The sequence below is a fragment of the Cryptomeria japonica genome, chromosome 5 (genome assembly GCF_030272615.1).
Source record: "Cryptomeria japonica chromosome 5, Sugi_1.0, whole genome shotgun sequence".
Taxonomy (NCBI): domain Eukaryota; kingdom Viridiplantae; phylum Streptophyta; class Pinopsida; order Cupressales; family Cupressaceae; genus Cryptomeria; species Cryptomeria japonica.
In genome coordinates this window covers 672,676,217-672,748,305 of record NC_081409.1, presented here as the reverse complement: position 1 = coordinate 672,748,305, position 72,089 = coordinate 672,676,217, and the positions used below count along the sequence as shown (strand labels likewise).

The 72,089-nt window shown below is 36.6% G+C and overlaps 1 protein-coding gene and 1 pseudogene across 1 annotated transcript; both read right to left on the bottom strand.

The window, feature by feature from the left end:
- Nucleotides 1-19,560: 19,560 nt before the first annotated feature.
- Nucleotides 19,561-21,228, bottom strand: LOC131039535 (uncharacterized). The gene is made up of 2 exons (XM_059221594.1): nucleotides 20,852-21,228; nucleotides 19,561-20,635 (listed from the first exon to the last, which is right to left on the bottom strand). Exons 1-2 carry the CDS (start codon nucleotides 21,220-21,222, stop codon nucleotides 19,777-19,779), a joined length of 1,230 nt encoding a protein of 409 aa, XP_059077577.1. The 5' UTR covers nucleotides 21,223-21,228; the 3' UTR covers nucleotides 19,561-19,776.
- Nucleotides 21,229-29,861: 8,633 nt separating this feature from the next.
- Nucleotides 29,862-44,746, bottom strand: LOC131058674 (uncharacterized; annotated as a pseudogene).
- Nucleotides 44,747-72,089: the final 27,343 nt, after the last annotated feature.

Below are 72,089 nucleotides of genomic sequence, written 5' to 3'. Positions count from 1 at the left end.
GACTGAGATTCACATGTTGTGATTTGGTTGATCTTTAGAGTCCCAGTTGGGTTGTTTATAGCTTGAAGCTTTCATGTAACCAGTTAATTACCGAATGCTCTTTGATGATAATCTAATGATTACCGGATGATTGCTAGAAGTTCTAAGGCTGTAATATGAAATGTTTATGTGAATTTGTTATGTTTTCTTACTGCTTTCATTGTGTCTCTCTTGCTGCATAAGCCGATTGACTCTTTTGAGGGTTCCGGTTATAGCTTGTCACGAACCATTTTTACCAATAATTATTTTATTGGGAAAATAATATTTACTTTTCGTTTATGCAATGAAATTGAAATTGAAATGAAATTTTTAGTGAAATAAGATGATAATGAAATAGGAATTCAAATGCAATGAAATGATTTACATTACTTTACTTATGTAAATGCAATTGAATGATCAGTGTTATTTTTATTATAAATTGGGATCGTCATCGCTAATGATCTATTGAGTGCAAATGAGTACAAGAACAAGTGAACGCGAATGAAGGCGAGAACATGGTTCAGGTAGAGTTGTCTTAGCTCATGGACTTCGCTAGAATAGAGGAATCTCACACACCACTATTAGAACTTATAATTTATATATGATGGTTGTATGATTTGATCTTGTGATTGATTTAAAATTCGAATTGCATGAGTGCTTGCAAATGAGATACTTTATTTTAAAGAAAGATTTGTTTTTAAAAGAAGATTAACTATGGATATTGATCGTAGATTTATACGTTCTTTGTATGCAGATATGTGTAATTGATGAAATATCCTACTTATGTGTTCACTCTTGTGTTACGATTATAGTATATATATATATATATATATATATATCTGTGTGTGTGTGTATGAGTTGAATATCAATTAGATCACATATATATATATATATATATTTCATTACTTTTTGAAATTATGTATATGTATGCATATACATAATCATGCATATTATGTATATATATACACATACATAATCATGATGTATGTATTTCATTTACATAATTTTCATGTTCATATATTTAATCTATATATATATATATATGAATGGCAAGCGAATTAAACACCAAACATAGCACGACAAATCATGCTTTTATTGCAAACAATGAATGCATATTAAATACAATGCATCGTTGTCATGCAAAGCGTAGTTAGTAGAACCAAATTGCAGTCAAGTATTATGTGACAAGCTTATCGCATGTTAAATGGAGTCGACAAGAGAAGTCGATTTGGCATGAAGTTAATGCCACCATGAATTGGAAACCACTTGCTAAGGAAATAATATTGTGACTCATAGAAAGCTATGAGTCAACAAGGAGTTGATAATAACATCTAGCATGCAGCAAACAGACTTGTAGCATTTGAAATAATCACATACTCTCCAAGGAATAAAGCACAACGTGGAGTTTAGTTTAACTTAAACACTCTGCATATAATACACCTCTGTGAGTGAGGAGGTACATGGAAATTTCGGTTGAAATAAGCCCCTCGTGGCTAAGTTAATTGTTAGAGAAGTTGCGAGGTGGCGTAAGAAACCTTAACAATATTGTGAGATGCCCAAAAAGATAGGAGACAAGATAGCTCAATTTTAGCATAAATAAGACTGTGAATTTTGTAAAACATACACAACGACAGACTTGGAAACATAGAGAAAGAAGAATATTGGAAAAGTTAGGAAGAAAGGAAAGGAAAGTAACACAATCAAAAGAATTAGAAAGGAGAATTAGCATCGGTCATCTCAGATTTGGCTTCGAAATTCACAGGTAGGCACTTATTTGAGTAATCTTTTATGGTAGCAGTCTGAAAGAATAGAGTCAGATTTGTTTTAAGAAAAGCTTGATTTAGAATGATAATGTAGAAAAGAATTAAAGTTATAGATTAGATTTCTGCATGTAAAAATCATAATGATTTGAAACAAAATGCAATCTTGGAAAGTCATATAGACGTAGATGCATTACGAGGATAGTTTTATTGTACAATTTATGTAGAGAACTTAGAAACTAGATAATCCAAAACACGTGAACCATAGAAAACAAAGAGTTAGTTAATGAAGAATTATACTATTTGAATTTTAGAATGTGTACTCATATTCTTTTAGTTTATATGGAAAAATACATACATGCGTTACACCTTCTTATTTTAATACTTGTTTTTTATTTACTTTTCAAAATACAAGTGAAAGATTGTCTCTTTTCAGATATATATTTGTTTATCCATGAAAGATTGCTTTCCTGTCAGATATAATTGGTTGTAACAAAAGATTGATTCTTTCTATTTCTATTCAATGAAAGATTGTCTTCTTTAACATTGTATTTTTATCATGCAAGAAATAGGAAGCTAGAATTGACAAAAAAAATGAAAGATTGTCTTCTATATATATATATATATATATATATTCCTGTCAAATATAATTGGTTGTAACAAAAGATTGACTCTTTCTATTTCTATTCAATGAAAGATTGTCTTCTTCAACATTGTATTTTTATCATGCAAGAAATAGGAAGCTAGAATTAACAAAAAAAATGAAAGATTGTCTTCTATATATATATATATATATATATGAACAAAACTAGATAGGCTTGTGTTGTGGAAAGTTACCTTCTAGGACGGGTGCCGAATGCGGGTTATAGAGAGAGTTTGCTTTTTCCAAACTATATTTTATTGCTATGCGTGACATTATACTCGGCCGAGTAACCAATTGACCATTGAAATAGATGAATTTATTTATTTATCCACTCTACCATATCCTTGATTGAACTTGCTTGTTTCTTTATTGAATTAGAAAAATAAAAAGGCATGTATCATTCTAGACACGCACTAGATTCCATCTTGTCTATCGAATTCTTTTTGCTAAGCAATTCGTGCAGGGTCAGGTATTTTTGATTGACCAAGAATTCCGGGGAAGTGTAAACTTCAAGGTTGGGCGGAAAAAGCACCTGAATCTTGTTCTCGTCTTCATTGTAAAGATGTTATTGAAGATAGCTTGGATTGCAGATCAAAGGACACATTTCTTCCTTTTCTTTATGTTTTTTTATTTATACTTAAGGCCTTAGAAAAGCCTAAGTATTGTATGAAGATAAGATTAAGATACTTCTACAAATTTCCTATTTTATGAATTTTTTTTTATCTATTTATAAAAATCTCATGTTTATTATGACAACATTGGAATCATCTACAAGAGCTTAGGATGGAAAAGTGTAAAAAATAGACTTATTAGAAGAATTATGAGTTTCTTTAAGAATAAAGAGTATTTTGTTTCATATTTGAATATAGAATAAACTATGTCTTTACATGGCTGCATCAAAGTGTGACTATGAAAGTCATAGTTCTAAAATGTCCAAAAGGATGTAATTATTGGATTGACCATGAAAACTATCACTTTCTCTAATATTTGTATAGTACTATGGCTCAACCATTTCGCTCAGCGAATCATTTTCTAGACATTTTCAATGAGAGACTTATATCCATATCAACTTGAATAGTAGTGTTAAGATTTTTTTCCATATTTTCAATTACTTGTTCCAATTAGGAGTGTCGAATATTAATAAGCATGGATTAATCCATTGTAATTCTCTTAATAAATATATGGATAGGAAATTTTTTAATAAGTTATACTTGAATTCATGATGGCTCTTCTTTATTTTCTCTAGCTATCTATTAGTTTCTACCTCATGATTACACATTAATTATATACCATTTATGACCATTTCGTATTTTTATGGATACATTTTTTTTTGCATTGAATCTTGTCTTTTAATATAAAACATCTTATAAGAAATGAATTTGGTAGCTTATCTAACACTGGGATCTCCAATCTTGCTAACAATGGGAATCACTCATGAAATGGTGCCTATGAGTGTGGTGATAGATTTTTTGTCAACGTTCTTAGATTTCTCTCCTTTTTTTCATAATCCCATTGTTCAAAGGATTTCTTCTTTGGTGATAAGGAAGAGATTGTCCAAGTACTTGAACTCATTGTGTATGTGACTCAATACTAGCCAAATTTATAAAAAAAATAGGAAATATTCCCAATATCATTTTTTATCTTTTTAATACTGATATACTACACCGATAATTATCCACTTACTAGATTTATTAAGCTTTTGTTTCTTTTTTAATATTGTCATGGTCTACATGGTGAGCTTTCTATGAATGTACTTCCTTACACCCTCTATAAATTAAGTTGGTTGGGATGTTTGAAAATGCTCCATTTGAGTCATTCTCCACTACCTTCTATAGAAAGGGGTTGTAAATTATACCTGTAATATATTGGAAAGATATTTTCCTTCCTCCCTTGCTATCTTTCCTAAAGTAAGTTTGTGCAATTTCAGTTTATGTATGCTTCATTATTTATCTCCTAGTCTAGTTGATCAATATTTCATATCTTCCTTTCATTTACAACAAGAGGAATAGAAACCCTAAGAGGTAATCCTTGGCTCTCTCTTTCTCACAAGAAGTAGCCAAAGTGAGCTATCTCCCTAGGCTCTTTCGTATTCCCAATGTGTTGGCAAAAGTGGGATTAGGTCCTAGTCACTTGGTCTCGCTTTTTCCCCTCCACAATATCATTTACATAAGATATGAGTTTGGACAATTTCAGAGGATGCAAAACTAAATGGGTATCATAGATATTATCTGAAGCTTGAACCAGCAGGCGTGCCATTTTTGACAAGAGACTTTCATAGGAGGTCATCGGCGATTCCCTGGGAGATGTATGTACCAATTATTTAGCTATTGTTAGGAGCAACAAATATTTGGCTTTTATTACTGCTTTTTATTAGATAGGGAGGGATTTTGAAAAAGTTTCGATCTCTTGTACAAAGAGGAAGATGAAAAATCTCTTGTAGAAAGAGGAAGATGAAACAATAAGTCTAGCAGATCAACAAACAGTTATACAATAGCAAAACAGCTATAGAACAATAAGAGGCAAATCAACACTTAAACAAACAAGGACCAGCATAGAACCGGAGTGGTTTACAAAATTGATCCAAAGCTCTCTGATTGAACAATGGAAGGATCCTTCTCCTCAAATCGCATTTTCTTAAAACTAGAAGGAGACATATAATCACTAGAACATCCATCATTAAGATTCAATTGTTGTTATGATTTCTCAGAGGAAACAATTTCTTTATCCATATTATATGACTCGGAAGGTAGATAGAGAGTACTGTATGCCAACCGCATTGGTGTTCTTCACTCAATATCTAATACAAAGATATATCCATAGCATGAATATATTTGGGGTTTCAAATCTATACAAACACAAGTCATCGTATCATTTAAACAAAAGCAAAATTATTGTAGTTTTTCCAAGCAAGATGCAATAGAGACTGTATGGCTTTTGATTTCCAAAAAATATTACAACTTAATAGAACAAAATATGGATTTAATGGAAATATCTGTTGTTTGGTTCATGAGATATTAGGAGTTTTCTTTTGGGCGCTGGTGGATTGAACAATTCAATCTACAGTATTTATGGAAAGCTTGGGCGGTGGTTAAGGGACTGTATGGCTTTCAATTTCCAAAAATTACTGTAACTCAGTAGAACAAAAGATAGATTTAATGGAAATACTTGTTGTTTGGCTAGTGAGTTATTAGGAGCTTTTTTTGGGTGTCGGTGGATTGAACAATTTAGTCTACAGTATTTATGAAAAGTTTGGGTGGTGGTTAAGAGCAGCTATAAGAAATAGCGAGGCATACATTAACTTTTTTTTTTTTTATCAGTAAAGGCAGAGCTGAGTTTATATATTCATTTTGAAAAGATTACAGTATAGGTCCATAATTCCAAAAAGATCATAAAGCTAAAAATATACATTTGAAATCATTCCCTGGATTTGTTGTAAGGGAATCTAGTTTCAAAGCAATGCATTAAACCCTATACAGTTTCTTCATCCATAACAAAAAACCGTCATAGTTTATAGCAGCGAAGATCAAAAATTAACATTCAAAATATGAGTTTAGGTTTAGCAAAGATTATCTAGAATAAAAAAGCTTAGAAACCAACAACCAACTATAGGCTTAACAATGTCTTCAACATAAACCAACAGATTTAAACCTATCTTTTTAATGATCTTCATGTGGCTCGGTAGGGGGAATTGGGGCTCCGCCTCTTCCAAGGCCTCTACATAGAGGCCATCCTCGATTGTGACCAAAACCACGATTCAAACCTCTGCCACCACCTCTCCTGCCCCGTTCAGCATGGGGATCCTCTTCTTCTACTTTTGGTGGTAGAATTCCATTCATCCTTGCAAATTCGTGGAGTTCATCCTCCCTACCCAAATCTTCTGGATTCTCACCAAGGAAATGCCATTTGAGGTATCTGAGGCCCATTCCTGCAAAGGCTCTGTGATTGTCTAGGTCCTTGCCTTTAAGGTCCAACAGAAAGGGATAATATTTAATTAGTTCCCCAGGAACGATGAACAAAATTCTATCACTCGGTCGAGGAGCTCCTGAATCATGGCACACCTTGTTGAGGATCTCTTGCAATTATAGTTGGATTTCATTTGGGAATAGCTTCTTTGTGAGGATCCAAACAACTTGCTTAGCTAGCTTCAAATCCAAATGAGAGGCAATGAATCTAGATGAAATACTTGTGTTGTCATGGGGGTATTCCCCCCTGCTCAAATGCCCATTTCCCAGAATCATCTTTATCCCCAAGATGATCGTTGGTTCTTGATGAAGCAATAGCCGCTTCAATCTTAAGTCTATTATTTTTTTGAAAGAGACTTGATGAGTGGAAGCCGAAAGGGAAATGGGAGTGTCTGCATCAAAGCATGAGATTGGCCTTGGATAAACGCTCATAATAAACCCATATGGCTCCTCTCCAGACATGGATGACGAATTATTTGACACCGGTCTGAGAAGGGAATGAAGCAGCTTAATCTTTAATGAGATCACTTGCAGATTAGGAAAAGATAAAAGCTTGCGAAGAAAGTAAAGCAGAACCTAGGCGACACTTTCTTTAACGCACACTAATGAGGAGTTGCTTGCATTAAATTCGCCTACAAAGGTGGTGAAGGATATTTGTCCCTAATCGTGCCGAATCTCCTTGACTTTGAAATGATGTCTATCTTGTGGACAATGCATGCCTTGAGGTAGAAATGACGGCTACCGCCAACTGGTTTTTCGGGAGACAGATAAGGTAATACTGTTTTGAAAGGGCAAATTAAGTAATGTCACTACTATCGGGTCCTCTTTATTGCCGAAGAAGGTCAAGATTTGAATTCAAAAAAGTAGTCATTCCCCCAACTTAAGCACCATGGATTGAATTTGAAAATTAATTAAAGAAGGAAGAGGATCTGCTAGACCTTTTCGTTTGCTTTGATAGCCATTCCTTGTACTCATCAAACCAGAGGGAATCGTTGCTGCATAATTAACCTGTCATAGTTAGCCTTGCTAACTGGCTCCCTGTTCCCACCAATGAATAAAAGTACCCTCTGCTGCAATTTTTGAGAGGGCATCTGCTTCTGTGTTTGCTTCTTTGAAAATATGTTTTGCCTCATATTGCTCTAGCTTTGCCAAGTTTTCTGATATACTGTCTAGAATTGCTTGTAGCCGCTAGTTTGGGGTTTTTTGCCCTTTGATTGCATTGATTGCTATCTTTGAGTCCCCCTCCACTGTGATATTTCTTAATCCATGATTAATGCAATCCATTAATCCTAGCTATAAGGCTTTAAATTCTGCTATATTGTTAGTGTCTGGTGGCATTGGCTTTGCCATTTTCCCGATGATTGACCCTGAGTGGTCTCTAATCACATATCCTATGCCTAAAGGGCCTGGATTGCCTTTGGAAGCACCATCAAAATTAAATTCTAACCACCTACGCTTAGGAGGGGTCCAAATAGGCTCTTCCTTTCTAGACTTGGATTTTTGCCCAAAAGAGGGAGGAATCTTGATTCTCTGCCAATTTTTCTTTATACTTTCATCCGAAGAAGAGAAAACTTTGGGCGATTCTATTGAGAAAGCTAATTTGCAGTTTACTATCTCAACAATTGACATTTCTATTGAGTTTAGGACTGATTCAAACCTTTTGGCTTTATTATTAAAGAGCCTTCGATTCCTTTCTTTCCAAATTTCCCAGACCAGGCAAGACGGAGACACTTCCAAAATTTGGTTCAAAGTGCCTTCCCTTCAAAGGAAAAGGCCAACATTGAAGAAGAGAAATTATGTCATTAGGCAGAGTTGAAATCCACCCCAATTTTGCACAAAGTCATCACCAACATTTTGAGGCAAAGGAGCAATTCAAGAGAAGGTGATCAACTGTCTCTGCATGAGCTTTACACATAATGTATCTAGAAGGCCCTTCATATCCCATTTTAGTGAACTTTTCTGCAGTTAAATTTTTTTTTTGGAAAGCCAGCCTCGCAAAAATCCCTGCTTTTGGAATAATCTTACTACTCCAGACCAACCTAATTGGAATGTCCTGGTCATCTTGATTTGGAGCATTGACTAAAACTCTGTAACCATCTTTAGAATTATACTGCTCTATTTTTGAGGAGGCCCAAATTAAAGTATCTTTCCCTCTTCTAGGGTTGATGTTTCTTGCTTTTAACAGGTCTAAAAGTTGTTCTAATTCAACCCCTAGAATAGGCAATCCATCCATAGACTTCCACCTCCAGCTTTGCATATTTGAAGTTCTTTCCACTGCTATATAGTCACTGACTCGAGATCCCCAATGTTGCTTAAACCAGTGCCTTGTTATTGGATTTTTGAGAGAATTTACAATGCTAGGATATCCTCCCCATGAGTCATCCCAAAAAAGGCTAGAGGTTCCATCATGAATATCCCAAGAGATGGAATCATAAATCAGATTTCTATAGGAGACAATGAAGTTCCAAGTTCTAGATCCCTTCAAATGATTGTTTGGTCTAAGGAGATTATGAGGATCCCGATCTAGAAGATATTTAGTTGCCAATATCCTAACCCATGTTGCGTTAGGATTTTTTAGAAACTTCCAAGCTAGTTTTGCCCCAAGGGGCTTGTTTTGCAATTTTAGATATTTAATTCCTAAACCCCCCATTGTCTTAGGTTTGATTATTTTATCCCATGCAATTAAGGCAATTTTATGCTTTTCTTCAGAGTTTTGCCAAAAGAAATTTCTCATCTTCTTGATTATGTAGGAATTTGCACTAGCTATTAGAGACAAGATGGATAATAGGTAGATAGGTAGGGCTAAAATCATTGCTTGAAGCATAACTAGCCTACCAGCCCATGAAAGCCACTTCCCCTTCCAAGAGTTTGTGTTTTGCTCCATCTTTAGCTTTAGAGGATCCCAGAGTTTATTGTTCCTTAGTCCTCTATCAATTGGAATGCCCAGATGTATACATGGGAGGGTCCCTGCTTTGCATTTGAGGATTCTTAGGATCTTAGCATGTATGAGGATTGGAGTGGAAAAGAAATATACTTTGGATTTTTATTTGTTACTTATTTGTCCTGAGACCTTTCCAAAGGATTCTAATAGTAGATTTAATTGAGTTTCTTCCTTGACTTTTGCTTCTCCCGACAGAAGATTATCATCAACAAATCACTGATGTGTGACAACAAAATTTGTGGTTACTTTGAGTCCCTCTAGAAGGTTATTAGTTTGTCTTGATTTTATAGCCCTCCCTAAAGCTTCCCCCATTATGATGTAGAGGAATGGAGATATAGGATCTCCTTGTCGGATGCCCCTTGAAGAAGAGAAGAAGCCTGTTGGCTTTCCATTTATTAGAATTGAAAATTTTGGTGTAGAGATGCATTCATAGACCCAGTTGATCCATTGTTTGGCAAAGCCAAAGGCTTGCATAATTTTACAAAGGAATCGTCAATCTACATTATCATAAGCTTTTGAAATATCTAACTTAATTATCATACCTAGTCTATTCGTGCTTTGAAGAGTGTGGATGGCTTCTTGTGCTACAATAACCCCATCAAGAATTGAACGGCCAAGAACAAAACCAATCTGTTCATCTAATATAATGTTGTCCATAAGAGGCTTCATTCTATTTGTCATGAATTTTGAAAGGATTTTGTAAACTATGGTGCATAGAGAGATAGCTCTGAAATCTCATAGGTTTGATGCTTTCTCCTTTTTTGGAATGAGAGCAATAAACATGTTATTAATTTCTCTGAGCAATTTACTTGATCTTCTTGTGCATTCTAAAGCTTTTGAAAGTTCTTGACCCAATATATGCCAGCATTTCTTGAAAAAATATGAGGGGAAACCATCCATTCCAGGAGTCTTTCCAGAGGGAAGATGATTTAGAGCTTGAGATACTTCTTCCAGAGAGATTTTCTCATTTAATTTCTGATTCTGCTCATCTGTTATGATCTTTGGGATCAAAGCCAAAAACTTTTTCTGTTCTGTTAGGTGAGATCCTTCAACATTGTTTAGAAGATTAGAGTAATATGTGGTGATTTCTCTCTTAATCTCTTCAGGGTCCTCTATAGTTTGATTTTGATTCGTCTCCAATTTAGAAATCCAGTTCTTACTCCTGTGAATCTTTGTCACATTATGGAAGAATTTAGTATTTTTATCTCCCATTCCGAGCCAATTCTCTCTGGACTTATGCTTCCAAAAGATTTCTTCTTTGGAGAGTGGATTTTGCCAAGATCAAGGGGTCAATGAAATGTACAAAATAGAGACACAATATAGGACAAGAATAAACTGTATTTTCATCAATAGAAAATGATCAATAGTTGTTACATACAATGTAGATGAGCCTGCTTATATAGGCAAGGCTAGGGATATGTATGAGCACACAAATATGACATGTGGCTCAATAAGAAACAAGGGTAGGTAGGAAATAGGTGTGGGTAGGTAGGAGAAATAATATAATATTCCACATGAGGTGGATCACTCACCGAAGGTGGAATTATCACTCCACAATAAGTGGATATGATAGTGTAATAACAAGATCAACACCATAAGAGGTGGAATTTCTCCTACACACACTATCCCAATGTGGCACAAACACCCAAGTGTCTCATATCCAAACTACTATGAAATGCATTATCCTAAGTAAACTTAAGTAAGTGTAATAATATCCATGATGAATAATTATTTACACCAACACCCCCCCTTAAGTGCAACTTAGGGGAATGCACTTAAGTCTACAATGCAACTAAGCAATGCAAGATGGGTCCCAGCTACGCAGCCATGTTAGGTACCCATGAACAAATGCAAATGCATGCAAACCAATGCAATGAAATCTCTCACAAAGTGGGGAAAGAGAGAAAAACCCAATGGGAAAAAACCCTCCCCCAAAAGAGAGATGAAAGCTATACAAGAGAACTCTCATAGAAGAATGTGAGGAACAAAACCCCATGTGAGGAAAAAGTCCCCCCCATATGAGAGAAGAAGAGAAGTCAAACTGTGATCCTCCCTCAATGAAGAATCTGCACCAATGGAAGAAGCTCGATGCATGAAGAAACTGCTCCACGAACGTCGAACAACATTCCTCCCCTTAGGAAGAAACAAAACCAAAGGTGTATCTATGAAGTCTCCCCAATCACGAAGGGAAGATGTATGAAGAAAACTCATGATGAAAGGAATCTCTGAAAACTGCTCAAGTGTCCCCATGTCGATGATGAAAGATACCCCTTCCAAAGGTGGTGAACTGTGCCACACTGCTGAAAAAGGAACTCCAACATCTAGTGAAGATGAATGTAGAACAATATCCAAAGACTCATGTGTCTCCTCAAAGCATAAAGAGACCTCCTCCAACTGCTGTACATAAGTATCCACAATCATGTCAACCTCGAAAGAATGATCATGTAGAGAATGAACAAGAGGGTCAGAGTGTGCCCTCGCAACAATCGAAGAAGGATCATCTTCATCAAAGAGAAGATGAATGTCATCAATGATGTCTCCCAAATCTGCAATGTAGGATTCCATAAACAAACCTGCAATGTCTGTCAAGTAATCATCCCATGAATCTGAAGCTGGAAGACAATGAATATCCTGCTGCACTGAATCACATGAAGGCAAAACTGTCGCACTATCTGCATCATTAGATGCAATAGGTGATGTGATATCAATATGAGGAGATGAAATACAAGACTCAAGAACTGGGTCACATGTGAGAATCTCCATGTTCAAGTGTCCAAAGTTCTCCTCAAAATCTGAACCATCACAATAAGTGTGATCATCATGTGTAGAATCATCAAATGTGAAATCATCATCATCAACAAAATCTGAAAAGGAGTATAACCGAGATGCATGATCAACCACCCCAGTTGCAATGATAGCTCTAGTCTCCATGCCTCTAATGAAAACTGAGTCAGGTGTGAACTCCACAACTCTCTTAGTTGTGCCATGTGTGATTTGATAGATAGAAAGGAGATTGTTTGTCAAGTGGGGTACACACAACACATCATTGAAGGAGTTATCCCCAATGTCAATAGATCCTTTCCCAATCACATCCATGTATGTATGATTGCCCATCAAAATCTGTGGCATGGTGCAAGGCTCAAATGTAGAGAACATAGATTGTGAAGATGCCATATGATGAGAAGCCCCTGAATCTAGAAGCCATCTCTCTAAATCATGACTGATAGTAGCACATAGAGCTTTTCCTTTTCTTGTTCCAAAAGAGTGAGTCTTCCCACTTGTAGAAGCCATGAATGCTTGCCCTTTTCCTTTTGAATGTGAGGAAGTGGAAGTTGATGAATCATCCTTCTTGTAGACTTTAGGCAAATCAATGTTATGCTTTTTGATGATATGTGTGAGTTCATCAATCTTCTTAGTATGGCAACGATGCTCCTCATGACCAATCTTTTTACAATAAGCACAAGTAGGTCTCTCCCTCTTTGGTGAATTATCTCTCTTGGAAGAGGATGAATCTCCTTGTTGTGGAGAAGATGGTGCTTTGTCCTTAGGCTTTGATTGCCATTTCTTCTTGTTTGAGTTGTCCTTTCCTTGATTTCCTTTGTTTCCTTGATTTGCCACTAATGCTTGAGACTTAGAAGCCTTAAGAATGCCCATGCTTATCAACTTAGTTTGTTCCATCATCAACATTTCATTGAAAGCATCAAATGTAGGCATTTTGTAGCTTGAACCCATTGTCATCCTATGAGTTTGGAAACTAGAAACAAATGCTGCATATTCTTGTGGAAGCTTGCCTATCAAGTTGAATATCAATTGAGTATCTTTTTTATCAATGCCACAATCTTTGAGTTGTGCCCTCAACTCATTTGCCTTAGTGACATAATCTTGTATAGTATCAAAGTTCTTGGGATCTAACATGGTGAGATCACTATCAATTTGATATCCCCTAATCTCATCAACTTGACCATACAAGTCTTGAAACTTTTGCCAAGCATCCTTGATTAGAGTACATTTCTCAATATGAAAAATGAGATCCTTTGATACATACTTTCTTAAGGTACCAATTGCCATGATATTTTTTGTGAGCCAATCTAAGTGACCAACTAGATCAGCCTTAGGATCAGCTGGAGCAACAATAGTTCCATCAATGTAATGACTGAGTCCTTTTTCCATAAGTTTACTCCATGCATCAATTTTCCAAGTAGCATAGTTATGTGGAGTTAAGAGAGGAAACTTAGAAGAACCCATAGCAGCAAAAAAGAAGGAACACAAGAGTACAAAAGCACAAGAGACACCCCCCAAATTCAATCAATCAAAGTACCCCCCCTAAAGTGATGATTTTGGCACTTTATACTTAGTGCGATTACAATGAGCCACTTGCAAAACAAGACAAAGTGGACTTATGATGCAAATTTTACAACTTCTCAAATGAGATGCAAGAGACTTCAATCAATAGTGCAATGAATCTAACTGAGATTCAAGCAAATATACAAGTACCAAGAGAGCCAAAAAATGGCCAAGATCTGAAAGTACAATTTCTACTTACAATGGCATCAATCTGATAGCATCATGTGAAAGTAGACAAAAAAATACGCACTTTCAAAAAAAATAGTACCTAAAAAGGAGGTCGTATGACCCCAAACGAAGCCTCTGAAGTTGCAAAAACTGGGATTACTCAGGGACAGTCACCAAAAACTACATTTTCTGAAAAATCCGTGCATCAAAATCAAAAAATTCTTTCACCACTGTGGAGAGCACGAAATTCTAGCCCATTTCAAAAAAAGTTGCACTAAAAAAGGAGCAAAAATGAGCAAGTTATGGCCATTTGAAGTTGAACTACAAAATAAAAAATGCAAATGAGAGGGGGTCCAAAAATTTTCAAACCCTGCTGATGTGGCGCTGACGTCAGCAAGTCACGCGATTAAATTTGACGGCTGTATGACCATCGCAAAAACTTCACCCTCTGCCGACTGGGCGTCTGTACTGTACGGACAGATTACGTGGCAGGCTGACTGTGTATTCTGTACTGTACGGAATTGCTGATTGGGCGAACCACGTGGCAGCTGACTGGGTGTACGGAAATCTGCATGGCACTGTACGGAAAATCTAACTGTGCAGTACGGTTTGTACCGCGGGCCAGAGGCCGCCTGCCACGTGGCGGGCGCGGTCCTCCAGTCTTTGACTGATCGGGTTTCCGGAAGTCTCTGCCGGCGATGGTAGGTGTGTCGGAAGGAAGCCGGCAGAAGGATAGCCAGAGGCGGGAGCGGTTCCCGGAGCCGAGTGTAGTGTGGAGGCGGGCGCGGAGGCCGGAGCGGAGGGAGCTGAGGCCACGCGGGAGGTAGCTCGGGAGGCGCCGCTAGGTGGAGGAGCGGGCGCCGCTGTCGGGAGAACCTGCGGGCAGCTGCCGGGAAGCAGGGGTGGCGCCGGGAGCTGGGCGACGCAGGTGGAAGATGCAAGTCGGCCGGTGGGAGCGTCCGACAGGGATTGGCGTCGGATGCAGAGCTGAGCAAGGCGGCGGCAGCGAGACGGCGGCGGGCACTGGGTTCGGAGCGACCGGACGGGTCTCGGCGGGTACACTGACAGGTACGTGTCACAGGTACTATCTCTGCAGACCTGTAGGGACACTCTGCACGGGGGGGGTCTGCGGACCCCCCAAAAAACAACTTTTTTTTTTTTTTTTTTGATCGAAATTTTTTTTCAATTTTTCAATTTTTTTGATTTTTAAAAAAATTTTCTGAAAAAGGAAAAAAAATTTTCCGAAAAAATATAAATTTTTTTCGAAATCTGTACGATATAAGCAAAAATGGAGAAAATTTTTTTCTCACCAAAATAGGCCAACTTTATAACCAAAATCCATGGAAACGACCTTTTGGACGCAATGGCAGGGTCGGATCTGGTCTAGGACGCCTCCAAATGATGATGCTCCTCAGATCTGCCTCTTGACGTCGCAATAATGCCTCTTCAAGACGAATCAATGAAGCCCCAATGGCTCTAATACCATGTTGGATTTTGCCAAGATCAAGGGGTCAATGAAATGTACAAAATAGAGACACAATATAGGACAAGAATAAACTGTATTCTCATCAATAGAAAATGATCAATAGTTGTTACATACAATGTAGATGAACCTGCTTATATAGGCAAGGCTAGGGATATGTATGAGCACACAAATATGACATGTGGCTCAATAAGAAACAAGGGTAGGTAGGAAATAGGTGTGGGTAGGTAGGAGAAATAATATAATATTCCACATGAGGTGGATCACTCACCGAAGGTGGAATTATCACTCCACAATAAGTGGATATGATAGTGTAATAACAAGATCAACATCATAAGAGGTGGAATTTCTCCTACACACACTATCCCAATGTGGCACAAACACCCAAGTGTCTCATATCCAAACTACTATGAAATGCATTATCCTAAGTAAACTTAAGTAAGTGTAATAATATCAATGATGAATAATTATTTACACCAACAGAGGATATCCTCGTATTCCATGAGAAGGTTATTTTCTTGTTCAAAAGATTCTTGATCCATTCCCTCAAAGATAATCTTATCATTTAGGACTACCAACTGCTCCTCTAATGATTTTTTTGTTGAAAAAATGTTTTTAAAATGATGAGTATTCCATTGTAACAATTTCTGCTTCACTAATTTCAACTTTGAAATGAAGCAAAAAAATTTTGATCCTTCAAATGTTTCTTCCTTCCACCAATCTTCAATCATAGATAGAAACTTTGGGTCTTTCATCCACATATTCTCAAATCTAAAGGGAGATCTAGAGGCATCTTGGGTACCTTGGAGCGAAAGCATAATGAAAGTGGTCTGAGCCTAAGCAGGGTAGGACTGAACAGTCGAAAGCAAAAGGAAAGGATCCGAGGTCACCCTGCCAAAATAATCTATCAATTTTTTCTGAAATATTGCTAAGACCTTTTCTCCTATTTGTCCATGTGAAGGAATCCCCTGAGTCTATTTCTAATAGTCCATTCCTATCAATCCAATCATTGAAATCCTATTGATATCCGCCTAATCGAATGATGCCTCCCCTTTTGTTTGAAGCATACCTAATGGCATTGAAGTCACCTCCTATAATGAGTTGTTTATCAGCCAATTGCAATATGACCCCATCTAAAGAGAGCTAGAAAAGTCATTTTTTAAGAGGGGACACTAGGCCATAAGTATTGATAACAAAAAATGATGAGTTTGATTGAAGATGAGTGATTTTGGCTAGCAACCAATTTCTGCTAGAAGCAATACCCTTAACATGAACTTGAGAAGGGTTCCAGATTATCATTATACCCCCAGAGGCCACTTCTATGGTTACGGTCATTTGTAGGGATGACTGAAACAAGGAGCTAATTCCAATACCAAAGGAGACAACTTGTTGGCAATCCAATTTGGTTTCTTGAAGGAGGGTGACATTTGCACTAAACAAAAGAATCCTTCTTTTGATCACCCTCTGTTTGTTAGGGGCATTGAGGCCCTAACATTCCAGGATAGGATTTTCATTGTTTTTAGGGAAGGGGGTTTCCCTTCCCTACTTTCCAAAGATCTGTAATTTTTGATTGATTCTCGGCAACCCCATCTTGAGCTCTAGCTTCAATGAGAGATCTGCGACCCTTCTTGGGGGGGGGAGGAGGATCCAAAGTCAGGTTTCTCCATGCCCTCTTGATTATGCTGCAGACCCAATTTCCTTTTCTCTTTGATCCGAGAATACAATATTGCTAGGGGGGTATCTAGAACTGCATCCTAATCTTCATCGTCTTTCATGTACTCCTGGAAGATTTTATGGGTATTTTGATCCAAAATCATATCCAAACCTTGTGGAATTAATGAAGGTGATAACAAGAGTGGATAAGGGATCTCTACCGAAAGATTAAAACATTACTTTGTAGATAAGGGTCTTGTAGAAGGGAGTAGCTCATCTTCAGAGAAGTGTGGGTGTTTTTCCACCTCCATATCAGCTTTAATATCTTTTGCAATAACATCCTCCTCCTGTAAAATATTAGCTAGATGCATGGGTTTGCCTTTGCTTGATTCTATAAGTGCTAGAGCAACCCTAGATCGCTTACGCCTGAGTTTATTCTTCCTTTTTAAGGCCTTTATGGGATGCTGGGAGAAGATGTTAAAGACATCTCTACTAAGAGAAGGGGTTTTCTTTTGGCCAAACAAGATCCTTGTTGTTTTATGAGGTTCGATCTCAACAGTCGGGGATAAAATGAGAGGGGACAACTTGAAATAGGAAGAGGGCAGGATTGGGATCCCCTACCTGATGGAGACTGAATCAAATTTTCTAACTTTTCATCTGGGTGCCGATTGGCTCTTGGAGTATGAAGCTGGTGGGAATCTTTAGGAACAGGGGAGACAATCGGAGAAACCAAGCCTCTGTTTTCCATCTGCAGAGTAATATCCTTAGTTGCAAGAGCAACATCTAAAACAGGTGAGTCCGTTAGACTCTCCAAACTCTTGTCCACCCTTTGTGAACCGAGGCCATCAATACTTGGATCTATTGTTGTATGGAGTGGATTCAAAGCTCCTCTAGTTGTTGCCAGTGAACAATTTTTAACGATTTGGTTTCGGAGAACACATTTTCCAGGATTCTCCTTTCCCAATCTCAACACTTTCTGCTTCCATCTACCCACTTCTGAAATAATTTCTATTTCACTATAAAAACCTTGTTTTAGGTCAATCTCAACATAGATGTTGGCCACATCCCCTTTGAGACCATTCAAGAAATCCTCCTCGATTCCCACTAAAGATCCTAATGCATCACCAATCTTCAAAAGAGCCTCCGAACACCAGAACTCAGATGGAAGACCCAGTAGAGAAAGCCATACTGGAGACTTCTCAAATCTATGATTCACCGAATCAAAGCCTGGTTTCCAGTCCAGGAAATGAAAAGTCGAGCCTTGAAAGAATAGTGGGCAGCCATTAATGATTGCATTTTGAAGTGTTGAGTCCACACATTCTAAGAAGAAAAAGTCATTCTGCAACGGTCTAACTGAAATCATTCTTGGAAAAGAAGAAGTCCACCAGAATATAATCTCTTTGCTATTCCCTCCGCAACCACACCATTGCGCAAAAAAGGCATTATCCTTAAAGCGGGCGATTGTAGGATTTAGAGAGTCTCAAGGTAACACAAACAACTTACTCCCCATGTTTTTCCTGTTCCATTTTTGAAGTTTATGATCAAAGGGAGGGATTTGCCAAGGGGGAAAAGGCTTTTTGAAGCCCAACGCCCTCTGATCTTTGTGGGAAGACAATGTTCTTGAAGTCGGAAGGCGGGTCTGCAAGCTCTGATGGTGTCTCTGTTTTTGAAATAAGGAAGCCTGGTTAGATGGACCAAAGTTTGGCTTCCTTAACAGAAGAGGGATGCTATTAGGGCCTGTTGCTACTTTCCTAGCCCAAGAATCTAAGCTATGATACTTAGAAATCTCGTTATTGATGAGATTTTGATTACAGGTTTGCTGGTTATCATCAGAGCAACGATGAGAGAATGAACTTGGTCGTGAAGGAAATCCTGCCTAGAAGTGGCTTTGTTTGCTCTGATTCCTATGAAGCCCCTGAACTATTTGTTGGCTCTGGAAGCGCGCGGTTTTCTAAAAACTCTGGTTTCTCTGGGTTTTCTGATGTCTAGAGGAGTTTCTTTGAAGTGACAACTTACTCTGAAACCCCTGTTTAGTTCGTTGAAAGGCATCTGGACGCACTACATACCCTGTGCTACCGCCTCCTCTTCTCTCCATAACCAAAATCACGTTCCTGGATTTATAATGGTATCTTTGTACTGCTCTTTACTGTGGCATACATTAACTTCTTGAATGCATTCATTTCCCTATTTTTCTGAGTGGAGCATTAAAAATAGAATGTTGTGACATTCATTTCCCTAAATTTTTCAGCGGAGCATTAAAGATGGAATGTTGTGGTAGATTTTGAGGATGGCTGAAAGCAACAGCCAGACATTGTTGAATGCATTAATTTCTTTAATTTTCTGAACAGAGCATTACAACTGCATTTATGACTAATTTTTTTAAGAGGTTAAACAAAGGTTTTCTAGCATTGTTTGTTTTGCGACAGCCGCCAATTCATTTGAAGGCGTGAAACAGGCTTATTGGGGTTTTGTGTACTGGTAAGTCCACTTAGAAAAAGCCTATGGACTAACTACCATATAGTATATACATAATTGATCCCCATGAGAAGATAAACCACATTATTCATAAAACAGGAAATACCATTATTTATACAAGACAAATTTAGTTGTATAAACGAAGCCAATTCAATACACCTTCAATGAAAAGACTGGCAGTCATGATTTAGATATGCTCTTCCCTTTTAAGGAAGAAGCCTCCCATAAAAGCCTTTTGTAAGATTAATGAAATGGCATAGTTCCTTGGTGTGTAAAAATAGCATATATCTGACAAAATAGAAAACATTATAACACTTACGTTTTGCCCCTCATACTTCCCACTTCCCTTGAATTTGGTTTGAATGTCTGAATGAATAAGTAAGGGCAATGCTCCCATCCATTCTTTTCAAAACATATCTTTCCACTACGACATAACAGGCGAATTTTCTTTCCATCCCACTGCCACTAAATGATTTCTTCACTCTTACATCTCTTCCTGCTTGTTCTAATCCATACCTGTGTTGATCTGCCCTCATTTTGGCAATAATGGGCCAGCTAAGTTTCACACCACTAGCCTCTCCCGATTGGTTCCCCAAACCTCTAAACAAAACACTTCCATCATTATCTGTAATTTCCTCAGTTCTCTCTTCTCCAAACAATAACCCTTCTTCTACCCTTAATGTTTTCTCCACATCAACATATTTTTCTGTCGTACCTTGAGTAGAGTATATCTCTTCCCAGAACTTTTCTAGATCCATCTTGTAGAAGGGACACTCCAAGAGCTGAATTTTAGGATCCTCCAATCTGGTACCTAATTCATTGATAAAGATAAAAGGGCAGTACCACTCACCAACAATAACAACAGGGGAAATCCTCTGTAACAAAGAGAAATCAAATGGGGGAGGTAGTCTTCTAAGGTCAGTATTTTCCCCTCCAACATGTGCAAGTCTGCCAAGTTTGCCACGCATGTCTTTGGCAAACACTTTCCAACCCTTCCGACGCAAAAATTGAGGGGGGAAACCATCAGAAACTATACTCTTTGCTGCGAATCTAGACTTCCTCTTGGAGATTATCTGAATATGTTGATATGAGTTGGTGGGTTGCAAAGGTCTAGGACGAATGTCGTTCACACATCTACACCAGCAAAGTGTCGACATGTCTTCTTCAGTAGAGCATGTTTCCACTAGTCTGTCCATACCAACAACAAACAATCAGGTAGGTATTATTCATGTGATTGTTAATCTATTCTCTGAGCAATAGACAATGCAAGGACATTAGATGATGCCAAAACTTTAAATTTCATTGTTAATCTATACATATTGCTATTAAATTGTCTAAGAAAAACCCACAGAGGGAAAATTCCCCATAGAGAGCGAATCACATAAAAGTAGTTATTGTTTTTACCCCTTGCGCTTGCCTTCAGCTCGCACGACATAGTAGCAATGGGAGGAGATGGGTTGCCCCAAAACAGGAATAAAATACACTCTATTATATTCTGTTCGACTGTTTTCCTCATTTTGTGTGGTGTACTCGATTGTTAAGCATCTATCTTGGGGAAATGGCAATTCTCGCAGGTAATTTTGGCAGCATCCCCAACAGCATGAGGTAGAGGAAGAGTCACCATTATCATAATCTTCGTCCTCCTCAAGTAAGAGATATGCAGAGTAAGGATCCGCAGGTGGTGGGAATGGAAGTGGGCTCTGGTGTTGAGCCATGCCATTTCCTGCCACTGCATAGGCCTGCCTGTAGGCCGCCATGGATATTGTGGAATACATGATTGATCAAATAAAAATTATTGTGGGAACCTCTCGGCCTAGTTTGTGATTTATATAGTAATAGGCCTTCCAGTAGTCAATCAGTTTAGTCAATTGGTAACCTGCTCACGACTTTTGACCGTTTCCTGTGAGCTCTTCGAAACTTGGAAAGCAAGTAATAGGACGTTGGAACTTGGAAGATTGCAATAAGTTAGTGTGACGTGTTATACCTATCTTTTTGGTTTATCTAATTTATTTTAAATTCAGAAGATACTTTGACTTGCAATTATGGCTTTTAATTTAATTTTGGATTCTTACAGGGATATAATTGAATTTTTATATTTATTATTTTTAAAATTCATCAAAGAAGTCAAATAATATTTTTTTAAAACACCGTCCCATCTGAAAAACTTTCTCATGAATTATGCAAGTTTCTCATGAATATATGAATGTTTTGTCATGTATATTGGGCGAGGGGTTAGTTTTGGAGGGTTAAGCTAAAGAGGTTGATTTTAGTCATGGATACTTTTTATTTCTATTGTTTTGCAATAGTTTAGTGAAGCTTTTTAATATTGTTTATATTTATTGTTATAGTTTTAAGATTTTTGTTGTGGGGAAAATTCATTTTAATTGTATTTAAGTTTTTTCATTTTGTTTGTTAATATTGCAGCATTAAAAAATTAGAGCAAGCATTAATAATATTGAAAAACTTTTTGGATTTTGTATCAAAATTCTTTATTGAGATATGTGTGCGCTAACTCATTAGATGCCATTCTTTTAGTTTTTGATTTTCATAAATGAAGAAAATGGATTAAATACTTTAATATGTTTAATACATCCCTTGGTAGAGGCATGATAGGTAAATATATCAATGTATAAATCAAAAGTTTGACAGAAGGAGAGAAGAGCAAATGAGGACATTGGAACAACTTATGGACAACATTCATTTCCATCATTCTTGCTAAAGGGATAAGATTAATGTGAGGCATAGGCACCACATGAAGGGACTATGGCCACACCACTAAAGAAGCATGGTATCCAATTGCATGAGAATTTTAAGACTTTTTTTTTTTCTTACGATAACTCATTTTAATTGTATCCAAGTCTTTCACTTTATTCATTACACTTTATTTGTTAATATTGAAGCATTAGGAATCGTAGTGAACAATAACAATATTAAAAAAAATTCAAATTTTGTACCCAATTTCTTTCATGAGGTATGTTTGTCGCTAGCTCACTAGATGCCATTCTTTTAGTCCTTGATTTTGATAATACAAGTAAAAGAATTAAATAATTTAATATGTGACACATCCTCGCTATAGGCATGATATGACATCTATTAATGTATAAACCAATAGTTTGATGGAAGGAGAGAAGAAAATGAGGAGACTGGAACAAGTCATGGACAACATTCATTTATGGTATTCTTGCTCAAGGAGAAGATTAAATGTGAGGCATAGGAACCAAGTGAAGGGAATAACCTACCACACCATTAAAGAAGCATGATGTCCATTCACACTGAAGCTTATCAACATTGAATGATTAAATGGATTGACATGTATGTTTGGTGAGGGGTGGGTACAAGTATGGATGTCTATAAAAGAATAAATTATAGAATATTTGATGATAAATTGATGTGATCATAGTAGAATGGAAGTATAGTTCCGATCTCAACAAAAAGTGAGAATGTTGCAAAATACAATGTTTGCGACTATGTTGAACATTTCAAGAGATATAGGTCAAGAGCTCAAATAAATAACTTTCAACATGAATAGTCTGTTACAATTCCTCTTTATCTTTACTCTCAATTTAGAGTTGGGAGCTATGGTGGACATGCACGATACTATGTAATGGTCACTTATTCACCACTAGAAGGAAACGCTTGATGTTCATTCATGTGATGGAGTGGTTCATAGCCTTGTCATGAGAAAATCAAAATGACTTATAGAGTGCTTTGGAATAGATTATGACCTTGGTCTTGTTAGTTATTGTTCTATTTACCTAAGCTAGCCTTGTTATCAAGAAAATAATTTGTCGTTGGTTACTCTTATGCTTTTAAATTATACTATAGATAAATGGAGATTCAACTATCACATAATAAATTTAGCTGGGCTCATTAGATGCCTCATATGAATGAGGTGTGAAATTACTATGAAAGTGCATAGTTCAATAATCTTTAAATGGATGTAATCATTAAATTAATTAAGAAAACTACCATTTTCTCTAATGTTTTTACAATAGTATGGCTCAACCATTCACTTTATTGAATCCTTCTCTAGAAATTTTCAATGAGAGACTCATCCATATAAGAAAAAATAGTGGTGTAAGGGAAATTGTCCATATTTTCAACCATTTCTTTCATTTTGAAGTGTTGAATCATTATAAGCATGGATTAATCTGTAGTAATTCTTTTAATAAATATAGAGATAGGAATTTTTTTAGTAAGTTATATATTTGAATTCATTATAGCTCTTATTTATTTTCTCCAGTTTATCTACCAGTTTCTACCTCATCATTTCACAAAGATTATTTATAATTTATGACCATTTTGTATATTGTGTGGATGTAATTTTTTTACATTAAATCCTATCCTTTAATATTAATTTTATCTTGTAACAAATTCATTTTGTAGCTTATTTAATGTTGAATCTCCAATCTTGTTGATAATGTGGAATCACTTGTCAAATATGGTGCCTGTGAGTGTGGTGGTAGATTTTTTGTCAACCTTCTCAGATTTCTCTCATTTTGTCAATAATCCCATTGTTCAAAGGATTGATTCTTTGGTGATGAGGAAGATACTGGCTAGGCAATTGAATTCATTACATATGTGACTCAATACTAGCCAAATTTTTAGAAAATTATTAATTTTTACAAATACAAGTTTTAGCTTTTCAATATTGATATATTGTATCTAGAATTATCCACTTGTTAGATTTATTAAGAATTAGTTTCATTTGTAATGGTTGCATGGTCTTGATGTAAGAGCAATCTTGCATGACCCAAAAATATTTATTTAATTTGGTTAAGTTTGGTAAATAATTATATTTTTAATAAGGGCTAAATGTAGTCTATGATGTGTCCCATATTCCTTGAGAAGTGTTCAAGTGGACATAGGAGATTAAATAATTTATTATTTTTGACCTATGTAAAATGGTAAATATGTTTTTAGTAGTGGACACATGTCAATGATGATTAAAAATAAAAATGGATGAATTTCCCACCTTGGTATCTAGTTTGTGAAGTAGAAAAGACTTATTAACACATGTAAAGTGGTGGTTACAAAAGGGTAAATGAAGAGTCTATTTGGAAAACTTGCACCTAGAATAAAATCCATGTAATGGATTATTTCCCTCATAGGAGCTGATCCATTTGGTAACTCTTTCATCTTTACTTTTGCATATTCCTCTACAAGCTAAATTGTATTTCTATCAATAAGCATCCTCCTTTTTTTGATCTATCTTGCAAACCTATGTAGGCTTAAGTAGGAAAGCACAAGAAGTTTTTATAAAAGATCCTCAAAATAATTTCCTAAAATGAAACATATTCATGGATTTATTCCACCTCTTCTTCCTTGTTCTTCATTTGATTCAATATATACTCTTTACCATCCTTTCTAATCATATAATTTTTTTGCCTTCTTATCAAGTATGGATTGTCTATCGTATTGCCAAGTTCTACATAGTAGAACTTGGCAAGCATCCTTCGGTACTGCATCACACATAATTTCTTGTTAGTAGCTACCTACATGAAAATTAACATGACATTGCTCACTTACTAATAATTAATGTCCTTTTGCAATGATGACAACATGTAGGGGTTCAAATGTTTCATCCTCTTCAGTTATAACTTATCCACCACTTTCTCAAACACCAAATTATCGAGCTATTACTAGTATCGATAATGACTTTGCAATATTTGCCCCTAAATTTACACTTAATTTGAAACAAAATTCTTCTGGTTATTGGTTCTTCTCTCTCCCTTTCAAATTTCAATAGAATTCTCATTATCATCAAATATTGCCCATCTTTAGAAACCTCTCCATGCATTGGTGAATTAACCCTTTCTTCCTCTTCTTAACATTAGGCCTCTTTCACTTTACTAATATCTTGTTGTATTTATCAACCCTAAAAGGCTCTAGATCTAGCTTGTCCAAACTAATAACATATACCAATAAAACCTCGATCTCTTCCTCTACCTCTATAAGACTATTCTGTTCCTTTAAAGTATCCTCCTCTACCTCTTGTTTCTTGAGCATAGGAACCCATTCAAGATGTATTGGCTTCTTCTTATTTTATGTGATAAATTCTCTCACTACCTAATTTTCATCTTCCTTGAGAACTCCTACTCCATCCTCTACTATTTTGTTGTTGTTTCCTATTGAATTTCTCATTAACATTTGAGGCATATTGGTACTCTTCTTTTACATTATGCAAATTTATTTAAATCATTTAATTTTGAAAATACATGCATAAACCATTTAAATACCTAGAAACTTACTCAACATCATCTATTGTGTGGCCCACCCTTATGCTCAACTGAGCTCTTCAATTAATTTTAGGAAAATGGTGTCTCAACCTTGCATTTACATAAAGCTACTATTTATATTAGTAGGTTTATGTCAGAATGTTATCATTGATGTTTTTGTGATCTAGCAACATGAGTCTAATATACTCCAATATGAATCTGGCAAGCTTTGGCATACATTCAAGTCTGGCATATATCCTTTTTTGGGTTTGCATTGCTTCGTGCTGCTAGATATTCCCATGAGATTTTGAGAACATGTTTTGTATTTGGTATAACGTCTATATCTAAGATTTTAGATGATAATGTTTTGTTGTGGCAAAGTTATGGGTCTGGTTTTAGGATTCCCTTCTTACCGACATAGTGCAGTGTGAAGGTTTTGATCCAATCTTCTCTGAAATCATCAGTTGTATGATAGTTTTGGTATTTTCACATGCTTCATAGATTGTGGAGAAGTTCTTTTGTGTTTTGGCTGACTTCTCCAAGATGGTAAGAACAATTAAGTAGTAGCGTGTAAAGGGTTTTTGGTCTAACCCTTCCTTTGGTTGAGCCGACTTGAAGAAGGACTAGTTTTGGTATAAATACAATTGATTTGCAAAGGATAGGATCATGATCTTTTGATCATACTATGTGATCTATAGTGAATGTGAAAGTGATTATCTATAGTGAATAGTTAATATGACCTAGAAGAAGGAACACTACAACAAGGGTCCAAAAAGAAATGTGAAATTGTAATGTATTACAATTAATGATACTACAATAACAAGATTATAGTACAAACAACCAACAAAATAGGAGAAGAAAAGAAAATTTTCAATAATCCTATGTGAAATATAAAAGATGAAATAATAATATTAATTGTATGGTCGAGTTTTACCATATAAATATCTTATGATTAGTTTCATATGATCGTCTAATAAATAGATAAATTCATTAAAATAGAGAAGGCATATCCCACAAATATGATGATATCATTGATATAACTAAAAGACATGAAACTTCTCTCACAAACTAAATATTAATATTGCATCACATTACTTGAATACACAACCTAACAACACAACTTACTTAACAACACAACTTGTAATATTTATGAGCATATATACATAATATATAATAATTAAAGGAAGGTGTTATGAGTACATACATTTTATTCAATTTCTAAATTTTTAAGCATTTTTTTTCTTTTGATTTTATTGACAATATTCATACCTCTTAAAGTACTACATATATTGCATATGTATACACAAGTAGAAAGATAAGATTTGAATTGTGATTTTTGAAATCTTCAAATTTCAAAGTTTTGTGGAGTCTTAACTTTTTGTATATATGATAATAACAACAAGAGCACAAAAGGACAAAATGGAGTTGAATGTACAAGTAATTGTAATGGTGAGTCAAACAAAGAGAATAATAAAAAAATCAACAATGGTTGGACCAACAAGAGTGTATGCCAAGACAATGATTAAAAAATGACATAAGAACAACCATCTTTTAGAGACTTGATAAATTCCTTGCTAATTTTTTTTGCATTGAGTAAGATGTAAAAAGTAGAAATGCACAATATATTTTAAAAGAACAATAGATGCTGACAAACTACATATGAGGAAGATTGATCAGGTGGGCCGATGGTTTCCTCCACCTCCAAGCATTTTGAAGATTAATATTGATGGTTCTTCTAGGGGGGAATCCTGGTCATGCTGGTATTAGACGTATTGACCGTGATAGTTCTAGGGATGTTTGGTTTTTCTTTTCCATTTATTAAGGGTTTCATACGAATAATTACATGGATGGTTTCACCATTTTGTGTGCTATGGAGAGGGGTTGTCTTCTTGGTTGGAGAAGGATTGCTTGTGAATTTCATTCACAAGTGTTGGTGAATATGTTGAACGGTCAAAGGGTGGATGATGCTAATTGGCACTTAGCTGTGGCTATTCACTAGGTTCTCAGATTGAGTAACTCTCTCGAACAAGTTTCCTTTTCTCATATTCCTCGGGAGTGGAATAGAGTTGTAGATTGTTTGGCTAAGTGGGCATTGAATTTAGGACATGACTAGTATATTGTAAATAGACAACATTTGATTTTGGATTAATGATGTTAATTGGCACTTAGCCCTAGTTATTCGCTAGGTTCTTAGATTGAGTAACTCTTTGGAATTAGTTCCTTTTCTCATATTCTTTGTTAGTGGAATAGAGTTGTGGATTGTTTGGCTAAGTGGACGTTGGATTGAGGACATGACTCGTATATTGTAGATAGACAACATTTGCTTTTGGATTTAGCTCATATGTTGGAACAAATAGTTGTGAAGGATAAAACTATGTAATTCTTTTGGGTTGTGGGTTCTTCTTGTTTTGTAAGTCTTTTCGTTTTTTAATAAATTTTTACCCCTTTTGAAAAAAAATAAGAAAAGAAACTTTTAATGGACAAACAAATGCTAGAAGTTAGATTCACAGATCAAACAATTAGAAATGTATTTTATTGTTCATCTGGTAGATAGGACCCAAAGAATTTCCTATGCATACCACAAAATGGAAGAGTATGTTTTTGTAAGATGGGTGCACTATAGTGTAATTTGTGTCAAAAGAAACAAACCCATAGTACATAGCTAGGATGAATTTAAACAATTAATTCATAGTCATTTTATCCATTTGTGCATAAAACAAATTAGCAAATAAAACTGAAATAGTTGTTGTTTGACTAGGGGAAGAGCACCAGTAGCTGTCATAGTTCCAATAACCGCACACTTATTGTCATAGTGACCCCCAATAGCCGTCATAGTTCCAATTTTTGAAAAGCCCATTAATAAATTTTACATGTATCAATAGACGATCACTTTTTGTCAAATTTTGTTCATAATTGGCCCATTTGTGCACCACTATTGGAACATTTGTGCAAAACTATTGGGACATTTGTCCACAAGTACTGGTGATTTTGAGTGGATGGTTATTGGAACATCTTTAATTAGGTATCAAGCGACACTTTGAAATGTGTACTTTTTGACCTTTGTGCACATAACTAATCCCACAACGTGCATCATTACTACCCAGAAGCCAGAACAATACCTATAAACAGTTAAGTCGCATACGAAGACAACTAAAAGAAAATCATCAAATCTGATGTACCATTTAGGATCTATGGGTATAAAAGGTTAGCTATAATGACTACTAGTGCTCTTCCCCTAATGAGTTATTAGGAGATTTCCTTGGGCCGGTGGATTGAACAGTTCAGTCTATAGTATTTATATGGAAAGTTTGGGTGGTGGTTAAGGGCAGCTAAAAGCAACAACGAGGCTACATTAACTTCTTGAATGCATTCATTACCCTATTTTTATGAACAGTTCAGTCTATAGTATTTATATGGAAGTTTGGGTGGTGGTTAAGGGCAGCTAAAAGCAACAACGAGGCTACATTAACTTCTTGAATGCATTCATTACCCTATTTTTATGAGTGGAGCATTAAAAATAGAATGCTGTGACATTCATTTCCTTAATTTTTTGAGCGGAACATTAAAGATGGATTGTTGTGGTAGATTTTAAGGATGGCTGAAAAACAGCCAGGCATTCTTGAATGCATTGATTTCTGTGGTTTTTTGAACCGAGCATTACAACTGCATTTATGACTGTAATATTTTTAAGAGGTTAAACAAAGGTTTACAACATTGTTTCAATGTTCCGTGGCAACTGGCAATTATTCAAAAGAATTGCCATATACATAATTGATCCCCAAAAACAAAGAAATCACTTTATTTATAAAATAATAAATAACATTATTTATACAAGACAAATTTAGCTGTATATACGAAGCCAATTCAATACCTTCAGTGAAAAGACTGGTACTCATGATTTAGATATGCTCTTCCCTTTAAGGAAGAAGCCTCCCATATGTATGCCTTTTGTAAAATTAATGAAATGACATTGTTCCTAGGTGTGTAAATATAGCATCTATCTGACAAAATAGAAACATGATAACAATTACGTTTTGCCCCTTATACTTCCTACTTCCCTTGAATTTGGTTTGAATGTCTGAATGAATAAGTAAGGGCAATGCTCCCATCCATTCTTTTCAATACATATCTTTCGACTACAACATAACAGGTGAATTTTATTTCCATCCCACTGCCACTAAATGATTTCTTCACTCTTACATCTCTTCCTCAACTGGGGAAATCCTCTGTAACAAAGAGAAATCAAATGGAGGAGGTTGTCTTCTGAGGTCAGTATTTTCCCCTCCAACATGCGTAAGTCTGCCAAGTTTGCCACGCATGTCTTTGGCAAACACTTTCCAACCCTTCCTACGCAGAAACCGAGGGGGGAAACCATCAGAAACTATACTCTTTGCTGTGAATCTTGGTTTTCTCTTGGAGATTATCTACATATGTTGATATGGGTTGGTGGGTTGCAAAGGCCTAGGACGAGTGTCGTTCACACATCTACAAAAGCAAAGTGTCGACATGTCTTCTTCAGTAGAGCATGTTTCCACTAGTCTATCCATACCACCAACATACAGTCAGGTAAGTATTTTTTGTTAGGATGAAGAAACGAATTAAAACAATAGATAAACATAATTAAAAAAACACAACACAGACAATGAGAACACACAGATTTATCGTGGTTCAACAATTGCCTACATCCACACTTGAAGCAGGGGAATCATAGATTAATCACCAATCTGGTATACACATATACACAGCTCCAGAATTAACCTCTACAAATGAATTACAATCAACTCTTACAGAGCTTGCAAAGAGAATATGAATAGCCAAGAGTTTTGGCGGCAAAAGGAAGGAGTCTGTTGGACTTCACTTCCAACAATCTCCCACTGAAGACCAACGAACTGCTGCAACATGTCGATTCCCCCACTCAGTCCTGCTATCAGTTATTGGAAAGGTCGAGAGAAGCTTGACAGAAATCAAACTTCTCCCACTTAACTACTTTAGTGAGCACATCAGTTGGATTCATGTCGGTATGAATTTTATCTACATGAAACTTGCTTTCTTCGACCATATGGCGAACATAATGATTGCGAACATCAACATGTTTTGACCGCGGCTGAGATGTCTGATGTTTAGTCATAAAAATGGCACTAGTGTTATCACAAAACAAAGCAAAATCTGATTGCTTCAACCCCAACTCGCTGAACAAGAGTTGCAACCATACCATCTCTTTTGCTCCCTCAGAAAGAGATATGTATTCAGCCTCTGTGGTTGATTGAGCAACTATATGTTGCAATTTTGAAGCCCAACTAATTGCTGCCCTGACAAATGTGAAAGCATAACCTGACATAGACTTTCTTTTGTCTAAATCACCGACAAAATCAGAATCGGTATACCCTTGCAAAACTGCCTTGTCCTTTCCAAACCATAAACAAAAATCAGAAGTACCCTTGAGATACCGCAAGATATATTTGACTACTTCCCAATGTGATTTGCCCGGATTAGCCATAAATCTGCTCACCAATCCTACAACATGAGCAATGTCTGTTCAAGTAGACACCATAGCATACATGAGGCTTCCAACTACAGATTTGTATGGAATTTTATCCATAAACTCCTTATCTTCTTGTGTTTTAGGACACAATTGAGAAGACATCTGAAAATGAGAGGCTAAGGGTATACAAACAGACTTAGCATCCGCCATACCAAATCTGTCCAAGACTTTTTTAATGTAGTCTTGTTGAGATAGTTTGAGTTCTCTCTTTTTCCTATCCCAAAAAATAGTCATTCCTAAGATCTTCTTTGCTGCCCCTAAATCTTTCATGGCAAATTCCTTTGCTAAGTGAGTTTTAAGTTCACTCACAATCCTCATGCTTGTGTCGGCCACTAGCATATCATCCACATGAAGGAGAAGAATGACAAATTCACCATTAGGAAGCTTCTTGTAATGGATACAAGGATTAGACTCGCTGTGAGTAAACTTGTGATCAATCATGAACTTGTCAAATTTAAGATACCACTATCGGGGGGCTTGCTTAAGCCCATACAAACTGCATTTCAATTTACAATAAAGGTGTTCCTGCCCCTTTTTAATGAACCCTTCCGACTGATGCATAAATAGTTCCTCATCAAGATCGCCATGGAGAAATGTCGTCTTCACATCCATCTGTTCAAGTTCAAGATCCTAGGCTGCAACTAAGCCCAATACTGCTCGGATGGTAATCATTTTAACTACTGGCGAGAAAATTTCTTTGAAATTGAGGTCTTGTTGCTGAGCATATCCCTTTACAACCAGTCTTGCTCGAAATCTTTAGTGACCATTGACTTCATCTTTTAGTTTATACACCCATTTATTTCTTAATGCCTTTCTGTCAGGTGGAAGTGGCACCAAATCCCATGTCTGATTTCTCACTAGTGCGTCCATTTCTTTGCCCATTGCAGTGTGCCAGTTATCACGGTCTGCATTTTTACAAGCTTCTTTGTATGTTGCAGGCTCTGTTTGCGTAGAGATGAGCAAAGAAGGTTCAACTTCTTCACAAAACAATAAATCATAATCGGAGAATTTTGCAAGAGGTCACCTCTGTCTGGTTGATTTCCTGAATTGACTCTCTGTTGGAGTAGTAAAATCATTATGTGTTCCCTGTTTATGCAAACTCATATCTCTCCCATTGTCTCTGGTTATGTCCCCTTTAATGACTTTGTTTTTGAGTCTGGTTTGATATCTGTCTGTAGGGTAATCAGATACTTGTGGATTTTTATCCACGTTTGATGCACACAGATTGCAGGAGGGGAACCCCACAAAAGTTTTATCCACGACGTGAGATGGGTGAGAGGGCTGGGTGCACAAGGTCGTGGCAACATCCTCATAGGCCTACACGGGAGGGAGACTCTGCGGGTGGACTGTGGAGGTGGAGCCTATAGGGACCATGTGGAGTGGACTGTAGGGAGCCTGCGAGAGAGGTGAGGGGACTGCGGGAGACTCACAGGGGGACCGCTAAGGGCCTGCGGAGGAGTGGAGGAAGCTGTGGTGAGCTTACGCAAGGAACTGTAGGCTGCGGGGTGTGAGGATTGCGGTGGGTGTACTGCACGTGAAGACTACGCAACATGCCATGGGGAGTATACATCACAATTGCAGAATGTGGTGGAGGTGCAGAGCACCGTGGATGATGCCCAAACAATGTGGAATAACATGAGCCAAGATGCTCAACATAAGGGCGATCTTCCAAGTTTCCTCCAACATCAGTGTTGTTTTGGGGAGGATTTTCTCTGTTTGGCAGACCCCCAAATTCTAAATTAAATGAAGACCAAACATTTTCAACACCCGCTTCTTCATTCTCAGTCTGAAAATTATATTCAATAGAGGTAGACATCATAGAAGCTCCCACTGAATGAGAGACTGGAGGTAGAGCGTTGGTAGTCAAATTCTGAAACATAGACATAGGGACATATTCTGTCTCTGATTTATTTGAATCTTGTAGTGTGGGAAAGGAGGTTTCATGGAAAACTACATCCCTACTGTGAACAATCTTTTTGTGAACTGGATCCCACAATCTGAAACCAAATTTCTCTTCTCCATACCCCACAAAAATACATTTCAGTGACTTTGGATCCAATTTCGTTCACTTTTCCTTGGGTATATGTGAGAAGGCTTCGCATCAAAACACATGAAGATGCAAGTATGAAATCCTTTTCCCTTGCCATTCCTCTTCCGGAATACCAAAATCCAGTTTAGATTATGGACTTTGGTTGATTAAATAGTCTATGTTACACTCTTCTGCCCAAAATTCTTTGCCTAAACCTGCATTAGACAACATACATCGTGCCTTTTCAAGAATTGTTCTATTCATCCTCCCGGCTGCACCGTTTTCTTGAAGAGTGAAAGGAACAACCTTGATTCTTCTAATCCCATTATCAACACAAAAATCATCAAATTCATGTGAAAAAAATTCCCCACCGTTATCAGTTTGTAAGCATTTAATCTTATGCCCAATCTGATTTTCAACTAAAGCCTTGAAAATTTTAAATTTTGAAGACTTCAGATTTCCTAGAAAGCATATAAATCAATACTTTTCTTGTACAATCATCAAGAAAGGTTACAAAATAGTTAGCTCCTCCAATGGAGGTTACTTCAGTAGGCCCAAAAACATCCGAGTATACAAGCTCCAGTGGTGTTGCCTTTGTGTCATGCCCACCTTTTGAAAAAATGACTCTCTTTTGTTTGCCATAAAGGCAATGTTCACAAAAGGCTAAGTCAACAAGCTTGAGGCCCGGTAGCTGATTTCTTGTATGCATAACATGGAGTCTTGTTGATGTGTATTTTGTACACGACCAAACACAAAATAAAATACCCAGAGGTACCTTATCCTCTCTTGATTAGAGTCTCCAAATGCTGAAGATGTCGCGAAAATGATCAATCGGGATGACTTCAAGGTTCTTTGTTGTAGGATCTCTACGTGTGGATAAGCACCAGTGGTTGTTGTATATGCTGTTTCTTCAAGAGGCCTTACGTACTTTCAAAGAAAGCTTGTCCATGTTACTTTCTTTCCAAATGCAGGAACAGGATTTTCCTAACACTAACAGATTTTCAAAGAATGTCAAAAGATAAGGGTTTTAAAGAAAGAACACTCAAGCTAATCCTAAGAATGACTCAATGAAGACTAGACTTGATGAGATTCTACCAATTTCAGCTTCGCCAAGAAATTACAACTTTACTGGAATTGGTGCGATCTTCTAAGAGGATTCAATAGTTTTTCAAATCATCAAGGATATAGATACTATCATAGAGATACATATCAGTACCTCCAATAATGATTGAATTCTTAATCAATCTTAATATCTCCAGTTGACCACACAAGGCATCCTCACAATCAGTAAGAAGCTAGTGGTTTGGAATGTGAATCTTATTAAAGGTCAAGCACAACAATTCGCCCTTCAAACTTAAAATCTAAATGCTATTTCGACTGAGAGTGATTCAAGAAGATAAAAAATCATGAAGATATCCACAAGTATTGCAATAAAACACCATAACTTCAATATTTTATTGATCTCATAGCCAAATGGACAACAATTGTTCAAAATTCTTCCTTCACTACTCAACCTTGCTACAACAATAACTTTCTAACTTTCTTCTCTCTAAGCTCTCTCTCTTTTCTAACTTTTCTAACTCAAAATGAAATGAGTGAGGGTATATATAGCATCCTCAAATACAATGAATGGCCCGGATCAAAAGAAGATCGACGACTGAGATTTTGACACCTAAACCCTAATTAGGGTTTGTTACAAAAAAGTCCTCATTTAGATAAACATCACTAATCCATAGCCAATAAAGAAGTGGCACAAATATCGAGGAGACATAGACCAATAGGAATTAAGCTGCCAATCATCCTATAACAACTTTTCATCTAGAATTTTGTTCCCTTTCCTATGCTCTTTCTTAGCATATTCAATGAATCTGGACACAATTCCCTCAATCTTAGCAATGGGAATCTCAGGAAGATTCTTCATTCATTCTTCCAAGTGAAGGACTTGATCAAAAGCAGTGAGAAGAGTTGTCTCCCATCTAGGTTCAAGTTCTTTGGTCTTCTCAATCAGGAACATAGTAGTGCACATCTGATCTTGTTGCTTATCTGTGATGATGTTCTCCTCTTTGCAAAAGATGACCTTGACTCTCTCCTCCAACTCTTGGATGTCCACATCTGTCTTAATCTTGATCCGCCTGTTAAGAATGGTACACAACACCTCAAATACCTTATCTTGAATTGGATGAATGATACCTTCAACTTGAGTGCATCTGGTGTTGATGTCTTCAAAAAGGACCTCTTTCATTTGGAGTAGAGCTGACCACTGTAGGAGGTTATGGGTTCCTCCATCCATTATCTTTTCTTGTGCCAGAATCCGTCTTGGTGTTTGTCTTATCACTTGTAAGACAGGAATGATAACATCTCTAGTGTGAGTGAATGCAACTACAGTTATCATTAGATTATGGATATTCTCAAGGACCTGGATAGCTCGATGAACTATCTTCATCATTCTTGTTGCAAATTCAACGACTACCATGTGGGATTTATCAATCCAAGAACTTATAAGTTGAACCAAGCTCTTCACCCTTTCTGCCTCACCTACTGATTCAAGAGGGAGTGCTTGTAAAGGAGATACTGCTGGATCCTGATGTCTCAAGGGTTGATTAAGGTGACTAAAATAGTTCCTCCAAGGACTGACCTCCCTTTCAAGCTTCTTATTCTTTTACATTTCTTCTTTAAGTTTGTCTTTAAGTGCTTCAAATGAATCAATTGCTTCTTCCATCGCTTGCTCAAAGGTAAGTGGACGAAGCTCAAATGTTTCTAAGTCATACTCCTCTACAAGAATCTCATCCTCATATTTGTCCACCATTGGTGTAGCTACCTTCACTTTCCTGGATCCTGTCTCATCTCTAATTACCTTAGACATCTTTGTGGCCTTCTTCTTCTCCATTACCTCATGAGAATTTCCTATAAGGCTTTCCAAGTCAAACACATCTTCTTCCTCTTCAACCACAACTACCCTTGTCAGTCTCTCTTTCAGCCAATCAGGAATGGCAAATCTTGTTTCCCTCACTTGTATTTCTTTAGGTAGTGGCCTATCTTCTCGGAAAGGAGATGTTGCTTCATCATCATTCTTTTCTTCATGTTTCTCATTAGCACCAACTTGGGGAGATTGACTTGATGAATGCTGAGGTGTCCGTCCTTTCTCTTGTTTATCATTCTGTACCATGGATTCCATAGACTTATCAATTTAATATACTATCTGCCTCTGATCTTCCCCTTGACTCGCCTCCTTTTCATACCTAGAAGATGTGCTTGGTGGGTGATCAGGGTTTGTTTTCTGCTTCTTCTTGGAAGTTTCTTTCTTCTCAGGTCCTTCTTTCCTCTTTGAGCCTTTGGAATGAGAAGTATTCTCACTCACACTTGCTTCTCCTTCTTCTGGTCTTGCCTCCAAAGTAAATGCCATTGATACATTCTGCTCCTTCAAATTTTGATGCTGTACATCCACCCATCTGTGAGTGCAGGATAAAACGAGAGCCATCAAAGCTCTCAAAGTCTAAAACCTTGGGCTTATTCCAATCTATCTTCACTTCTTTGTCCTCTTTCTCATAGAACGACTGGAGGTATCTACCATTATCCTGGGCTTGATCGGCTACTCTATAAACTTTGCATTTCCTGATGAGATCTAAGGGTAGCCTGGAATGCATCTTTCTTTTAACCTCTAAATCACCTGGGAGATTCATCCAAAATTCCTCCACCTGAAACTCATGCTTGTACTTCCTACCGACTGTCTCCTCCATATAACCACGAGGGTCAAAATTCTCTCGCGAGGCAAAGGATGTGAATGAGTATAAAGATAATTCCTTCTCTGCATCTTCCGCGGCTTGAGTATTAGGACACACCTGAACTGAGTTCTCTAATATGATGGGCACGAGAATCCCATTTCCATGCTTGTGTCTGGATGCCTTCGCATAAGCTACCAACTATCTAGTCACCTCAAGTAGCACTATCCTGTCTATTGGATATCTTGGCAGCATGTAAGGTGGTGAAGGACACCCGTGAACTTTTGAAACTAGATGAACCATGCACCATACTTCTTCACAGGCTCCTAGAGACAGTCGATTGTGAATTCCTCCTTGCAATATCCTAGTAATGTTCATCTTGAAGGTGTCATTGACTAACTTGTAGTCACTTCTAGGCGGATGACACAGATGAACATAAGAATCACAAACTCTTATTTCTCCAGGTCCTCTTCCAATCACTCCTCTGTGAGGTAGCCCTGCATACTCGAAACTCCTGATCAAGGCATATATAACATATGAGCTCATGTGGAATGATTTGGTGGGTCTTAGCCTTCTCAACTGCACGTCCAAACAATTTCTAATGATTCTGGCCCAATGAAGCATTCTTTTTCCTTGGACTATCACTTGTATGAAGAGGAACATCCACTTTTCGAAATAGAAGGCTTGAGAAGCACCTGTAACTCGATTGACCAAAGTTATCAAGTCCCTGTATTCCTCCTGGAAGTCAATCCTATGTGGTGTATTGGGAATCTTGTTCAGGCGAGGCTGACTTTTGAGCAACCAATTCTTATTGATGAAGTTCAAACAAGACTCAGGATCATCTTCATAGATCGACCTTGCTCCTTCTAAGCTTTTGTAGATCATGTCTTTATGGTTCGGAAGATGAAGAGCTTCGCTTGTAGCTTCCTCTGAAAGGTAGGCTAAGATGTTCCCATCTTTGATTATGATCATCCTTGATTGTGAGTCATAGTGGCGGGCACACTCGATCATCAACTCATGACACTTGACCGCGGGAGGGAAACCTGCCGCCTTGATGATGCTACTCTCGATTATCCTCCTTGAAATAGGTGATGGCTTGCCAATATAGGGGACCTCTTGATACTTCTTCACATTGAAGTTTCCTAAGTTGGTGTCTTTGATATTACTCCACTTGGACACGATCTTGGTCTCCAATTCATCACTTCTTTGATCTTCCTTGATGAGAGCCTGCCGGCTAGTAGATCCTCCAGCTTTAGGGGTCGTCATTTGATGCCTACACAGAAATTTAAAATTAGTCTTTAAGCATCATACCTTAAAGTATAGAATTTAAGACCTTTCAAAGGGAATGATTCCAAAACATTAATTTGAAAAGGACATGATTCCTCAAATTAATTATGAATGAAAATTGGATTTTCAAGACTTAGACTTTTAAAAAAAAAAAAAACTATGAAAATCAAAACAAGTCTTGAATAAGAACTTCAAAAAGGATTCTTCATACCTTCTCCTTTGAAAGCCTAACTATGAACCTTGAAAAATGAAGAAAGAAGATCAGACTTTGCTGGATGAGGATTGAATTGCTGGCCTTCTTGGATGAATTATGTCTTGATTAACCTTCAAAATAACGTCACCTTCACTAGCCTCCAACACTTAGCAAATTCTGGAAATTTAGCCTCCAACTTGGTAAGAAATTCGCTTCCAATCTGCTAGATTTCGCTCCTCCAATCTGCTCCTCAAAATCGCATTTAGAACAATGAATGAATGATTTGCATTTTGAAACAATACTCCTCTCTTATATAGGGTGCTCACCCTAATTGACTATGAGGCCGACCTAGTTTTTAAGCAAAAAAAACAAATAAAATTCCTTTTAGGAAGAGGCCGACTTGCTTGTAAAAGCAAGTAAATGCATTTTGAGCGCTCACCTATATTTTTAAAATTTTTAAATTGATTTTAAGGCTTCCAAGGTGGATTTTATATTTATGTTAAGGCTTTAAAAATTAATTAATTCAATTGTAATGGCCTTAATTCATGCGCATTTGATCTAACCTCCCCAAATGTCTTAATTTTAGTAAATTTGGTGAAAATTTGGGAATATAGAGGTTTGATTGAGGCTTAGTGAAGCTTCCTTTCTCTTTAGGCTTTGAAATATTTAAAGTGATAAGGTCAAGATTCACTTCAAAGCTTGTTTGAACCCTTTATCCATGCTTGTTCCCTTGATGGAATTGAAATTTTCTCAACCTATATTTGCAAATTTCCATGTCTTTGTCTTTACAACCTTGCAATTTGCCCTAAACTTAATCAAGCAAGGTTGAATGATAGGTTTTTTGATGATTTCGCCATGAACCCTTTGGAAGGGTCAGGGGCGATTTTTCCAATTAAGACTTGAATACTTTATTCCTTTCACTCCAAAATCTCCCGCAAGGAAAGTTCATGCTTGCTTTGACCTAATCAAAGTCTTGCATTTAAAATTTTATCATTTTTCATGAGGAAATTAGGTGAAAATGTGAATTTTGCCCTGGACCCTCTAGAAGGGTCAGGAGCGATTTTTGCTTATTAGGTCAAAATTCACCTTAATTTGATCGTTGACCTCCTCCAAGGAAATCTCCAGGGTTCATTTCTCTCCATCACTGGGTTAGCTCATCAAAACTTTGAAGGAAATATTGCATTTTCAAGAATTTCGCCCTGGACCCTTTGGAAGGGTCATGAGCGAAATTCTCTCCTGAGCTCAAAATTCTCTTTTTGAAGGTCCAAAACCTCTTCAAGGCATTCCAAATAGGTTCTTTCCTTGTAGTCCAGGCTTAGTCTCACTCAAATTTGGAAGAAAAAGGTGAATTTAGGGTTTTTCGCCTTGGACCCTTTGGAAGGGTCAGGACCAATTTTTCTTGTTTAGGCTTACTCCTTCATCATTTTGTCTTGAATCCACCCCTCAAGGCTAGGCAATGGTCTTCTTCATTCACTCCATCCAGGCTTGGTTTGTTCTTGCAAGGCAAAATAGGGGATTTTGAGATTTTCGCCCTGGACCCTTTGGAAGGGCCAGGAGCGAAAATCCTTCTTTGACCTAGAATCATCATTTTTTGGAACAAAAATCCACTCAAAGGTGGTCTCAAGGGCAATTTATAGCTTGTTTAGCCTTGTCTTAGCACAAACTTGAAAGGAATGCACTAGTTTTGGATTTTTCGCTCTGGACCCTTTGGAAGGGTTAGGAGCGATTTTTAGGTTTTAGGGCAATTCCTTCATCCTTTCATCTTCAAATCATTTCCAAGGTATGGAACATCACGCCTCACTCCCATCCAAGTCATGAATAGCAAAATCTTGTCTTAAATTTGCAAGAAAAAGGGAGAACTTGGAAATTTTGCTCTGGACCCTTTGGAAGGGTCAGGAGCGAATTTCCCTCTTGGCTTCAAAATTTTCATTCTTGGCAATCCAATTCCACTTCAAGGCAATTCAAAAGTCCTCTCAAACCCATGTCTAAGCTTGGTCTAGTCCAATCTTTGGAAGAAAAGATAGGTTTTAGGATTTTCGCCCTAGACCCTCTGGAAGGGTCAGGAGCGAAAATCATGTTCTAGGCTTGATTGCTTCTTCTTGACAATTTCAATTATATTCAAAATGAAAAACACTCTTCCTCACACCCATCCAAGCCATAAAAACTAAAAAGTTGCTTTGACCTTGCAAGGAAATAGGTGCTTTTAAGAATTTCGATCTGGACCCTTTGGAAGGGTCAGGAGCGAAATTCACCATTTGGCTCAATTCCTTCACTTTTTGGTGATTTGTTGCAACCTCAATTCACTCCCAGGGGTAATTCTTTCTATGTTTGACCTTATCCCATACTTGGCTTAACAAAATTTGATAGCAAACGGTGATTTTGAGAAAATTCGCTCTGGACCCTCTGGAAGGGTCAGGAGCGATTTTCACCATTTTGACCAAAAGTCTTCATTACTTCACCTTAAAACTTCTTTGCCAAGTGGGATTTCATGTTTCATCATGCTAGGAATAAAGTGTCATGCCCAAGAAAGGCTCAAAAATAGGCTTACAAGGAATTTTGCTCTAGACCCTTTGGAAGGGTCTGGAGCGAAATTTCCTTTCCTGACTAGAATACTTCATTTTCTTCACTTCTAAACATGCCCAAGGTTTTCAACATGCTCATTCTTCCTTTCACCATGCCTTTGACACTTCAATTTGACCAAACTGAGCAAGAAATGTCTCCTATAGAGTTTTTCGCCCTAGACCCCCTGGAAGGGTCAGGAGCGAAAATTAGGTTTTGGGCTTATTCCATGATCCTTTCAAGTTGAATTCACCTCTCAAAGGAAGAAAACACTATTCCTCTCTCATCCATGCCATAAAAACCAAAACTTGACTTGACTTTGCAAGAAAATAGGTGATTGAAGAATTTTCGCCCTGGACCCTCTGGAAGGGTCAAGAGCGAATTTCTTCTTTTGGGAAAAAATCCATCACTTTCCAAGTTAAAACATCTTCAGGAGGCAAAAGCAAGTTATTCTCGTTTCATTCATGTCAAAAACTTGACCTTCTTTATTGCAAAATAATAGCCTTTTGGGAATTTCGTCTTGGACCCTCTGGAAGGGTCAGGAGAGAAATTTCCCATTTTGTCCAAAGTTCTCCATTTTGCAAGCTTCCAACTCTTCAAAGGTACCAAATGATGTCCAATCTTCATTCCAAGAGACCCTGCACATGAGAACTTAGCCAAAGTTAGGAAGAAATAAGCTCTAACAAGATTTTCGCTCTGGACCCTCTGGAAGGGTCAGGAGCAAAATCTCCATTCCAGGCCAAATTGCTTAGTTTTCAAGTTTTAAACCACCTCATAAGGAAAAGTTAGGTCTTTTTCTAAGCTAGGAACAAAATTGCAAGTCTATCCAAGGCAAGAAATAGTGTTTATGATGAAATTCGCTTTGGACCCTCTGGAAGGGTCAGGAGCGAAAATCCTCTTTCAGGCATCATCTTGCTCTTCAAATTCAATCAAATCCTTCTCCAGGCAAGAACACATCAATTTACCTCCAAACATGCCCTAGAAAGCATCACTTAGTCAAAAATGAGGAGAAAAAGAGGTTCACAATGATTTTTGCCTTGGACCCTCTGGAAGGGTTAGGAGCGATTTTGACATTTCTAGGCTAGATGTTACCTTGATTCGCTTCATTCTTCATCAAACTTGATCAAACCAACTCCTTCTCTTCACTGGCTCTGCTCAACCGACTAGGACAGGGAAACAAACAGGACCCTGAGAAGAAAAACTCTCTTTCTATCTAGACCTAACCTGAGACCTATTCTCCCTGTTCCTAACTGATCTTGACTCTCTTGAAAGGCATGCTTCATTCTGGCAATCTTGAGGCTTCAGACAGACGACTAACAACCTCCCTATACAAGACTAGACTTAGCTTGAAAGAAACCCTAAAACGAGCTTCCAAGGTTTAGCCCTAATCCAGCCAGCCCAGGCAGACCACTCACTCACTCAAAACCCTAAAAGAAGAGAGAAAAACAAGCAAAGAGAAAGCAAAACTTAAGGCAAAAAAAAAAGAAGAGGGTCCCCATTCTAATCGGGTGATGTGTGAAATGGTCACAACAAGTCCTTTCTTGCTAATGTGCCCAAGTCTTTGATGCCAAAGATCCGCTTTGCTATGCTCAATCACCATTGTAGGTCCCACTTCACCATGAGTCTTAAATATGTATAGGCTTCCCACTTTATTACCGTTTGCAATCAACATGGTACCATGTGTTACTTTCCATGTATCTGGGAGAAAATTAACATTAAGACCTTGGTCAAAGAGCTGTCCAACGGATATCAAATTCTGCTTCAATTTTGGGACATGGCGACATATTTGAGCAGCCATATTTTACCACCTTCTAATGGCAGCAATACATCCCCTTTACCTGTAATTTCACAAGCTTTGTTATCTCCTAAGAAAACATTGCCAAAATGACCTTCATGGTAGTTAATGAACGCTTCAAGACATGAGGTAGCATGACAGGAGGCACCAGAATCAAGCACCCATGATTTTGAAGTAGTGTCGGTTGTTGAAAGGATTAATACACTATCATCTTTATCATAGACTGTATTTGCTTCGCTGTCCCGCACCCTCTTTTGTTCCCTTTTGAAGTTTCTACAATCCTTCTTCACATGACCAACTTTGCCACAAAACCAACATTCACCATTTTTGTTTCTAGACTTTGATCTCTTTGCTGATTTCAAACATCTATGGTAATTATTTCTACCTCTATTATGACCTCTACCTCTATTTTCGGTGCTGACCATCGTTAAGGCTTCACCGAATGAAAGTTCATCATTCTTTCTTCTCAAATCCTCACTGAGAAGAGTAGTTGCTACATCATTAAAAACCATCTTATTTTTACCGAATATAGATGTGCTAACTGTTGTTACAACGCCATCCCAGCTGTTTGGTAAAGAACATAATAACAGATCAACCTTGCTTTCATCATCTTGTGTCATCCCCACTGAAGTTGCTTGACTAATCAATGTATTGAATTCATTGATGTGGTTTGCCATAGCACAACCTTCCTTCATTTTCAGTTTGTACAAGCGCGTCATAATAAAAAAATTATTTGCAGTCGATGCCATTTCATACATGGCTGAGAGTCTATCCCATACATCTTTTGTTGTGGCATCAACTGTGACATTGAAGAGAACATTATTGGACAGCGAGAGAAAAATTGTCGTTCTCGCCTTCTTGTCCAATTTTTCCCATTCTTCATCAGCCATCCCAGCTGGTTTCTTTGCTTTCCCTTCAAGCGCGAGTGAAAGGTATTGCTTCATCAACAAGGACTCCATCTACACTTTCTATAAGCCGAAGCTCTGACCAGAGAACTTCTCTATCTTCGATTCTTCCATGATTCTAGAAATTCAAACACCAAAAATCTAAACAACGATCTAACCTCGCTCTGATACCAATTGTTAGGATGAAGAAACAAATTAAAACAGCAGATAAACAAAATTAAAAACACACAACACAGACAATGAGAACACACAGATTTATCGTGGTTCGGCAATTGCCTACATCCACACTTGAAGTAGGGGAATCATAGATTAATCACCAATCTGGTATACACATATACACAGCTGCCAGCAGCTCCAGAATTAACCTCTACAAATGAATTACAATCAGCTCTTAAAGAGCTTGCAAAGAGAATATGAATAGCCAAGAGTTTTGGCGGCAAAAGAAAGGAGTCCGTTGGACTTCACTTCCAACATTTTTCATGTGATTGTTAATTACCCATAAATACAAATTCAACACTCTAAACAATAGATAGTGTAAGAATATTAGATGATGGCATAACTTGATATATCATTGTTAATCTATACATATTGCTATTAAATTGTCTAAGAAAAACCCACAGGGGGAAAATTTCCCCTAGGGAACAAATCACATAATAGTAGTTATTGTTTTTACCCCTTGCATTTGTCTTCAGCTCGCACGACATAGTAGCATGAATGTGAGGAGATGGGTTGGCCCAAAACTGGAATAAAATACACTCTATCATGTTCTGTTCGACTGTGTTCCCCATTACATGTAGTGTACTCGATTGTTAAGCATCTATCTTGGGGAATGACAATTCTCGCAGGTAATTGTGGCAGCATCCCCAATAGCATGAGGTAGAGGAAGAGTCACCATATTCATCATCTTCGTCGTCCTCAAGTAAGAGATATGCAGAGTAAGGATCTGCGGGTGGTGGGAATAGAAGTGGGCTCTGCTGTTGAGCCATGCCATTTCCTGTCGCTGCATAGGCTTGCCTGTAGGCCGCCATGGATATTGTGGGATACATGATTGATCAAAGAAATATTGTTGTGGGAACCTCTTGGTCTAGTTTGTGATTTATATGGTAATTTGCCTTCCAGAGGTATACTTAGTCAATTGGTAACCTGTTCACGGCTTTTTGACCAATTCCTGTGAGCTCTTCATTTAAACAACTGTCGTAGATACTTGGAAAGTAATAGGACGTTGTAATATAGCAATATGTTTATGTGTGACCTGATATAGCTATCTGTTTGGTTTATCTAGTTTATTTTAAATTCAGAAGAAACTTTGACTTGAAATTGTGGCTTTTATTTAATTTTGGATTCTTACAGGGATATAGTTCAGTTTTTATATTTATTCTTTTAAAATTCATCATAGAGAGTGAGTTACAGAGAGGTTGATTTTGGGTTGTATAATCACATTTATTATTTTCTTTTTTTGTATTGTTTTATAACAACTCAGTGGAGTTTCATAATATTGTCTATTTATATATATATATTTAAAGAGTTAATATTATGCTAGTTTTGAAGATTTTTTTCTTAGGGCAATTCATTTTAATTGTATCCAAGTCTTCCACTTTGTTTGTTAATATTGAAGCATTAGAAATCACAACAAGCACTAACAATATTGAAAAACCCTTCAGATTTTGTAACAAAATTCTTTCATGAGGTATGTTTGCTGCTAATTCATTGGACACCATTTTTTTAGTCCTTGATTTTGATAATACAAGTAAATGTATTAAATGGTTTAAGATGGGACTCATCCCTTTCCATAGACATGATAATGCCATTTATTAATGTATAAATCAAAAGTTTGATAAAAGAAGAGGAGAAAATGAAGAAATTGGAAGAAGTTATGGACAACATTCCTTTCTATCATTCTTGCTCAATGGATAATATCAAATATGAGGCATAGGCACCAAGTGAAGGGAGTAACATACCAGGCCATTAAAGAAGCATGATGTCCATTGGCATGAATGTTTTAAGGCTTATGTCCTTACGATAATTCATTTTAATTGTATCCAAGTATTTCAATTGATTTGTACTGAAACGTTAGGAATTAGAGTGAAACACTAACACTATTGAAAATCCTTCCAAAATTTGTACCCAGATAATTTCATGGGGCATATCTATTTCTAACTCACTAGATGTCATTCTTATATTCCTTGATCTTGATAATACAAGTAAATGGATTAAATAGTTTAATGTGACATATTTTTTTCTATAGGTATGATAGGGACATATATTAATGTATATTTTAATAGTTTGATGGAAGGAGAGGAACAAACGAGGATATTGGAACAAGTTATATACATAATTCATTTATTTCATTCTTAGTCAAGGGAGAAGATTAAATGTGAGGCATAGGTACCAAGTGAAGGGAGTAGCCTCCCACACCATTAAAGAAGCATGGTGTCCATTTGCATAGAAGGTTACCATCATTGGATAATTAAGTAGATTGAGACATGTTTTGTGAGGGGTAGGTATAAGTATGGATGTCCACCAATGAATAAAGTATATAATATTTGTGATAAATTGATGTGTTCATAGTAAAAGAAAGCATAGTTTCAATCTCAAGATCAGGCAAGAAAATTACAAAATATAGTGTTTTCAACTATGTTAACCATTTCAAGAGAGATAAGTCAAGAGATCAAACAAATAGTTTTCAAGATTAATAGTTTTTTGCGATCCGTCGGATTCATCCTTACTCTCAATACAAAGTTGGGAGTTAGGGTGGACATGCACAATACTACAATGGTCACTTGTTCACCACTAAAGGAACTTCACTTGATGTTCATTCATGTGATGAATTGGTTCACAACCTTTCAATGAGCCAATCAACATGACTTGTAGGATGATTTGGACTAGATTTTGACCCAAGTGTTGTTATTTATTGTTCTATTTAGCTAATTTTTCATTATTATCAAGAAAATAATTTGGTGTTGGTTACTCTGACACTTTTAAATTATATTGTACAGATAAATATATATTCAACTATCACTTAACAAATTTAGTAGGGCATTATCAACAAAAGACACCAATATTAATGACTCATTAGATGCCTTGTATGGATGAACTGTGACTATGAAAGTCATAGTTCTAAAATATTGAAATGGAATTAATAATTGAATTGACCATGAGAGCTATCACTTTCTCTAATGTTTGTATAGTACTATGGATCAACCATTTCACTCATTGAATCCTTTTCTATACATTTTCAATGAGAGATTCATATCCATATCAACTTGAATAGTAGTGTTTTAGGAAATTTTTCCATATTTTCAATTAATTGTTCCAATTAGAAGTGTCGAATATTAATAAGCATGGTTTAATGATCCATGGTAATTCTCTCAGTAAATATATAGATAGGAAATTTTTCAATAAGTTATACTTGAATTCATGATGGCTCTCATTCTTTATTTTCTCTAGCTTATCTATTAGTTTCTACCTCATAATTTCACATAAATTATATACCATTTATGACCATTTGGTATTTTTATGGATACATTTCTTTTTCATTGAATCATGCCTTCTAATATAAAAAATCTTGTAAGAAATGAATTTGGTAGCTTACACTAGTACATTCGGGGCTAATTTTCGACGGCCTATCATTGGAAGTCTGACTAAATTTCGTTGTACTGCCGACAAATGTAGCCGTCGAAAACTCATTGTCGGACTTCTTGATGATGCCATTGAACATCAGAATTCTGACCACGCCACAAACTCTCTCGACGACAGCTATGATCGCTCCTCCGGCCAAAAATATTGTCGGAGGAGCATCAGAATGTTGGCTCTCCCCCACTACCATGCATCGACGACCGTCCGACAAGGAAGTATCGTCGGACATACAACATCCTCATCATCTGTTTCTGTAGTTGTCATCGGAATTCTGATGGAATCAGAAACTTTGTAGAAGCAAAAGATACAAGATGAAGAGTCGTGTGCAAGTAAATTTCATAAAAGAAAGCAAGCAAACAACATCTTGAATGACATGGAAACAAGCTCATCAGTTGCCCAGAAGAGAGTAATTGGAGAAAAGCAGAGGAAAGTGTTAAAGGGTGATAAATACATAGAGAGTATGTAATACAAACAAACAATGTTTGGAGTGTGTGATGTGGTGTCTAATTTATCCCTGGAGGGACTAACTGGTTTTGGAGTTCCTGGGAAACCTATTGGGCCACGCTTGGTGGAAATAAATGTGTTCATGCAAGGGCCACCTTTTTTCTATTATGAGAATGATGCTTTTTCACTAAAGGATATTTGGAAGACAATATCCAAAAATTTCTATGGTGTGGAACCAGAGTTGGTGGACTCGAAGTACTTTTCATCTTCTGGAAGACCAAGAGATTATGTACACAATCTCCCAATCGAAGGGAGATTCCAAGCATTACCTCTCCCCCCCATGAATATTCAAGAAGCACTTCCTTAGACAAAGGACTATTGGCCTCCATGGGATCAAAGGAAAAAATTGAATTGCATAGACTCTAGACGATGTGGTAGTGTCCTTCGTGAAGAAATCTGTACTATAATTGAAAATTCATGAGGGAAATTGCAAGATAGTGAACATAAATACATTCTTGAAAAGTGTGAAGAATGGAACTTGGTTTGGGTGGGGCCAGGTCAGGTGGCTCCTCTATAGGTTGATGAGATAGAAATTATATTAGGATTTGAAAAAGATCACACTCATGGAACTTCTTGTGCGACTGATTGATTGCACTGTTTGGGTAATGCATTCCAAATAGATACATTTGCATACCATTTATCTGTCTTGAAAGCATTTTATCTTGATGGCATCAAATTTCTTTCTCTATTTTCTGGTATTGATGGAGCAAAGGTTTCTTTGCATCGACCATGGATACATTTAAGTTGTGTTGTATCTATGGAAATATGTGAAAAGAACAGGCTTGTCCTTAATAGTTGGTGGACAAAAACCCAACAGACAGGTAGGCTGATTCAGAGGGAAGATGTCCAAGATTTGAATACAGAAGTATTGGAGGACTTAGTAGACAATGCTTTCAATGATTGTAGAAGATCTCAATAGATGTCTTTAGGTCTTAGTGGATGAAATAGGTAAACAACAATGCAACTGTATCTATTTGGAATGCATTACCCAAATAGTGCAATCGATCAGTCGCACAAGAAGTTCCATGAGTGTGATCTTTTTCAAATCCTAATATAATTTCTATCTCGTCAACCTATAGAGGAGCCACCTGACCTGGCCCCACCCAAATGAAGTACCATTCTTCGCACTTTTCAAGAATGTATTTCTGTTCACTATCTTGTAGTTTCCCTCGTGAATTTTCAATTATAGTACAAAGTTCTTCACGAAGGACACTATGACATTGTCTAGAGTCTATGCAATTCAATTTTTTTCTTTGATCCCATGTAGGCCAATAGTCCTTTGTCTGAGGAAGTGCTTCCTTAATAGTCATGGGGGGAGAGGTAATGCTTGAAATCGCCCTTCTATTGGGAGATTGTGTACATAACCTCTTGGTCTTGTGGAAGCTGAAAAGTACTTCGAGTTCACCAACTCTGGTTCCACACCATAGAAATTTTCGGATATTGTCTTCCAAATATCCTTCGGTACAAAAACATCATTCTTATAATAGGAAAAAGGTGGCCCTTGCATGAACACATTTATTTCCTCCAAGCGTGGCCCAATAGGTTTCCTTGGAACTCCAAAACCAATTAGTCCCTCCGGACATAAATTAGAGATCACATCACGCACTCTAGACATTGTTTGTTTGTATTGCAAACTCTCTATGTATTTATCACCCTTTAAAAATTTCCTCTACATTTCTCCAATTGCTCTCTTCTGGTCAGCTGATGAGATTGTTTCCATGTCATTCCAGATAATTCCTTCTTGGTTTGTTTTACGGAATTTACTTGCACACGACTCTTTAGCTTGTATCTTCTGCTTCTGCACATATATAAATTATAATTTAGGCTCAGATGATTAAATAAAATAAGCATCTGTAAAGAAAATATTTAGTCATTGGATGTTACATATTATCTAACAGAAAGATCCTAGATCCAATTCTTGGAGAAAGGAAACATCATTGATAATCTTTTTTTCAAATAAGACTCAATCAAATAAATTAAAAATGTTTTATGTAATTTTTAAAAGTAGAACTCATGCAATGCTTTCGGCATTATGAATGAACGGAGACATAGAGGTAATCCATAAATTGTGCCAAGCTAGTGCACTTAAATAACCGTTGCATACGTGGAATAATGGAAATATAGCGAAGAACCTTGCGAGGAACCCTTTTTGTTATTTGATCTGTTCGATATCTACTGATATGACATTCAGAGCATTCATGGTATCTTTGTGTTCATGTCAACTTTTCTTCCTGTTTGGGCTCCTTCATTGTGAAAATGAGTTTAACTACTAAAAAAAAGTTGTGTGTAAACCCTTATACATCTACTGCACCATCAAAGTAAGCCAAAAAAATGGCAATAATCTGAACCACATGAAGAATCATGCATATGAAGGGCAGTCCCAAAGATTCAAAGAGTAGCAAATGTTACAATCCAAATAGAAGTTTTATAGCAACAAATGTTACAATCCTAATAGAAGTTTTATAGCAGCCAAACATAGAGATTAAAAGCTCATGCCTAATGGATAGTTCTAAAGTTCTACAGACAACAAGGGTGGAAAGAAAAGTTTTAGAGATGAAGAAAACACATGCTTAGAGGGATTTCATTGACACCAAGGAGTAGATATTTGTTCTTGGCCTTGAATTCCTATGAATGCATGCAAACCATTGCCAATGATAAAAGATATAGGTTTGTATAAAGAACCACTAATGGAGAATATGATATTCTTAGGAACATAAGAATATAAGCATGAATCTCAGAGTAGTCACAACATCAAAAGACAGTCCAATGATAGATTTTGAGATCTCTTTTTGGCAAAGAAATTATCAAAGGGTGACAATTGAGATTTAGGAGAAAGTGGAGCCAATCAAAAGAAGTTTAATATAAATGAAAAACAAAGATCGATAATATAAATCATAGAAAGTATGTCCAAGGATAACAAAGAAATATAACTATGAGGAAACAAGGTTTTATGACAAAAATATAACTATGTGAACAAAGAATCATGTCAAGACATAAAGAGGTAAGGTGGTATCCTTACGATCAAAGTATGACAATTACCAATATTATGAAGAGAACTCACATGAATAGATCTAGTCACCTATACAAACATTTTAGTCATCTCGTGACAGTCAGAGAGGGAAATAGTAATAAGTCTTCATGATGGAAGTCCATTAAAGGTGGTAGTCAACATAGTGAAAAAGCCTAATCATGTTTAGTGCAATAGGCAACCCTAAGGACAAGAAAAAATAGTCATGTGATAATGCATAGGACAACCTTAATGCCCAAGTTTAGAGAGCATACAAGATGAATAATGATAGTCTATTTGATAAAATTTCATTGTTGCATGAAGATGATGATCTATGGCTATTGTGAACAATGTATGATGTAGTCAAATTCAGAGCATAGTGAATGATATAAAATAGTGAGCATCATCTTCAAGATCTTTATGAAAAAGCAAAAAATTGATAAGGTCTGCTACAAGTCTAGATTAGTCGATATTGGGAAAGAGTTTGGTATTGAGTTTGGTGCTGGTGGAAGGTTTAAGGAGGTACACTATCATCAAAATTAATGTTAGAGAGTGTTGTGAAGAAGAATGGCCATGAAAGGAGTGACTAGCCTAAGTGCTTGAGACTATCACAAAAAGTGAGTGTTGTAGCAGTGAATCTTCCTTTGACCTCTAGGTGGTTGGGAGGGTAAAGACCCACATATCAACTATCTACTTTGACATCCTAGGATGGTGTCCACCCAACCAATATTTTCTTTTTAATAATCAATTTGCAGATGATATTGCCATGTTTCCTACCTTGGAAAAGAATAATATGATCAACTCGATTATAGATTAGAGTTCTTTTGTAATTCATTTGGATCAAATATTTATCAGCCTAAATATATGATTGATTGAGTCAATTTGGTTGGCAATGGGGAGGGCCCGCTAAAATTGTAAGGTACCCAAGTATACCATTCTCAGTGTCCCCCTTGTTACCTAAGATGTGGGAATGAATTTATACTAAGATAGAAAGAAAAATCAATGGTTGGAATAGGAACTTTCTATCATTGGTAAGTAGAGTCCAAGTGTGTGAAAAAATCTTATCCTTTTACACCATTTATTATGCATCTATGTGGTTCCTTGCTAGTTATCAAGTAGATAAGGTGAAAAAATTTATCAGGCAATTTTATGGTTAGATGGAAGAGGTAAGAAAAGGATGCATGTTGTTAAATGGAAATGGTGCTGCTTGAGTAAGGACTTAGGTGGATTGGGGATCAAAGACCTCAAGCAACAAGGTATTGCCTTAGAAATCAAATGAATTGTCAAGGCTTTAGAAGGGAATGAACCATGGAAGATATTAATCAGGAGAAAATTCATGATTGTCAATCGTTATAACATTTTAGGCGGGAATATTGTTGATAATTTCTCATGGTTTGAAATTATTGTCAGGTATGTCTGCAATCTGAGTAAAAAGTCTAACTATTTTTGGATTTTATTGTCTATTGAAATTCTTTGGTTTCTTTGGAAGAGAAGGAATGAGAATGTGTTCCAAGGTAAAGGGAGGGTTCTTATTGAGTGTAATCTTAGAATCACAATGCTAATGATTATTGAAAAGGTATCATTTACATTGAAGATGCCAACAGGAAGATTCATGAAGATGTTGGATGAAGGTTCCTCTTTAATATATAAAGAAGACATTTAAGATGTTGCCTATGTTGAAAAACAATATTAGCTAAGTTCGAATTATGACAATCATATATGTATGTATTATTTAAATGTACCTATTATTGGGATAGACCCAAATGTGACGTGGGAAAGGCAATTCAATGTGTGATAGGGCTAGGCCCAAAATGTAACGTGCTAAGGCATTGGGTTGGACCCAAATGTCCAACGTGGTAAATATCAATGACAATATAACAATAAATTAATAATGTTGCAAGCCGACCTAAGGAGATCTACTGCCAAAAGAAGGATATATATATATATAACAACTTCAAGATGAAGTAAAACACATTTTCATTACTTGCAAAAATACGATCTGCTCTTCCTATCTCTGCTCTTCTATGTTAGCGATCTACTCTTCTATCCTTAGCGAATATGTTGGTCTTCACTTTGGCGAACCTCAAGGACTTATTAAGAGAAGTTGTCAAGATTCTGCTTCAGCTTGTTGAAGCCATCTTCTATTGATCCTCTCCTTTGGTCATCTACTACTGGTTAGGGCTGCATCATCTATCATCTTGGCAACTTGCTGTTAGGACAACAATCAGAGATAAGTTTTTCATATTGTAATTTCCTACCATTGATATAATACATCTTATAGTTTAAGGTTTGGTTTTTCACCTCCAAGAGGGAGGTTTTCCTAGGGTATTGGTGTCTTGTGTTTCATTACTGTTACTATTTATTCACAATCAGATTATAGTTAATTAATTTGGTTAAAATCTTAGCACTTAAATTTAACAACCTATTGACCCCATGATCTAAGAAAGATAGGGAAGAAATTCTAGGAAGAGTATATAGACTTTTACAATAAAGACCAAAAAGAACACCAATATCAATTAAAGAGGGGTGAAGCTATAAGACACCTAGAAATGGCTCACCAAAACTTTGATTGCTCTAGTTGAGAGAGGATCTTTGCGCCCCTTGGAAGAGAATTCAATACTTTCCAAATTAGTAGGATTGAACCTAAGAATAATGACAAAGGAAAAGACAAAGAAGCTAATAATGAAGATGGAGAGAATGGAGAGAAAGAGGAGAATCCACATAATGATAGTGATAGTGAATCTTAATAAGCTATTACAATCTATCTTTTTGAATATGTTGAATAGATGATATAATATTGATGTAATTTGATGTTGACTCGAAGCTCTACACGTTACTCTTAATCATATAAAATGATTCTTTTTTCTTCTTCTAATTTTAAGGCGGTTTAGCCTGGTTGGGGATTTGATGGAGTAATCAACTTGGTCACTATTATTGTAACCTGGCTTTGTACTCTGATTTTATTTTGGTAATCGATCTTCAAAAAGAAAAAAACATTCTACATAGCAAACACACTACACTCACATAAATTCTTATACAAACATTGACATGTGTCTTGCTTTAGGATAACCTAGTCTACCACAAGCCAAATAGATATAGACACAATATGAGGGAACTAGTATTTGTTTCTACCCTCATTTCATCACTTATCATCAACCAACTCAACACTATCAATGATTAATTTGAGGTGTAAAGATTCAAAAAATTGTTACAAATTTCATTGAGTAAAGGAAACATAGGTGACAACCACCCTGACTTCCACAACAAAAGTCCTAGACATAAGATTCCTACCTTTTGACCTTTTGCAGTTTGATCTTGCAAGATTTAAAAATTCATATGTGCTAGTTTTTTTATCATATAAGAATCACATATATGATTTTATCCTTAGGCTAGATAATGGGCATGGTCCAAATTTTAGTTGCTTAAATTCATATTTTTTTCAAGGTTGATGATTCCTAGATCTAATTGTCATCCATTAGTATGATGTCAAAATTTTTGAATTGTGTATCTAAGGTTGTGTACTTAAAGGCATATGTTGAGTGGTTGGGAGGGTAAAGACCCACATATCAATTATCTACTTTGACATTCTAGGATGGTGTCCACCTACTCTAAAACCTTGTGGGCACTCTCTATCTGATACTAAGATATACTTAACATGGGCTTCTCATATAACCCTATGTTGGCTAGGCCCCACCATAATTAGAAGATCAAGATTACAAACTTCTCTCATGCCTCTTGTGTCCTCCCATGTACCTCCTTTTCCATAGCAACCCTAAAGTCTATACCATCCTTCAACAATCCTTCAACAATCCCTCATTTAAGTCTATCCACTTCTCCTCTAACTCCTATTTAGACTCACATATGTTTTTGAAATGATGGTTATTCTAGTTGTTGCAATTTTAGCTTGTTTGATTTCAATTTTGAGACAAATAATAATAGCTTAGATCCTATGAAATGATCCTCACCCAACCATTCAAATATCATATTAAAAAATAAATTGTATCCTTCATCCACATGTTTTCAAATTTGAATGGATGCTTACATATATTTTTTGTCACTCACAAGTTTCAACTAGATGGGTCAGTGATCTAAGCTAGAACAAGGAAGAATTGATGCTTCCATGCAAAAAGGGAAGGATGCCAAATCCTTGCAAAAGAGATACCTATCGATCATCTCTATAAAGTTACTAAAGCCCATCCTCCTATTGTTCTAGGTAAAAGCCTCATTCCTTAAACCTGTCTCAAGAAGATTGTTCCTAGTTACCCAATAAGTGAAGTCTCTTTGGGACTGATTAAACCTCAAAACAACCACCCTCTTGTCCTAAATATGTAGGATAGCATTAAAATATAAATCAAATATGTAATGAGAAAAGGGTATTTTGGTAGAGACAAATCCATACAATTACAAACTATAGAGAAGAAGAATAACTCCTAACACCACACCCTTTCCTATCCTCTCCATAGCTATTGGAGAAGAGCTCCAAAAGATAGCTACGCTACTAGATGCCCCTTCAAATTGGATTGCCCCCAGCTTCACATTCTTTGCTTTCTTGGAAAATGTCTTCATTTCTAATGTGGACAATTTGGTTTCTTGTAGTAGTATTATATATGCCTTTTCAAACTCAATCCTATGCTTGACCAAGTGTTGTTTGTTATGGACATTAAAGCCCCTAAAATTCCTTTATAGGAGCTTCATGCCCACTAGGAAAGTGGGCCAGCCTTCTATGATCTCAGTAATAGTACTTTTTAAAACTTTCTCTATACTTCACCATCCTTGGTTCTCAATTTATATAACAATTTCCTATCTTTTCATTTTCTCTTTCCTTAATCTAGGATAGATTTATTGGAAGGTGTCTATTTAATAGCCATCTTTATCTAGGAACCATCCTCACTATCCTCAATATCTCGCTCTAACACATTGTCAAACAAAATACTGTACTCCTCTCTTTATAATCCATCTTCCTCTATAATGTCCTCCCCTAACTCTGGATCATTTAATTGATCATTTTGTAATAAATGCAAGCACACATATGCTATCCTCATCAACTAATCATTGATATCCTAATAAGGGGACCGAAAATTCTCTAGTCTCTCCCTATATTCTATTGTTGTTTTCCTGCTGATAGGAGTGGTTGTTAGAGTTCTTAGGATTTAAATAGCATGACATTCTAAGTAGGGATTCGGTATCCTTCCACCTTAGAGAGTTTTCTTGGAGATGTTGACACTTGTTCAGATAGCAAAGAAATTTTATTCTTTTTAGTAACCTCCATGTTTTCTTCCTCTATTGCAATGCTCTTTCCTTTCCCCTTATTCTTCTTTAGCATAGCCAACCTCTGTCTCCTTGAGGATTTTCAAGATTTAATTATGGTTCTTTTAATCTATGGGCACTACAAACCATTTTCTCCCTACCTATGACTCTTTTGGTTCTCCTAATGAGCATTTAGCTTCAGAGCTATTCTTTGGAAGGCACCATTCTTCAAATCAACCCCTTTCTACAACAACCTTCTAAAACCATATCCCATTCTTAAATATAATCTCCAATTCCTCCATGATCCCAACATTCAAATAAAAATCACTGAATAATTTAGTCATTGAGCATGGCCTACCATTAAGAAAATCTTTATCTACCCCCACAAAGCAGCCAAGGGAATCTTCTATTTTAATTAGGACTTCTATATTCCAATATTTCAGAAGAAGTTCGACAAGACTGATCCACATAAAGGGTTCCTAATTTTATATTTCACTGGAGAAATTGAGGACCCAATCTATGCAATTTAAGCTTAAACCCTCAAAGAAGAGTAGACTCCCATATTACAAAAAATATTTAGAGAAGAACCAATGCATTCAACTAGAATTAATTCATTCAAGAGGGTTCTAATACTTACACTCCCTCGAAGTTGTTAATCCACCACTCCATGAGTGTCTTATTAAGGCAACCTCCACCACACTTCATGAAGAGTGTATGATCCTTCAACTGTTCTATAGCTGCCGCAAGGGTCGTCGTGGATACGACAAAGGCTTTGTTATTAATCAACTTTGAGGGCTTGTCTTTTCTTTTGTCTACTAGAATGGTAGTGTATTTATGCCTAAACCCTCTAACTATCATCTGCGGCTGATGTGAAGCATTTGTATGAAAAAAATAAAATAGTTTCATCACTACATCAAGCAAATTTGACACATTGTCACAAACATAACAATTTTTCTTCAAGAAAACATCATGTGAATGAATTGGTTGATTACCCTACCTTTTTTCTTCAACCGGATCTTCGTGGCACCCCAATCTAGAACTATTTCCCTCTCCATCGACGACTAGATCGAGATCATAAATAGCCACCTATCCCTTTGTGCTAGCTACCTTAGTTGCTAGGTCTTAAGTTGTTGGTCTTGCTGCCAATTTTTTTGTGATGGAAAAGGTCGACGGGACGAAGAGGCGGGAATAATGTTTATCAAATGACTAGGTCTTTTTTGTTTTCAAGTAATACCCCAGATCATCGTAATTTTGACAAACGCAAGCATTTTTAAAAAAAAACATAAATTTCATTGCCAATTCCTACTCCGTCGAAACCAAATGTTGACTTATCATCGGAATTCTGACGAATGCAAGCATTTTTTGAAAAAAAAAAATCAAATTTGGTCACAATATACCTTCTTCGTCGGAATTTTAGGCCAAATGTATTAGTGTTATCTAACACTGGGATCTCCAAACTTGCTGACAATGGGAATCACTCGTCAAATGGTGTCTGTGAGTGTGGTGATAGATTTTTTGTCAACATTCTTATATTTCTCTCACTTTTTCTATAATCACATTTTTGAAAGGATTTCTTCTTTGGTGATAAGAAAGATATTACAAGTACTTGAATTCATTATGTATGTGACTGAATACTAGCCAAATTTATAGAAAGTTAGGAAATATTCCCAATATCATTTTTTATCTTTCTAATACTGATATACTACATCGATAATTATCCATGTATTAGATTTATTAAACTTTAGTTTCTTTTTTAATGTTGGAATGATCTACATGGTGAGATTTATATGAATGTACTTTCTTACATCCTCTATAAATTAATCTGGTTGGGATGTTTTAAATTGCTCTGAGTCATTCTCCACTACCTTCTATGGAAAGGGCTTGTACATTATCCTTGTAATATATTGGAAATATATTTCCCTTCCTCTCTTGCTATCTCTCCTAACGTAATTGTTATAAAAATATAATCAAAAGGAAACATGCATACTTCAAGAATATTTGACATTGACATGATAATCTGATCTTGTCTATTTCTTGAACTACTAGTTATGATGAAAGATATTACTCTAGCTCTATGGAGAGGGTTTTTGTTTGGGAACATGAAAGCTATTTGAGTAAGATCATATCATATGTTTCATTTTTGTGTGTATGTTTGAGTAGTGAATTCAAGGTAATTTATGAAGTATTTTGTTCCTCTCTTATCCTAATATACATTCCTTAGTATTTTTTATTGATTCTCTTGGCAACCAATTCTTTTGAAGGGTTAAAAAATTATCCATTCTGAATTTTTTTTCATCTCATTATTATATCTTTTAGGGACAAGTTTTTAGGAGGTTTATTCCTTCTTATTCTCTCACTTGAGGAGTCTTTTCCCACTAAATTTTCTCACTTTCTCCATTTATGAGAGTTATTTATTGTAGAAAAGTATCTGATCATGCCTACTTATCAATACTAGTTTCTTAAACAAAATTTTAGCTTACTCCTTCTGTATCACTTAAGGGGTGTTTTTAGTGAGAAAAGCGTGTTTATCTAGCTAATATTCTACTTAGTTTTTCCTATTCAAACTACACTTAAGCTCACTTAGAGGGACAATTTACCTTTTTTATACCTCATCTTGACTCTATATGTGTCCCCACATTTGTCTCAAGTGTTCCAAATTGAATAAATTTAATCCATATGAATATTTAGAGTAGATAGATCATCCAAATATATTAATAATATCTATTAATACCTTCATATTATAATGTATTAATATAACCATTAAATGCAACTATAATACATTTTATTAACTCATCCATATTCATTTCATGGCTAAGATTACAATGTCCTTATTTCTTAGAAGAATAGAATTTATTAGTATCTTGAGGCTATCTTATAATATCCTATAATTTTTATGGAGCTAAAAAATAATACCATAGTTTTCAATACACAAAAATATGTTATTTTTAGTTTGGACTAGGCCATGGGATTTATCTTTCATTCACATAAGAGATAGGCCATGATGATGGTGACTTTAATTCCATAAAATGTTGGAGTACATTTTGGAAATTAAAACTCTACCAATATTAAAGTAGATAAACTAGATGAGGATGAATTTTATTTTGTTATCTCACATCTATACAGTGGTGACATATTAATTAGAATGGGGACATATTAGTTAGAAGGGTGAGTTCATAGTAATTTTATACAAATTTTAGCTACAAGATGAAGCACATTGAAAAGGGAGGTAAGATCACCATTAGGAATAGATTTAGTGTTCTTAGTTATTAGTTATCAATCATCTTTAATGTACATAACTAACTATTAAAATATCTCACATCTCAATGAAATGCCTTAGAAAATAGTCTCTTTAAGGATAGATAATCAAATTAGAATCCACACATAAAATATGCATAATAAGACCATCAATATAAAATAAACTTCATCACATCAAATCATAGGACACCAATTCATAAAATGTCTACATAATGAAGAAATTGTGCAAGCCTTGATATGGTTCCATATGACATATTATTGTAATATGATCCAATGATACCAAGCTTTGTAAACATATTATATTATGACATTGTGCATACAATGTAAACACATTTTGTTCTATAGGAGTAAAAAAAAAGGATGGCATTGAGATGGAGGCTTGGTTTGCAACCAAGGGGTTTCAAGGATTTTAGAAAGAGAGATCAACCCAGGTATTATGCTCAGTCGACTTTCAGGTTGTGGTCGAAGCCAAAATGGGTCTAGGAGGATCAAAACAGATTTTTTTGTTCCGCTCAGTCGCGGAGGGAGAACATTGGTAGAAGTAAGGGTTTTGAGAGAAATATAAATGGAAAATCCAACTTGGCTGGTTTGAAATCCAATTGGAAAAGCCTTTGTGAGAAGGAATGGCATCCAAAGAAGATTCCAAGGGTAGATGAATTGGATAAGGTAAAGCAGCCTCAATCGAAAGCTAAAAATCTCTTTTTTTTTCCTGGATAATAAAAGTTGGAGTGATTCAATCTCTTTTTTTGAGGGGAAGGTGGTTTTTTATGAAATTGATAAGGGAATGACCTTCTTTTAGTCGAGTCAAGATGTGGTGTTGAGAGAACTGGTTGTTTAAAGTAGACATCTAGACTATGCCCAATAGTTTCTTCTAAGTGACTACATAAAATAGTGAAAATAAGAACTAGGTTTTTAACAATGGACCCTTCTTTATGGGAGGCAAGAGTCCATTTGTTAAAGAGTGGGAGCCCAATTTTAACCCTCTTAAAGACCATTTAGAAGAGGTTCCAATCTGGCTATGAATTTACAATCTTCCACGAGAGTACTTGAATGAAGAGACCTTTATGACAACTGGTAACAAATTGGGGTACTATATCAAGTTGGATGAAGCCATAGAAGCGAAGGATTTCAGTATGTACACATGCATTTGTATTGGTTGGAAGTTGCATTTACCCTTTCCTTCTTCCATTGAGATTAATACCAATGCAGGGTGTTGGATCCAACAAGTTGAAATAGAAGAGAAAATAGAATGCTGCAAAATCTATAATAAAGATGGGAATTCAGAGGAGGTGTGTCTTGTTGGTCCTAAAGGAAAGTCGGTAGAGGCTAATATGGAAGCCATTGTGGCAAAGTTTGTGGAGGAGGAGAATAGAGTCAAGTAGGGGAATATTTTGAGTGATGGGGCCTCACTCTTTGCTAACCCTTTTCAGGGTAACAAGATTAATGAGGTGAATCAGGTAGTTGTTGATGGGCTTGTGGCCTTAGGTGCTAACCAATTCATTAGCCAAGTAGAGGTGGAACACTTAGTGGAAGAGGCCCTATTCAAAGTAGAGAAATCTATAAAAGCCTTAAAAGATAATATGAAGGTTCAACTAAGGGATCAAAATACTACAATGAGAGACTAGGTTGAGAATGGTAGGATGAAAAAATAAGGAAGGGGGGGTGTCGAATGCAAATAACATTGGTTCAGATAACTTGTCATGGGAGGATGAACATGATGAGTGGGGAATATTGGAAGATGAAGATATTGTGAATATTCAAACTATTAATCAAACTGACTCCCAGGTTTTGAAAGCCTATCTAGGGGAGAAAAAATCAAGAGGGAGGAAACCTAATAGAGTTAGAATTTCTATGGTGGGTAATGCTAAGGGAAAAATAAAATTAACTATAGGGAAGGGGGGGGCCTTATTGAAGAGAAATGAAACTCATAAGATGTAATGTCAGGGGATGCAATTCCCCTGACAAGAGGAATTTGATCAAGCATGAGATAGATCAAATGAAGTCTGATTTAGTTTTCTTACAAGAAACTAAAATGAGTTTGGAGGATGCAGTAGTTTTGTTGAGATACTAGAGGTCATGGATGGGGATTTTATCGAGTGCGAATGGTGTTGTGGGTGGCCTTGGTATCCTCTAGAATCCCATCTCCCTTACTTTAGAGAAACTTGTAAATTCTCAAGCTTAGCAACTTTGTAAGGTGCATTCTTTCAGCTTAAATTGTGACTTGTTTGTCTTAAATGTTTACGGTCCTATTAAGTCTAGATCGCAGCTGGAAATTTGGCAACAACTATCCATTATCTTACAAAATCTATTAGATGAGCTGGTCATTTTAGGTGGATATTTTAATGCGATCCTTGAAATGGCAGATAAGAAAGGGGGGAGAGTGGGTTGTATTATCTCACAGGTAGAATTTCAGAACTTTGTTTCTCATAATGGTCTGAGAGAGATCAAGACTAATAGTGGAGCTTTGACTTGGACCAATCAAAGGTGGGGTGTGGGGCACATTGCAGAAATGTTGGATAGGTTTTTCTTGGGTGGAAAATGGGAAGACAAACCACTCCTATTTAAGGGTGCCATAAAGCTAGTTATGGCTTTTGATCACTTTCCAGTGCAGTTACTTGTTGTGCTTCATAGCGTTTCAATTAGATGCCCCTTCAAGTTAAAAAAAAAGTGGCTATGAGATGGTGGTCTTTGAGACTTAGTGAAAGAATGGTGGGTTGAGGCTCTAGAGATTTTGAGATCAAAGGCTTTTAGGTTTTTCAAAAACATGCAATTCTTAAAAGATAAGCTGAAGGAATGGAAAAGACTCAAATTTGGCAATATCTTTGCTGATAAAGCTGCCCTTGAATAAAAATTAAGTGAGATACAAGAGATCATTATGAATCAGGGTATGCGGGTTTACATTTACTACAAAGAGAAGGATCTAAAAAGTAAATACAATAAAATTTTAGCAAGGGAGGAGGTGTACTAGAGGAAAAAGTATCAAGAATGTTGGTTGAAAGAAGACAATAAAAACAATAAGCTTTTCCATAACTCTATCAAGGTCAGACGATCCTAGAAAAAGGTTACTACAATTAAGAGAAGAGACAATTTAATTTTGGATAAGGTGGAAGACATCAACAAGGAAGTGTTGTACTTCTTTAGTGCTTTACTAAAATAGAATGAAGATCTAAATGCCTTGCAACAAAATTTGTTGCTTGCTAATATCCCTAAGATCGTCACTGATACCTAGAATCGAGCTCTTTGTAGGCCAGTCCTAATGGAGGAAGTGAAAGTGGTCATTTATTTGATGTCAGGGGATAAGGGGCCCCCGAGGCCAGATGCATATCTTGCTTTCTTTTATCAACAATTTTAGGATGTGGTTGGGTCTGAAGTTTGGGAAGTTTTGGAGGAGGCAACAGAAAGTGCTCGGGTGGCTAAGGTACTAAATCACACCTTTATTTCCTTAATTCCCAAGGTTGAGAAAGTTGAGACCTTTAGTGACTTCCAACCTATTTCTCTATGCAACACTTTTAATGCCCAAAGTTGTTAAATTCTTATGACCCTGCTAAGTCTAGATCGCAATTGAATGTTTGGTAGCAACTATCCATGATCTTGTAAAATCTATTAGATGAGCTGGTTATTTTAGGTGGAGATTTTAATGTGATCCTTGAAATGGAAGATAAGAAAGGAGGGAGAGTGGGTTGTATTGGCTCGTAGGTATAATTTAAGAACTTTTTTTTTGATAATGGTCTGAGAGATATCAAGACTAATAGTGGAGCTTTTACTTGGAGCAATCAAAGGTGGGGTGTGGGGCACATTGCAGAAATGTTGGATAGGTTTTTATTAGGTAGAAATTGGGAAGACAAACCACTCCTATTTGAGGATGCCATAAAGCTATTTATGGCTTCTGATCACTTTCCACTGGAGTTACTTGTTGTGCTTGATAGCGTTCTGATTAGATGCCCCTTCAAGTTCAAAAAAATGTGGCTATGAGATGGTGGTTTTTGAGACTTAGTCAAAGAATGGTGGGCTAAGGATCCTAAGATTTTGGGCTCAAAGGCTTTTAGGTTTTTCAAAAAGCTGCAATTCTTAAAACTTAAAATAAAGGAATGGAATAGACTCAAATTTGGCAATATACTTGCTGATAAAGCAACCCTTGAATCAAATTAAATGAGATACAAGAGATCATTATGAATCAGGGAGTGACAATTTACATTTTCTACAAAGAGAAGGATCTAAAAAGTAAATACAATAAAATTTTAGCAAGGGAGGAGGTGTACTAGAGACAACAATATTGAGAATGTTCGCTGAAAGAAGGCGATAAAAAAACTAAGTTTTTTCATAACTCTATCAAGGTCAAACGATCCTAGAACAAGGTTACTACAATTAAAAGTAGTGACAATTTAATTTTGGATAGGTTGGAAGACATCAATAATGAAGTGTCGAACTTCTTTAGTGCTTTACTAAAATAGAATGAAGATTTAAATGCCTTGCAACAGAATTTGTTGCTTGCTAATATCTCTAAGATCATCACTACTAGCCAAAACCAGGCTCTTTGTAGGCCAGTTCTAATGGAGGAAGTGAAAGCGACTATTTTTTTGATGTCAGGGGATAAGGCCCTGGGATCAGATGGATATATTGCTTTCTTTTATCAACAATTTTGGGATGTGGCTGGGTCTGGACTATGGGAAGTTCTAGAGGAGGCAAGAGAAAGTGCTTGGGTGGCTAAGGTACTAAATCACACCTTTATTGCCTTAATTCCCAAAGTTGAGAAAGTTGAGACCTTTAGTGACTTCTGACCTATTTCTCTGTACAAAACTTTAATACCCAAAGTTGTTAAATGTTTACGACCCTTCCAAGTCTACATCGCAACTGGAATTTTGGCAACAACTATCCATGATCTTTCAAAATCTATCAGATGAGCTAGTTATTTTATGTGGAGATTTTAATGCTATCCTTAAAATGAAAGATAGGAAAGAGGAGAGAGTGGGTTGTATTGGCTCGTATGTATAATTTAATAACTTTGTTTTTGATAATTGTCTGAGAGAGATCAAGACTAATAGTTGATCTTGTACTTGGACCAATCAAAGGTGAGGTGTGGGGCACACTGTAGAAGTGTTGGATAGGTTTTTCTTGGGTGGAAAATGGGAAGATAAACCACTCATGTTTGAGGTTACCATAAAGCCAGTTATGGCTTCTAATGACTTTCTAGTGGAGTTACTTGTTTTGCTTGATTGCATTCCGATTAGATGCCCCTTCAAATTCAAAAAAGTGTGGCTATGAGATGGTGGTATTTGAGACTTCGTCAAACAATGGTGGGCCGAGGCTCCAAAGATTTTGAGCTCAATGGCTTTTAGGTTTTCCAAAAAGTTGCAATTCTTAAAAGATAAGTTGAAGGAATGGAATAGACTCAAATTTGACAATATCTTTGCTGGTAAAGCTACCCTTGAATCAAAATTAAGTGAGATACAAGAGATCATTATGAATCAGGGAATAGTGTTTTACATTTTCTACAAAGAGAAGGATCTAAGAAGTAAATATAATAAAATTTTAGCAAGGGAGGAGGTGTACTAGAGGCAAAAGTATTGAGAATGTTGGTTGAAAGAAGGTGATAAAAATACTATTTTTTTCATAACTCTATCAAGGCGAGATGATCCTAGAACAAAGTTACTACAATTAAGAGAAGGGACATTTTAATTTTGGATAAGTTGGAATACATCAATAAGGAAGTGTTGGACTTCTTTAGGGCTTTACTAAAATAGAATGAAGATCTAAATGCCTTGCAACAAAATTTGTTGCTTGCAAACATCCCTAAGATCATCATTGATAACTAGAATCGGGCTATTTGTAGGCCAGTCCTAATGGAGGAAGTGAAAGCGACTGGTTTTTTAATGTCAGGGGATAAGGCCTTGGGTCCAGATGGATATCTTGCTTTCTTTTATCAATAATTTGGGGATGTGGTTGGTACTAAAGTGTGGGAAGTTCTGGAGGAGGCAAGAGAAAGTGCTCGGGTGGATAAGGAACTAAATCACACCTTTATTGCCTTAATTCCCAAAGTTGAGAAAGTTGAGACCTTTAGTGACTTCCAACCTATTTCTCTATGCAACACTTTAATACCCAAAGTTCTTAAATGCTTACGACCCTTCTAAGTCTAGATTGCAATTGGAACTTTGGCAACAACTATCCATGATCTTTCAAAATCTATTAGATGAGCTGGTTATTTTAGGTGGAGATTTTAATGTGATCCTTGAAATGACAGATATGAAAGAGAGGAGAGTGGGTTGTACTGGCTCGTAGGTAGAATTTGAGAACTTTGTTTTTGACATTGTTCTTGGAGAGATCAAGACTAATAGTTGAGATTTTACTTGGACCAATCAAAGGTGGGGTGTGGGGCACATTGCAGAAATGTTGGATAGGTTTTTCTTGGGTGGAAAATGGGAAGACAAACCACTCTTGTTTGAAGCTGCCATAAAGACTGTTAAATGGCTTCTGATCACTTTCTAGTGGAGTTACTTGTTATGCTTGATAGCATTCTGATTAGATGCCCCTTCAAATTCAAAAAAATGTGGGTATGAGATAGTGGTCTTTGAGACTTAGTCAAAGAATGGTGGGATTAGGTTCCAGAGGTTTTGGGCTCAAAGGCTTTTAGGTTTTTAAAAAAGATGCTGTTAAAAGATAAGCTGAAGGAATGGAATAAATTTAAATTTGGCAATATCTTTGCTGATAAAGCTTCCCTTGAATCAAAATCAAGTGAGATACAAGAGATCATTATGAATCAGGGAATGACGGTTTACATTTTCTACAAGGAAAATGATCTAAAAAGTAAATACAATAAAAATTTAGCAAGGGAGGAGGTGTACTAGAGGCAACAATATCAAGATTGTTGGCTGAAAAAAGGTGATAAAAATACTAAGTTTTTTCATAACTCTATCAAGGTCAGATGATCGTGGAACAAGGTTACTACAATTAAGAGTAGAGACAATTTAATTTTGGATAAGTTGGAAGACATCAATAAGGAAGCGCTGACCTTCTCTAGTGCTTTACTAAAATAGAATAAAGATCTAAATTCCTTGCAACAATATTTGTTGCTTGCTAATATCCCTAAGATCATCACTGATAGCCAGAATCAGGCTCTTTGTAGGCTAGTCCTAATGGAGGAAGTGAAAGCGACTATTTTTTCAATGTCAGGGGATAAGGCCTTGAGGCTAGATGGATATCTTGCTTTCTTTTATCAACAATTTTGGGATGTGGTTGGGTCTAAAGTGTGGGCAGTTTTGGAGGAGGCAAGAGAAAGTACTTTGGTGGGTAAGGAACTAAAGCACACAATTATTGCCTTAGTTCCCGAAGTTGAGAAATTTGAGACCTTTAGTGACTTCCGACCTATTTCTCTATGCAACACTTTGTATATAGTGATTGCCAAGGTCATCATGAATCATATGAAACCTCTATTGAAGTTGATTATCTTGGAAGAGTAGAGTGGGTTTGTTCCTAGAAGATCCATAGTAGAAGGCCTAATCATAGCTCATGAAGATATTCATACAGTGAGGAAAGCCAAGGGTGATCGCATGTGTATCAAGTTGGATATCAAGAAAGCATATGATATGGTGGATTGGTCCTTTCTTCTCTAGATGTTAAAAGGTTTTGGGTTTGCTAAGCATTGGTTGAATTGGGTGAAAGCTTGCATAGATGATCTGTGGGTCTTAATTCTTGTCAATGGTAGTCCACACAGCTTCTTCCAGTCTTCTAGAGGATTATGTCAGGAGGATCCTCTTTCCCCTTTTCTTTTGATTATTTTGGCTAATGATTTGGGGAGATATATTCAGAGTCTTAGAAGAAATGGTCAAAGGAAAGGTATCCATATAGTAGCTAGTCTGGAACCTACAACATATCAACAATTTGCTGATGATACCATTATTTTTGGGGAAGTCTCCCTTAGAGAAGCGTGCATTACAAAGAAGGCCATTTATTCCATCTGTGAAGCCTCAGGACACCAGGTGAATTGGGCTACATTTGATATTTTCTTTTTTAATACCTCATTGAGGCGACATAGAGACATAGTCGGGATACTTGGTGTTAAAGAGGGAAACTTATCGGTAAGATTCTTGGGCACACCTCTCTTTGGAGGTGTTAACTGAGTGGAGTTGTGGCATAAGTTGGTGGATACTTGTTGTGCTGTTAAAATAGCGTCAATAATCAATAACAAACACATAGATGAGACAACAAGTGAAATTAAGAAGCAAATAAAAGACAAAATAAATGCACACCAAGGCTTCCTTTAAGAAGTCCCATCCTCTTCTAGTTTTGAGGACATTGAAGGTAATATGTAGGTGGCTCTTAGGAAGCAATGACCTCCAAAGTGACAACTCAAAAGTTGAGTAGCTATGCGATCATGATTATGCGAATGCTCAAGACTAGGATGATTTGATGCAAGATTAAAAATAAGATGCTTATGCTAAAAATCCTCAAAGAGATGCTAGATTATCATGATTATGAAAACTATGCTAAACATGCTAAAATTGCTCTAATTATCAACTATGCTAAAGTGTTGAAGAGATGTAATTGACTATAATAACAATGTAAAAAGATAGAATGCAAGAGATCCTTATTGATCCAAAATGGGGGATATTTTTAGTAATTCCTAGGCCCAAGTTGAGGTGGAAGGAATCAATGGTCAAGATTTGAATTGGAGATATCAAGGGTTGAGATTGGGGAAGTTGGAAAAGAGGTTGGAAGGAGAGACACATATCATCCTTGTGGTGACAAGTGTCTAAGAATCTCTAACAAATTTCCCACAAGAAGGAAAGTGTTAAAGGGGAGAAGACATGTGGCAAAGGTGCCATGTGTGTCCAAGAGGGAATATCCAACCCACAAGAGGTTAGGATGTGCAAGAAGGGATAGGGTTTGTTAGACCCAGGATTAGACTGAATGGGTTCGGTTAGAAGGTGGTTAGGCTAGGTAGTTAGAAGTTACGAGCCATGTGCTCATTTGAATTTAGAAATTCAAATAAATTAAAAAATGTTAATTAAACTCAATAAATTAAGAATTTGTTATCTTTAATTAAAGGGAGTAGAAAAATTGAGTTTAATGCCCAAGGAGTAATTAATTAATTAATTTGGATTAATTATTCAAAAGGGGGGACATGAAATGAACTATATAAATAAATCATTTAGATTTATTTACAAGTAGATGAATTTAGGGGAATTAATTAAATCATTACAAATTTAATTAATTAGGAAGGGTTGTTAATTAAATAACTATGTATTTAATCAATTATCTTCAGACCATTTTTAAGTTATCCATTTTGCTCCTCTTTGAAGCAATGTGTGATGATGCATTGGTTCCAAGAAAATTTGATTTGATGGGGATTCAGTTTTTATATGATACCCCCGATAATTATTTGATAGATAATGATGCGAGGATCCCCCCTCGGGAGATGAATCAGATAATTTTCTAGATTTTTGGATTTTTTAGATTTTTTAGGTTTTATGATGTTTTTGATTTTTTTAGATTTGATCCAATTTTTCTCCCAATTAAAACTTTTTGTAAGCGCTTCCCTGCCAGGTTGAGTAGTTGATTAATTTGATTTTGTAAACAAGAGGGAAAATGCATCCCACTTAAATGCCCCTTTTTAATTTTAAATGGTAAAAGTCACTTTTACCACTCATCATTTGTGCACTTGATTTTGTTGAAAATTTTCTCTAGAGAAGAAAATGGTGATCACCTACCACCAATACAGGTTCGAGTGAGTCATACAATATGAGCGGCCTGCAACCTACAATCCACCGGTACATACCCTGAGAAAACCCTCTTTGTGTATTTTTGTTAACTTTTGAAAATTTTAGCCAGTTGAAAATAATTTTTTATTGATTTTTAGAAAATGAGTGTTCAAATTTTTGATTTAGCATTATTGGTAAATCATTTAGCGAAATGGGTTTTTTGGGGTTTCTGGTTTATTAGCCAACATTTTTTATTATCCAATTGATGTTTATGACTTAGGCACTAATGTTGGGCTGAAGGCATCGACGTTGATGCTCTGAGTGTGGCTATCACTGCGGGCGCCGATGTTGATGCTTTGAGAATTAGCGTCTGTGCCACTGGGGCCAACATCGATGCCCCAAGTGTCAGTGTGGGTGACGGTTCCTTGAGCACTAGCGTTGGCGCTATGAGTGCCGGTGTCAGTGCCTTGAGTGTTGACATTGGGGTTCAATTGTTGGCCTTGTCACTGTGGGCTCTCTTTAAGATAATTTGGCATTTGTAACCAAATGATTTAGTTTTTCGATGAGGGTGATTGATATTTTAGTGTTGATTTTTCTTTGTGATGTCGATAGGGTTATGATGGGTGCGATTTGTGTTTGATATCAAATTGAATCAGATATTGAATTAGATACTCTTGATTGATTAAGGTTTTGATAATTTTTGATTATCTCAATTTGTGTGCCTAATGGGATAGGATAGATGAAGACCTCATGATAAATGAGAGTCAATAATAAGTGCTCGATGAGATTTAATAGAAATCTGACATGAGCGAGATTGATCGATAGGCTGATTGATTTGATAGATAAATTGATGAATTGATATGTTGATGTGATGAATGCAGGAGCATTTTGGTGTTCTAAAGTTGCGAGAGTTCTTCCTAAAGACCTGGATGTTGATACCATGGTTGAGTTAGATCGAGTTGCACCTTATTGATCATTGCAGATTGTCATCCCTTATAGATATGTCCTGGTATATGATTAACTCGGGGCTATTGTTGTTGAGTGATGACATAGAGAGCACAACACATTCCATCTACTAACGGGTGAGATGACCATCACTTCAAAGGATGTGTATAGGATATTGAGGATTCCAGTGATGAGAGAGATTTTCTATTATGATCTTAGTGATCAGGGTGGCACTGACGCGCCGAGGAGATTATTTGATGATGAGGAGATTGGTGTATATGATATCGCATGGCAAGAGATGCTATATTTAGGGTATGACACCCTACCTACAGTTCTCGCTGGATTTGTTGGTGACTTCCTTTGTCCTAATCACAGTTCAAAGGGATTATCAGTTGGATGGGGTCACCTTCTTGAGTAGTAGGTGACACAGAGGACTCAGTTTTCATGGGGGTTCTGCATGCTTGCCCACTTTTAAACAGGTGTGATAGTGATACAAATATGGGCATGGGAGCACTTGCCTATTACACGGTCGTTGGTAGACAGAGCTAGACCTATTAGTAGACCATATAGCTATGGATATGCATGATTCATTATCCATCAAAAGCTAGGAAAATTGGAGTACTGGCAATGTGCACTAGATGATCTAGACATAGTTATCTGGAGACCGTATAGGGATTGCGAGATATGGCTAGAGGATGCATTTGAGATTCCCTATACCTTCCTAACATGATATCTGATGGGATCGACACCCTACATTATTGAGAAATTTATTTCCATGGGGGTGTTGGGGTAGTATGATAGAGTGTAGGGGTTCCCATAGGGTACAACACATTATGCACAATGGAGACAGGATGTGTCCACTCAGGATCCTATTATTTCATATGAGCAAGCATATCCTAAGTATGCATTTCTAGGAGCAGAGGATGGAGACTACTTCCTATCTATCATGGATGGTGGGATGATAGGTGATTATGTGTAGTATTTCATGTCACACCGATTTCCTAGGTTATCATGTCCTGACGAGCCAAAGCCATCTTTTGATGATGAGGACGAGAGACCACATCACAAGGCTTCAAGATGACTGAGAGATGGAGGAAGAAGAGGATCTAGGAGTGGTGATAAAGTTGATGGAGATGATGGGGGAGATTATATAGGAGACAAAGATGGAGGATTTGACTGTGCGGTGGCAATGGCAGAAATGTCAAGAGCCAACAATTCTAGACTTGCTAGAGTGTTACCTATAGATTGGGTGACTAGGGTGGTTAGACGAAGGAGGTCAAGATAGGTGGACTAGGTGCAGCAGGCACCATAGTAGGAGGCACCATGGGTAGAGAAAGTACATGTACCGATAGAGGCATCTCATTGGATACTCATCAAGTGGTCATCTCATTGGTAGCAGGCTCATATTAGAAATCTGTAGAGCTAGGTGCAATAGTTATAGAGTCAGCTGGTAGAGAGAGATGCTTAGATAGCACAACTATAGGCCTAGATGGAATAGGTACAGACACAAGCATAGGCGTAGATTGCCTCTCTCATGACAGAGAGGGATACATCGATAGATAGGTGTAGATAGGCACAGGTATACATTGAGAGGATCCAGAGGGCGGCCTAGGGTGCCACAACATCAGACATGCTTAGAGAGGTATGCCATTCTACTCGGGAGATGGGGTACTATCATCAGCTATACTATGCTAGTGTTCCTCCTACTCAGCGTGCATCTAGTTATGTTGAGGTTTCGACCGCTAGATCAAGGTGTAGTCATACACAAACTGAGAGTAAGGGAGTCATAGGGTCACTTCAAAGAGATCCTCCAGGTGGGGGTCTAGGTACATGGGCATCAGGTGGAGGTGCTAGATATGTCGTATCAAGATAGAGTTCTACTCTACATCCTAGTGGTCACACTAATGGGAGAGAGTGATTATTGATGTACACACCATTGTGATGAGATGGGGTTGATTCCTATGATGCATTTTTGAAATGTATCTCAGATATTTTTGTGATATCATTGTACGTTGGACCTCAATTTTTTTTATTATATGAGATGCAATCGATTCTATATGATCTATATGACTTATGATGTTATAGATGTACTTTCTCATGTGATGA

Bases quoted from the DNA above. Each gene is read 5' to 3' on its own strand.
- LOC131039535 (XM_059221594.1), bottom strand. From the start codon at position 21,222: ATGTATTCCACAATATCCATGGCGGCCTACAGGCAGGCCTATGCAGTG. The intron at 20,636-20,851 runs GTAAAAACAATA...TGGTATGGACAG, and splicing joins GCTGAAGGCAAGCGCAAGGG to ACTAGTGGAAACATGCTCTA.